A 72,089-nucleotide genomic window follows, 5' to 3' on the forward strand; every position below is an offset into this window, starting at 1 on the left:
AAACAAAATGACATCATCCAAAATTGCTGTCGGGGTCAAGGTCAAGGTCAAAGGGCAAGGTCACATCCATCCAAGATGGCCGCCGTGACGTCACAATTCAATATGGCGGTCGACAATCTTCAATCCACAGCCTGAAGCCTGTGCCCGGACATACATTCCTATACTACTTGTGTTTAATGTTAAAGTTTTAATTGTTCGATGATTTGTTTGCAAAATTTAAACAAACTTCACCGTAAAAGCAATAAAATGTGTGTTTCATAGTTTATTATGGCAAAGGTTTTAAGTCTAGAACAAAACTAATTTTATTTGCCCTTTGATTTTATTTTGGATGAAGATGATAATCATTTTTAAAAAATCGGTATCATATATAAAGAGAAATGGAATATGATGTATACTTTTCTAGAAGGCGACTCAAACTGCATTTCTAGTACGGTTAAATTAGATCCAAACCTCAACATCCAAAAAGAAAATTTCCCTCCAACGCCAAATTTTCTGTCCACTCCCCGTAGTATGTAATAAAAAGTTACACTAATTTTAGCGTCGGGTTAGAGTGGGATAGGGGTGGGAAGTGGGTGAAATGGTAGTTTTTTGCAGTTTTTCGCAAATATCTCGAAAACTATTCGGTTTAGCGCAGACATTACCATGTTTATTTTTATGAGAGACCAACCCGCTAACTAGCCATTTACTAGGATTGAAATTAAACCGCATATTTCCTTACAAGTCTTAAACGCAATAATATAAAGAAAAAAACTAAAACTATACCTATCAGCTAATTCACAAACAGAAAACCGTTTTAATGGCTGGCCTCTTAAAATTATTATGTTCCAAAGTCCGTGGCAGAGTAATGTTAGAGTTTATATTTTATTACCATATAAATGAGGCTGAGCAGATAACGACAACTATTGTACAGAAAAAATTCCTTGGCCTAAACCAGCGTTTAAATCTCAATTAAACTCTATAATGACAGTGTACTATCCCCAAGGAAACGTAATTGATTATTAATAGTTTTATTTCTTGGAACTATAAATTTAAGTGAACCCATCCACAACGCATTACGGTCTTTTAAGTTAGTTAACGACCTTATACGTACCGCTTAATTGCCGGTAAACACCAATTGTTAGGAGTCATGTTCATATTTCTGCAAGGAGCGATTAACAATTTACTGAAAAGCTCAGGGCACTATCTCCTTGTTGTGTGTAGTATACGCGTACCATCCTGTGCGTAAACGTTATAATCCAATTCACAACTTTTTCGAAATTGGGGCACTAAATCGAGTGCACCAATTATGGTAGAATGTCAGGACCATAAAGTCTGAGGCGTTTAGGCCAACCTCTAATCGTTTCCCGACTCTATGACGTAAAAAATTCCTGCATTATACATGGTTACAGTTTACTCGTCTATTCAAAGATGTTTCAATATTTTTGACGTGACAACGTCTAATAAATCGATGAATGCCGGCTGCGCGCACGAAAAAGTATCCCGTAACGCACATTGTCCCACTATGGATATGTCCCGTTACGCTCATTGTACGCATGCGCCATATCTCTATTCCACTCGATTGGAACAAAAATCGATTAGACTTTTCAATCGTGTTTTTGTCGTTTGAATTATTAATATTATGTAATTTAATGATCGTCCACCGATTTTCAGCACAATGGGTACGGTTATTTAAAAGTAATGTTGAATTTTCAAATACTTTTTTGTACGAACAATGGTGTTTTACAGTTACACATAATAATTCAAATTACACCCGGGATCTTTTGCACAATGTTTTAAAAAATATTGTAACACATTATAAATAAGTTTGGTGTATTTAGGATGAGTATTTGTTATCAAATCGTATTATAAAAACGAAATAATATTATTCCCCTAAGGTGCTTCTATCTATGGTGACGGACGCGAACCGAACAAATCGTGCTCTCTATGAGCTGCCGCGGGAACCAGGCACTTGTTAATACATATTTTCCTTTGTTTATCGCGATGGGCGTTATTATTAATGAATTATAAATAAAATTTCGTGCCCGGGGCCACAATTGCATAGCTATCATTTTGAGCACTGGAAGACATAAAACCGTAAAATATTCTCGACGAATTTTAATCTGTGGTTTTGATTGCTTATTACAACAACAATTTCGACAATAAAGGATAATTATTCTTGCATTTTAAAAATCTTATTACTAGTATAATTTCAAGTATTTATTGTTTTATTATTTAAAAAAAATAGCAAATGGCGAGTGCAGTAATAATAGGTTATGTTACAATTGACTACAAAATTATGGTGATTCATATATTTGATCATAGATATTTTAATACAGTTTATTTATATGAAAACTTGTTCATAGATTTATTAAAACTTTAAAGCTAAACGCCAGTTTTTAAAATTAATTACAAGTCATCTACACGTGAACTGTTTCGTCGACTGTTTATAAAGTGAAGTGAAAAGATAATGTGGTTTTCATTGCTTATTACAAAAACAATTTCGGCAATAAAGGTTAATTATTCGTGCATTTTAAAAATCTGATTACTAGTATAATTTCAAGTATTTATTCTTTTGTTATTAAAATAAAAATGATTCAATTTTATTCATAAAGTATGCAATCATTTCATCAAGGTTTTGTTATGACGTTGTCACGTTAAACTATCGTCCGTAAACCGACTTTACAGACAAATATTTTTTTTTTAGTTTTACTAAACAATTTCTGTTTACTACCCTTTTTTATTTATATATTTAATTTCTCAGTTTAAAATCGTATTTTCTGTGTACTATTAATATTGGGGTGTGCCATATATATTTTGCTGGACTGAAATTGGAACATTCATTCACGGTACCATAAGTGTGCTCAGGTGTACCAAATTTCAATTTTTTTCAAATTCAAAAGCCTTTATTTACACATTTTTACAAGAATGGTACAATAGTAATTGGTATTCCAACACTCTGTGCTTTTTAACAAAGGACATGACATATTTAGTAAACATTATAACTATTCACACATATACATACATTTACATTTACATTATTTACATGTTTTTCAGGATTACCTTGAAGGAAAAGTTTAAAAAACCTTCTGCATTATTTGGAGGCCGGAGCTCAATGTTTTTTGTTCGCTTGGACACGAATTGTAGGACGCACTATATAGAAGTGTGTTCGGTGTTACATGCATTATAATACCAAAATATTGGTTGTCTGTAAAGTCAGTTTACGGACGATAGTTTAACGTAACAACGTCATAACAAAACATTGATGAAATGGTTGCATACTTTTATGAATAAAATTGAATCATTTTTATTGAATTATCACTATTTTGTATGGATACAAAGAAGGAGTGAAATGAAATCTACAATTTAATTGATAAATTTCCTTTTATTTGCACTCATTAATTCAAATATGTTTATTACTTTAACGAGGAGATTATTTTAACTATAACTTTTATACATGTTTGCTTTTTAACTTCTTCCAATCTGTGTTATTCTGCTAAGGATAGGACGATGATAGGAAAAGTAGGAAACGAATGGGAGTGTTTCAAGTTTAATGTGCCTCGTAAAAGTCAAATCGATGGTTGTTCCAATCGAGTGGAAGAGAGATAGATGGCGGCGCAAGTGTACAATGAGCGTAACGGGATACAGCGTAACGGGACAATGTGTGTAATGGGACACTTTTTCGTGCGTACAGCCGGCGTTCATGGATTTATTAGACGTTGTCACGTCAAAAACAAAGAACTATATAAAATATGTACATTACTTACAGTCGTCGGTGTGGGTGCCGTTCATTGAGAGAGTGGTAGCACGGTTCTGTGGTGGGCAGGAAAACACTTTTTTTAGGTCGCACTGAAGGGGAGGGGGGGCATCTCTGGTGTGCCCAGTCACGGTGGCCGCCCTGGATGGTAGTCGATAATGAGCTTGTGTGGGTGAGGTTGTGTGTTATTGTGGTGACCAATGTGACTTACCAGTGTGGACGGCTGCTGTGCTGCTCTGCGAAAGAATGTGTCAGCGTATTGTATAACAAGATCCCCGGGCGATGGAGTGTCTGCGAGGGCGTGTAGCTGTATATTGGTTACATGTTTGTATCATCCGAGTGTTGCTATGAGTATGTATACCATAAACTGGCAGTTAATGCCATTGTTTCTCGCGTGATCGCCACGGAGGTGCGGCTGCGAACTTGCGAGGATAAAGCGAGCATGACGCGAGAAGAAGGAATGTGGACTTGGTGCGGACAACAGGCACCGAGTGGGGCGCTCGAGGCTTCCACGACCCAACCCCCGGCTGATACTGGCGACCAGGGCCGCCGCTACCGCAGATGGCAGCCAAGGATCACCGCCGTCTACACTTTTACAAATAATTCTTTTAGAATACAGTGGCCAAGAAATAATTTTTACTAATGAGATATTGTAACTTTGTACAACACATGGCTATAGTTACTTTTGCATATATGAAAAGGTTTTTTTGAGATAATACTGAGAATTTCCAACGAAAATTGACGCATAATATTATATTTTAATTCATGTTTCAGTCAACCATATTTTTCTTTAAACATGGAAAATATATACATACAGAATAACTAATTGGACTATATTTTGATTATTTATGTTTTTTTATGTGCGAAGTTAATACTGAAAATTCATTCAGGAAAACGGTTTACTAACAACTTTAACTATTGAAGTATTGTGACAACAAAAAGCATTAATGCCCGCATAAGAATCCGATCACACGATTACTGCAAACACTATTAAGGAGTTACACAGTTGTATAAATGTACAAATATGTGTAATTTAATGAATATTTTGGTTCTATTTACAAAAAAATTACAGTGTGCCAATAATTTCGGTGTGCCGAATAAATCTCTGTAATATTTGATCTATAATTACTGGACAGAATTTTGTACAATCGCAACTTCAAAAATGCGTCAATGCAACTTTTATAAACCAATATTTTCTGCTCTCCACTTCTGTGACTGCTAATCTGAGTGCTAGTGTCTGCAAAGCTGAGTGCTAGTGTCTGCTGAGCTGAGTGATATTTTCTGCTGAGCTGGGTGTAAATTTCTTCTGAGGTGAGTGATAGTGTCTGCTGAGCTGAGTGATAGTGTCTGCTGAGCTGAGCGTTAGTGTCTGCTGAGATGAGTGATAGTGTCTGCTGAACTGAGTGTTAGTGTCTGCTGAGCTGAGCGATAGTGTCTGCTGAGCTGAGTGATAGTGTCTGCTGAGCTGAGCGATAGTGTCTGCTGAGATGAGTGATAGTGTTCGCTGAACTGAGTGTTAGTGTCTGCTGAGCTGAGCGATAGTGTCTGCTGAGCTGAGTGATAGTGTCTGCTGAGCTGAGCGATAGTGTCTGCTGAGATGAGTGATAGTGTTCGCTGAACTGAGTGTTAGTGTCTGCTGAGCTGAGTTATAGTGTCTGCTGAGCTGGGTGATGGTTTCTGCTGAGCTGAGCGATAGTGTTTGCTCAGATGAGTGATAGTGTCTGCTGAGATGAGTGATAGTGTCTGCTGAACTGAGTTATAGTGTCTGCTGAGCTGGGTGATGGTTTCTGCTGAACTGAGCGATAGTGTTTGCTCAGATGAGTGATAGTGTCTGCTGAGAGGAGTGATAGTGTCTGCTGAACTGAGTTATAGTGTCTGCTGAGCTGGGTGATGGTTTCTGCTGAGCTGAGCGATAGTGTTTGCTCAGATGAGTGATAGTGTCTGCTGAGAGGAGTGATAGTGTCTGCTGAACTGAGTTATAGTGTCTGCTGAGCTGGGTGATGGTTTCTGCTGAGCTGAGCGATAGTGTTTGCTCAGATGAGTGATAGTGTCTGCTGAGAGGAGTGATAGTGTCTGCTGAACTGAGTTATAGTGTCTGCTGAGCTGGGTGATGGTTTCTGCTGAGCTGAGCGATAGTGTTTGCTCAGATGAGTGATAGTGTCTGCTGAGAGGAGTGATAGGGTTGGTCGAAGGGCAATAGAGCACGAGCGGCTGAGGTATTCACTCTTGCCGCGGAAACGTGTTCCGACTGCAGGTCGCGCGGTTAAGGTGGTGCCTCCCACTTCAGGTCCTGATTGTACATTTACGTTACTCACGGACGAACACAAAGACTTCAATGGTCCGCGCAGACGGGTCTCTGGGAACGGGCCGATCCCTGGAGACGCAGAGAGAAAGGCGCCGCTCCTAACGGGATTACCTCAGAGGGACTGGCGCTACCGTTCCGCCTTGTGGCCACGCCTCCTGTACCCTCGAGAAAAAAAGTAAGGTAAAAAAGTTCAAACCAAAATCGCCAGAGATATGTAACATGTAACCTCGGTAACGAGAAAATGCGTGTGTTCTCATCTTGCAAATACACTTCTAATACGAAACTCGGACAGGAAATGTAAAGTAGTTTTTTTTTTTTTTTTTAAATAATGCCGAGCGTGAATAATATACGCAAAATGCGTTTTCAAATACATTTCTAGACACGAATCACACTTGGTTTCTGCACCCGCCGCTAGAATTCGCTACCGGAGCAGCTACGTCGACTATCGAATCATCTGATTTGCAGAGCGAAATGTTAAACTACGTAATGAAACGGCTACGATAAAACTAAACTTGAAAAAATACTGAACCCTCGGTTTTGGATATATTTTCAACAAGGATTTTAATTGAAATAGTTATAATCTTGTTAAAATTCACTAAACAGTTGACACTATAAAGTTTCCTTTTGGTTTTGTGAACTTCGTTTCGCAACATCCGCCACAAATGGCAGCACCGTAGTTAGGCATTTCCGTTTCATGTGACTTCCGTTCCATTCACAATACCAAATGCCTCATACCGAGAGCTAAGATGTTACACATAAAAATAAAAAGTGCTCTCAAACGGTATTTTTAGCCAATTTTTGTTAAAGATCCAATAATCTTCTTTTGCTGGAAAAATCTCCACCCTGAATAGTTTATCCCTCGACCAGGGGAGCAGGCGCCTGCCTTCAGACGGCAGATGGTGCTCTATGGGGGCAGATGGCCCCCTTTAGGGGGGGCGGAGCAGACCAGCCCGGCGACACACACCCCTAATAAGGGCACCGGAGAAGGAGGGCACCAAGTGACCTCTCGTCTCTTCCCGATACTAGCGGGTCTACAGGTCCCACCAAAAGTTTTTGACCATCAGCAAATATAAAAATTTAAGGGTAAAAACTTCTAATAAAAATATTAATTTCAATCAGACTTTAAATTCTCAATGGAAAAAGAATTTAATGACTAAAAACTTTCCTAATTTGTGTAATTATATATTTATTAGCTAATCACTACTTCAGTTTAATTTGGTTTTTAATAATAGATCATTAAATAATTTATATCAATTAAAAAACACTCCAAGCTAGAACTATGTGATTTGTTTTAAAAATCGTAACTATTAAAGAAGGTTACTTAAGCTAATATCATTTTAAAAGCAAGTCTTATCAGTTTATTTTGCTTTTTAGAAAAAGACTAGCTAACCATGCGTCAAAAGACAGTAAAAATAAGTTTTGTAAGGATTTACTGCGGTTAAGAAGCAATTTATTCCTGGCCTTTGGAACCAAATATAATTTTAGAATCAGGTAAAATGCGCAGATTCATTGGGCGATAGGCTAAAATTCCACTACATATACCTTTAAGCTGAGCTTGTTATTGGCTCACTGTTCATCTGGACGACTCTCGGCCAATGAGAAACCCTCAACCAAAGAAGTATCCAATTCCAGGTTAACCAGTTGAGACGACTCACAAGTCAGCAGCCAATGAACTGGCGTTATTTTCCCGAGTATACAGAGAACTGTGTAGTCTATCCTGAAGGCCAAAGAAACCGCGAATTTTTCTGGTACCTAATCATTAAGGGTAGGCAATTTTCGCGAATAAATCTGAACGCCTATTTCATTGCAACAAGGTATACCCGCACCAGAGGTTTCTTCCTTGTGATTAGCGGTCGTCTGCGAGAGAAGTCGTTTCTTTTTTTGACCGAGCCACTCAGGATGCGTTTGCTTCCGCACTGACTCACTGTGATTGGTGTTGTAACAATCGACACGCGCCTGAAAGAAATTCACCCAATCACGAAACACAGGCGATGCTACAGTGTTTTAACTTATAACTAATTTAGGAATCTTTTCGCGAAATCCGCATGGTCCTACTAATCATTATATAGAATGATTCTGAATTCGACCGACAAATTTCGGCTGCAGGTTTATCACGACAAAATAAGTAGAAAACGACTAATGGGTTGAATTTTTTCCCGAGGCTGGTATACGTCTTTGAAATTTAAGCTATTATATATCTATAGCTATATAATTTTTAATGATAGAGAAAGTATTTAAGATAGAACTCTAAGCGTGTGGAATATTTTTAATTTAATGAACGTCTACAACCACCGCGGATTGTGTCACTGTAGCAAAATTATTTCACTGAAATAATTGCGGGTAGCCACACGCCAAAAAAATTATGTGGAAAATAAAGACGTTACCACCAATTATTTCAATGAAATAATTTTGCTACAGCAACAAAATATGGTTAGGTATTTTAAGTTGCGACTATGTTTTCAATTTGATTTGTCGTGCTGAACGTGCAGCCTTAGTCGGTAGGTCAAATTTAGACTCGTGCTGTACATTAAAGTTTCTGAGACACCTGCAAAATTCGCGGTTTCGATGGCCTTCAGAATAGACTGCACATACTCCTGTACACTCGGGAAAATAACGCAAATTCATTGGCTGCCAACTTTTAAGTCGTCTCAGCTGGTTTGTCTGTGATTCGATCCTTTTTGGTTGAGGGTTTATAACTGGTTGAGATTCGTCCAGATGAACAGTAAGCCAATAGCAAAATTATATAAGAGGTATATGTGTTTGAATTCTATCCTATCACCGAATGAATCCGCGAATTTTGCAGGTCTCTACGTGATGGTTAGAGACCTGTAAAATTCGCGATTTCAAATCCCTGAAGGATAGACTCCATGATCCTCTATGCACTCGTGCAAATTACATCTGCTGATTGGTTACCGACACGTAACACCTGTTGACTGGAATGATCGTGATTCGCAAATTTTTCTGTTAAAGATTTTTCATTGGCCCAGAGTCCTTCAGGTTAACTGTGACCCAATCACTGAAGCAAAATAATGTCAAAAGTATTTGGACTCTATCCTATCACGAAATGAATCCGCGACTTTTACAGGTCTCTAGTGATGGTGTCGGACAGTTGGTGGTGGCTGTACATCTGGTCTGCCCACCCCCGCAGACACGGCGCGTGGTGCCGGCTGCAAGCAGCAGGGAGGTCTGCCTGCTGCGCCATCTGACAGCTCTCGTCAGCACCAGCAGTGGTCAGCTTGCACTGCAGCGCCGCGCACGAGTCTCCCCTCTTCACTGCCCCATTTGACGCTAAGCACTTGTCCTGGTCCGTGAACATTAAACAATAGGGACCGGAAAAATTCGCGGGTTCAATGACCGCTAGGATGAACTCCACAGCTCAATGTATACTAGGTCAAATGTCACCCACTCATTGGCTGCTGTTGTGTGAGACGTCCCAACGTAGTAGCCTGTGATTTGTTACAGATTTGGTTGAGTGTTTCTTATTGGCCCAGAGTCCTGAAGATGATTTGTGAGCCAATGGCACAAGCAGAATTGGTGTATAACTGTTTAAATTTTAGCAAATCGCGAATTGAATCCGCGATTTTTTCAGGTCTCTACTAAACAACCCTCCAATCACACACATTCACATCCTGTCACATGTCATGACCATTTAATTTTTCACGTGTATTTTGCTCTCGGCCTCCATGTCAGAGCTTACGTTCGAGTACATAGCCCTATCTCTGTCGAGAAGCTTCGAATCGTGCGAATCAATCGGTTTGACTTCGCCATAAAATTTGCTGTTCCTTTTTACATGCTTTATATTAGCTTCACCTGTATGTTTGTTTGTCTGTACGTCTGTAACTCTTTCGACTAAGAGTGAGTGGCTCATCACTGTAAAATGTCCAAAAAATTTCATTACGTTCGTTCGCCGAGCGGTCTAAAGCGCGCGACTTCTGTGACGTCAGCTTTCGGATTCAGCGATCATGGGTTCTACTCCCGGCCTCGCCGAAAAAAAATGTTTTTTTTTTTTCCCGGTAAATTCTAAGATTATATCCATACATTAACTGTAAATGATTCGGAGAGACTTTACCATTTCTTTGTGACGTTGCAACTCCAAATAGTTATCTCAGATGGTAATAGGTAGAGTCGGTAACTCATTTCCCTATGATAATTATACATAAATATAGTTTAAAAAACTAAAAAAACATGTTTTTAAAGAATATCAAACAAAAAATTAAAAATAAATATAGTTTAAAAAACTAAACAAACATGCTTTTAAAGATTATCAAACTAAAAAGTTAAAAATAATTTTAAAATTTAATTTATGACAATAGTATATAAGCAATACTAGTATAAATGAGAAAAAACCATGGGGCGCTAAATATACAAAAAATATGGCACAAAGCGCCTCAAGCTTTTTTCTCATTTATACTAGTATTGCTTATATACTATTGTCATAAATTAAATTTTAAAATTATTTTTAACTTTTTTAGTTTGATAATCTTTAAAAGCATGTTTCTTTAGTTTTTTAAACTATATTTATTTATTGTAAGCTTCGGTTGTGATAGCAAAGCCTTCGAGTCTTATGTGATGCTTCGCTTTTGTTGTAAAACTTTTAAAATATTAGAAGCCTGAGATTCACTCATGAAAATATTTAGTTTTTAGATAAATTTCAAAGAAATACTACGTATTGTAGCCGTTACCATGGTGCGACATTTGAAAATATTTATATAGTTTTTCGTTTCATGACAACAAAAACCATAGTCAACTCAAAAGTATATATAGCTACAGTTATCGTGTCCACAAATATATATATATATATATATATATATATATATATATATATATATATATATCTTTATATATATATTTCTTGTGTGCGTGTGTATGTCACTGAACTCCTCCTAGATGGCTGGACCGATTTTGATGAAATTTTGTGTGTGAGTTCACGGGGATTCGAGGATGGTTTAGATTCACAATTGGATATTTTATCTCGATTCTGAGTTAAGAAAAACTAAAAAAAACACGCTTTAAAAGCAAAAATTGCAACGCATTATTAGAAGCCATTAAGTTTTGCTATTGTAAGGAACTAAGTAGAGAGTAAGAAAAAAATAAAGATCCTGACAGTTTATAGCGTCGCCATATTTGTTTCAATTTTCAATACCCTTTTTGTATATTACAATTTAATTTGCAGAAAAAAAAATCATGTTTCATAGCCACACAAATAGTGAGGATGGTTTAGATTCACAATTGGATATTTTATCTCGATTCTGAGTTAATAAAAACTAAAAAAACACGTTTTAAAAGCAAAAATTGCAACGCATTATTAGAAGCCATTAAGTTTTGCTATTGTAAGGTACTAAGTAGAGAGTAAGAAAAAAATAAAGATCCTGACAGTTTATAGTGTCGCCATATTTGTTTCAATTTTCAATACCCTTTTTGTGTATTACAATTTAAATTGCAGAAAATAATCATGTTTCATAGCCACACAAATAAAGAGTGTGTGTCATTTCTCTATAAAATGATTTGTGTAGTTTATTGATTCCATAACAAATTTTTTCAATCATTTTTAATAAAAATTATTCATTTTTTAAATAAAAAAACTATTTAAAATAAAACTATAAAAAAATTTGAACAAAATTCTATTAAAAATTATTTACTTTGAAAAAAATTATTCATTTTAAAAGTTATCAAGCAAAAAAATTATTTTTTATCAAATTTACACGTGAGTTTTATAACAACCAACCTAACCTAAAAATTATTTGGTAGCTTAATGACTTCATAATTTATTTTTCAAATTGTTTTTAATAAAAATTAGAATTTTATAACGTGAGTTTTATAACAACCAACCATTTTTCAATTGTTTTCAATAAAAATTAGAAAATGTTTATTTAACTAATTTTTCATTTATAAGTAGTTGTTAATTTTGGAATGTTTTACATTCGATCCGGTAGAATGCGCAACCATCGCAGCATCAAATATTAAATATTATTCTATTTTAATTTCAGTTTGTCTCGACAGTTGGTGCTGCGATCAAATTGAGAGAAATATTTGAAATTTTGTGTAATTATTGTGTTCGTTTAAGTCGTGTGCTAATTAAAATATTAACTATGAATAGAAATTGAAGTTTGAAGAGTTTTGAAGTGTTCCTAAAACACGATACTTTTTGCGAATTTAGGGTGGAATCGAAGTAAGTATATATTTTGTATAAATTTTTTATCAAATTTACACGTGAGTTTTATAACAACCAACCTAACCTAAAAATTATTTGGTAGCTTATTGACTTCATAACATATTTTTCAATTGTTTTTAATAAAAATTAGAATTTTATAACGTAGGTTTTATAACAACCAACCGAACCTAAAAATTTATTTGTGTAGCTCATTAATTTCATAATAAATTTTTTAAATTGTTTTTTATTCGTGTTTTAAATAAAAATAATTATTAAAAAATTAGAAAAAAATTCTATTAAATATTACATACTTTAAATCGTTTTCGGTGATAATTAAAAATTTTATTTTCAATAAATAACTCATATTCGTTGTGGATTACTTGAGTTTACTTCGTATGGATTTGTTAACAACCAACCTAACCTAAAAATTATTTGTGTAGTTTATTGACTTCATAACGTATTTTTTCAATTGTTTTTAATAAAAATTAGAATTTTATAACGTGAGGTTTATTACAACCAACCTAACCTAAAAATTTATTTGTGTAGCTCATTAATTTCATAATAAATTTTTTAAATTGTTTTTTTTATTCGTGTTTTCAATAAAAATAATTATTAAAAAATTAGAAAAAGTTCTATTAAAAATTACATACTTTAAATCGTTTTCGGTGATAATTAAAAATTTTATTTTCAATAAATAACTCATATTCGTTGTGGATTACTTGAGTTTATTTCGTATAAATTTGTTAACAACCACCCTAATATAAAAAATATTTGTGTAGTTTATTGATTCCATAACGAATTTTTTCAATCATTTTTAATAAAAATTATTTATTTTTTAAATAAAAAAAATATTTAAAATAAAACTATAAAAAAATTTGAAAAAAATTCTATTAAAAATTATTTACTTTGGAAAAAATTATTCATTTTAAAAGTTATCAGGCAAAAAAATAAAATTACACGTTTTTTATCTAAAATTTGTTACAATAAATCTTTTTTGTTAATTAATTAAAATTTCATTCTCAATAAAAAAAACTCACATTCGTTGCGTATTATTTTACAGTTTTTTTTTTTTTTTTTTTTTTCAGAAAAATGCCACGTCTTCGAGGAAGAGCCAGAAATATTGGTCGACGTACTCCGAACGCGCAATTAGTCCATGATCGTTGAATAAATAGAACAGATGAAGAACACTCGGCGGATAATGCAAATCAGAGAGATCAAGTTGCATCTACACGTGCGAATGAAAATTCAGTACAACGCACTCGACGTCTTCGTGCTAATGCAGTAAGACAACGAGAGGCACGTCAACAAGCGACGGATGCACATAGAGAACGTAACCAACGCCGGATGCAAAATGATTAAGCATTGACAAGAGCATCACTCAATCGCCTTGCGTTTGAATATGATCCTGAAATCAACTATTCGTCACATGCATTAATCTCGATTGGTAGTATGGACAAAAAGTGTCAACATTGTCATGCTTTCAAGTACAAAGGTGAATCAGCTGGTTTATCTTGCGCATCTGGAAAAATTTCACTGCCATCGCTAAATCCACCGCCGGAACCTTTAAAAACACTTTTAGCTGGCACCACATATCAATCGAAATTGTTTTTGCGAAAAATTCGTAAATTCAATTCATGCTTCCAAATGCCATCATTTGGAGCAACAAAAATTGTTCATAATGAAGATGGTCGTAATTTAGAATCTACATTCAAAATTCAAGGTCAAGTGTACCACCAAATTGGTTCATTGCTCCCAATGCCTGATGCCGATCCAAAAATTTTACAAATTTATTTTATGGGCAATGAGGAGCAACAATCACACACACGCTGCGCTTACAACTATATAGAGAAGATGGAGGAACGAGAAATTGTGGACATTTTGGAAACGTTTTTGCAAAACCATAACCAGTTGTTGCAATTGTTCAAGACTTTTTCTAGCAGACTGCAAAACGACAACTACGCCATTATTATTAAAGCAGACAAAGTGCCCTACGGAGAGCACGCAGGCACATATAATGTTCCAACTATTAATGAAGTTGCAGTTGTTATGGCTGGTGACCCATGTGAACGTCGGGACATTTGCATTCAACGGAGAGATAATACGATGCAAATAATTCAAGACAATCATCGTTCTTACGATGCATTGCAGTATCCGTTGATATTTTGGGAAGGAGAAGATGGATACCATTTAAGTATTAAACAAAGGAATCCAACTACAGGTACAACTTATAGACTATCTTACAGATTTTTTTTTCAAATAATTTCTGTATCTCTCATATATATATTTATTTGCAGGTGAATAACTGGTCAAGAAAGTTAGTGCTATGAACTTCTACGCATATCGATTGATGATTCGTGCTAATGATGACAATACCATTCTCCGATGCAGACAGCTATTTCATCAGTATATTGTCGATATGTACGTAAAAATCGAAAGTGAGAGATTACGATATATAAAATTTAATCAAACAAAACTTCGTGCTGAGGGGTACATTCATTTGCGTGACGCTGTTATTGGTAACGTAGATGCATCTAATGACATCAACAACATCGGTAGCGCATATATTCTCCCATCATCATACATTTGTAGTCCGCGTCATATGCAAGAGTATATTCAAGACGCCATGACTTACGTACGTGCATATGGCCGACCAGATCTTTTTATCACATTTACGTGTAATCCAAACTGGGATGAAATTCAAAGTTTGTTGTTGCCAGGTCAAACATCGATGCATCGCCATGATATCACTGCACGTGTTTTTAAACAAAAATTAAAATCTTTGATGAATTTGATTACACATCACTCGGTATTTGGTGAAACACGTTGTTGGCTTTACTCTGTTGAATGGCAAAAACGAGGTTTACCTCATGCGCATATTTTGATTTGGTTGGTGGATAAAGTATGCCCAGAAGAAATCGACAAAATTATTTCAGCCGAAATTCCAGATCCGAATGTTGATCAAGAATTGTTTGACATTGTAACTACTAATATGATCCATGGTCCATGTGTTACTCTAAACATGATGTCACCATGTATGGACAATGGAAAATGTACGAAACGTTTTCCAAAACCATGCCAATCTGATACTATCACCAATATTGACGGTTATCAATCTTACCGGCGTAGAGACGTAGACAATGGCGGTCAATCATATGAATTGCGTCTGTCAAACGGTGTGAGAGTAGATATTGATAATCGCTGGGTAGTTCCATATTCACCATTGCTGTGCAAAACCTATAAAGCGCACATAAACGTTGAACTATGCAGTTCAGTGAAATCTATAAAATAAATTTGTAAGTATGTTCACAAGGGCAGTGATAAAGCTGTATTCGCTGTTCAAAATGTAAATGACAATGACGAAATTACACGTTATCAAATGGGTCGATACATAAGCAGTAACGAAGCTATTTGGCGCATTTTTACGTTTCCTATACATGAAAGGGATCCTGCTGTTATACATTTGGCTGTGCATCTTGAAAACGGACAGCGTGTTTACTTTACAGAACAGACTACACTACAACAAACTTTAACGGCTCCAAAAACAACTCTTACTGAATTTTTCAACCTTTGTTGCCGACAAGATGTTGTTGGTCAATTCGCAAGGACATTAATGTATACTGATGTTCCTACATTTTTTATGTGGAATAAACAATCAAAAAATTGGGAACTACGGAAACGAGGCATTCCAGTCCCAGGATTCACCGACATATTTATGACAAATACTTTAGGTCGAATATATACAGTTCATCCTAAGCAACGCGAATGTTTTTTTTTTGCGTTTGTTATTGGTTAACGTTCCTGGACCAACATCTTTCCAATATTTGCGAAAAGTCAATGGTACTTTATACGACACTTTCTCTGATGCGTATCGTGAGTTACATTTATTAGAGGATGATAACCATTGGGATCTCACACTTGCAGATGCAGCACTGAGCTCATCTCCACAACAAATTCGTCAATTATTTTCAATAATATTGACAATGTGTTTTCCGTCTGAAGCATCTGCTTTGTGGGACAAATATAAAGACTCAATGAGTGAGGATATTTTACGTCGGATTAGAATTACTAATCAAAATCAAAATATCGAATTCTCCGCAGAAATATATAATGAGTCATTAATAATTATTGAGCATATTTGTATTCTTATTTCGAATATGCCGCTCATCCATTTCAGCATGCCAGCGCCGAACCGCCCAGCAGTAGATACCATCAACAGCGATGTTCAACGGGAACACCACTTCAATAGAACTTCTTTGGCTACTTTTGTTGTCAATAATGAACAATTGCTCACTGCTGAGCAACGAAATGTATATGATCAAATTAATGTATCAATTGCAGCGCAACAAGGTGGATTCTTTTTTTTGGATGCACCAGGTGGTACTGGTAAAACATTCCTCATTTCATTGATACTTGCGCGCATCCGATCACAAAATAATATTGCATTGGCTATTGCTTCATCAGGAATCGCAGCAACGTTACTTGATGGTGGACGGACGGCTCATTCAGCGCTTAAATTACCTTTGAATGTTCACACAAATTCCGAAGCAATGTGTAACATAAAGAAGCATTCAGGCATGGCTCAAGTTTTGAGAAAATGCAAAATTATTATGTGGGATGAATGTACCATGGCCCACAAGCATTCGCTTGAAGCTCTCGACAGGTCCCTGAAAGATATCAAGGATAATACTAGGCTTTTCGGTGGTGCTCTATTGTTGCTGTCTGGTGATTTCAGACAAACATTACCAGTCATTCCACGCGCGACATATGCAGACGAAATAAACGCATGTTTAAAAGAATCTTATCTATGGCGAAGTGTCAGCAAATTATGCCTTACTATTAATATGCGCGTTCAACTTCAAAATGATCCATTAGCGTCAAGATTCTCTGAACAATTGTTGGATATTGGCAATGGTAAAATTGAATTGTATGAAGATACACAATATATTCGACTTCCAGAGAATTTTTGCAACATGGTGGCTACCAAAGATGAGTTAATAAACAGTATCTTTCCAGATTTGAGAAATAATTGTACTAATCATGGATGGCTACGAGAGCGAGCAATTATAGCTGCGAAAAATTTAGATGTTGATGCTATCAATTTCAAAATACAGCAATTACTGCCTAATAATGAAACTACATTTAAATCGATCGACACTGTTGTTGATCCTGATGAAGTTGTTAACTATCCTGTAGAATTTTTAACTTCATTAGATTTACCTGGAATGCCACCACATAATTTGCGACTGAAGGTTGGTTCACCTATAATTTTGCTTCGAAATTTGAATGCTCCGAAATTATTTAATGGGACGCGATTAGTTATAAAAAAAAATCATGGGCAACATTCTTGAACCTACTATTTTGAGTGGAAAATTTCAAGGTGAGGTTGTACTTCTACCACGGATCCCAATGATTCCTTCAGATTCGCTTATACCATTCAAACGTTTACAATTTCCAATCCGCTTGGCATATGCTATGACTATAAATAAGTCACAAGGCCAAACCATGACAATTTGTGGCTTCGATTATATGTTGCGTGTTCCAGAGTTGGAAAACCATCGAATTTGTTTGTTTATACACCTCAAGGATTAACTAAAAATATTGTACATCCAATAGCATTAAGATAAATTAAGTTTTTGTAAATTAATAAATAAATGTTATAAAATAGTTTCATTATAAGATTGTTTACCTTTACTTAAAACAAGTTAAAGTTTGTATTTACGATGCTGTTATTGCCACACTCCACGGATAATATCCCAACCTGTAATCAGTCATTTCATTCACTTAAAATTTTCGGTGACGCCTAGAAATATCCGTGTCAATAATCATAGACAGTGGCTGCTATTATCCAGTCTACAAATTTCATCCGTGGAGTGTGGTAATAGATGCACCTTTTTAGTTAACACAGCTTCTACATTTCACTTCACTCATACAGTATATGCATACTTACACACACAGTATATACTCACATGCTACCGATCGGTCGAATTTGTATAAGTGTACATGTAATGAAGTTAGATATTAAAATAAATCTTGAATAATAATTTTCATTAAAACAGTCCAGATTGTTACAGCTTATTGAAGAATGTTTGAAATTTTCGAATTAACGACGTGTGTACAGGACAACGTCTGTCGGGTCTGCTAGTATATATATATATATCTTTATATATGTATATTTTGTGTGCGTGTGTATGTCACTGAACTCCTCCTAGACGGCTGGACCGATTTTGATGAAATTGTTTGTGTGAGTTCACGGGGATTCGAGGATGGTTTAGATTCACAATTGGATATTTTATCTCGATTCTGAGTTAAGAAAAAACTAAAAAATGTAATGTGTGTCATAGATATACAAACTGTTAGTGTCATTCCTCTATGTCTGCCGAGCAATAGCTTTCAAGCCATTACGTTACGTTTTGCTATTGTAAGGAACTAAGTAGAGAATAAGAAAAAAAAAAAAGCTCTTGACAGTTTGTAGTGTCGCCATATTTGTTTCAATTTTCAATACCGTTTTTGTATATTACAATTTAAATTGCAGAAAAAAATCATATTTCATGGACACATAAATAGTGAGTGTGTCATTTCTCTATGTCCACGAGGTCTCGCCGCGTTATTTTCTCCTTGGGGCGAAACCGTCCGCTTGATTAAATAAACAGGTTTTATCGTTGAATGATTTCATGATATATTTCATGAAAATCTGCTCTCATAAAAAAGTTAGTTTTATAGACATTGAATAGGTGTCCTCTCTCTCTCTCTCTCTCTCTCTCTCTCTGAAGATCAATCTATGAATCGTTACAAATTTATTTCTTTTTTTTTTTTTTTGATTTGATACAATATGATTTCACTAATAATCAATTTCTACCCCTTCCTATTTTCATTTCCACATTACGAAGTTTCACTTCTTCCGCACGGTGGGACTCCACGCAATATTTTTGCATGCAATTAAAAACTATTTTTTAATGATGCCAAAGAAGTATAACTTCTCATGCGCGTACCTAAGTACACGCACCCATTTTTTTATTTAATTTCTTCTATATATATATTTTTTCTCTCTACCTAGGGCACTCATAATTCTTTTAAATTTCACGTGTATAATTTAAATGTCATTCGAGTTGTACAATTTTTTTTGTCAAATTGGTCATTATTTATACTTTGTTTCATTTTGTTTACATACGTATTTTAGGTATTATGACAAATAAAAAAAATTAGTTCCACTAACATTCTTAGGTTTTTATTGTGTGGATAGTTTGAAGTTTAATATTATGTAGGTACATAAATTCTTAAACTTATAAATTTCTTCGAAATTTATTCATAGGTAGGTAGGGCCTACTAATATTTTCTATTTGTCAATATTGTTATTTTTTTTTTTTTACATTACCTACTTATTTGCAAGGAGTTTGGTTTAGTGTTTATAATTTATCTGCTGAGCGTCAAGAGTCTTAGGGCTGCTGATACCGAAGACCAGAAATATTTATCAATTATGTAATATATTGTTGAAAAATTTGAATTTAACTATTTCATAAAAGTTGATTTTTTTTATTAATTATAATAGTTACGTGTAATTGCCATCTTCCTTTATTTCATATTAAACATTTTTGGTTGAGTGTGAGATAATTTTATTTATGTATGTTTTAATTTCATTTAATTTCTTATATATATATTCTTACCTGCCTACTTCTATTAAATTTCAGGCGGATGTTAACATTGTCATTCCAGTTGTATAATTTTTTTGTCAAATTAGTTGTTATTTATACTTTTTGTTTCATTTTGGACTATGTTTTTTTATACTTAATTCAAAGATTTGTGGTGTGTACAAGGAGTGATGTCTCTATTATTTTCTATACTCCTTTGGATAAGCGGAATATTGTTACCACAGTTTTACATATAAAGAAATCCTACAAGATGGACAAAATAAGCTAAACAAAATGACATAATGATATGTTGTCCTCCTATTAAGAGCTAAAAATTACAGACATGAAAGTTTCTTCAGTTAGTGTCAATAAGAAAATGGTTAAGTAAATTATGACAAATAAATATAGTTTCACAAACATCCTTAGATTTTTTTTTTTTTTTGTATAGGCTGGACCGATTTTGATTAAATTTGTTGTGTGAGTTCACGGGGATTCGAGGATGGTTAAGATTCACAATTGGATATTTTATCTCGTTTCTGAGTTAAGAAAAAACTAAAAAAAAAACACGCTTTAAAAGCAAAAAAACTAAGCATTGTTGATAATTAGCCTCCATGGCAACGGGCTTTTTCAAAATTAAGAAGCAAGAAAATAAAAGTACACGTTTTTCATCTAAAATTTGTTACAATAAATCGTTTTCGGTGATAATTAAAAATTTTATTTTCAATAAATAACTCATATTTGTTGTGGATTACTTGAGTTTATTTCAATTTGGTCCACTGGAAAATGTTTATTTAACTAATTTTTCATTTATAAGTAGTTGTTAATTTTGGAATGTTTTACATTCGATCCGGTAGACTGCGCTACCATCGCAGCATCAAATATTAAATATAATTCTATTTTAATTTCAGTTTGTCCCGACAGTTGGTGCTGCGATCAAATTGAGAAAAATATTTGAAATTTTGTGTGATTATTGTGTTCGTTTAAGTCGTGTGCTAATTAAAATATTAACTATGAATATAAATTGATGGTTGAAGAGTTTTGAAGTGTTCATAAAAAACGATACTTTTTGCGAATTCAGGGTGGAATCGAAGTATATTTTGTATAAATTTTTTATCAAATTTACACGTGAGTTTTATAACAACCAACCTAACCTAACAATGTATTTGTGTAGCTCATTAATTTCATAATAAATTTTTTAAATTGTTATAATTATTCATGTTTTAAATTAAAAAAAATTATTAAAAAATTAGAAAAAAATTCTATTAAAAATTACATACTTTAAATAAATTATTCATTTTCAAAATTAAGAAGCAAGAAAATATAAGTACACGTTTTTCATCTAAAATTTGTTACAATAAATCGTTTTCGGTGATAATTAAAAATTTTATTTTCAATAAATAACTCATATTTGTTGTGGATTACTTGAGTTTATTTCAATTTGGTCCACTGGAAAATGTTTATTTAACTAATTTTTCATTTATAAGTAGTTGTTAATTTTGTAATGTTTTACATTCGATCCAGTAGACTGCGCTACCATCGCAGCATCAAATATTAAATATAATTCTATTTTAATTTCAGTTTGTCCCGACAGTTGGTGCTGCGATCAAATTGAGAAAAATATTTGAAATTTTGTGTTATTATTGTGTTCGTTTAAGTCGTGTGCTAATTAAAATATTAACTATGAATATAAATTGATGGTTGAAGAGTTTTGAAGTGTTCATAAAAAACGATACTTTTTGCGAATTTAGGGTGGAATCGAAGTATATTTTGTATAAATTTTTTATTAAATTTACACGTGAGTTTTATAACAACCAACCTAACCTAACAATGTATTTGTGTAGCTCATTAATTTCATAATAAATTTTTTAAATTGTTATAATTATTCATGTTTTAAATTTAAAAAAATTATTAAAAAATTAGAAAAAAATTCTATTAAAAATTACATACTTTAAATAAATTATTCATTTTCAAAATTAAGAAGCAAGAAAATAAAAGTACACGTTTTTCATCTAAAATTTGTTACAATAAATCGTTTTCGGTGATAATTAAAAATTTTATTTTCAATAAATAACTCATATTCGTTGTGGATTATTTAAGTATATTTCGTATAAATTTTTCATCAAATTTACACATGCGTTTGTTAACAACCATCCTAATCTCAAACTTATTTGGTAGCTTATTGACTTCATAACATATTTTTCAATTGTTATTTTGTAAATAAAAATAATTATTTAAAAGAAAACTATCAAAAAATTAAAATTCATTTTAAAAGTTTTTTGCGAATTTAGGGTGGAATCGAAGTAAGTATATTTTGTATAAATTTTTTATCAAATTTACACGTGAGTTTTACAACAAGCAACCTAACCTAAAAATTTATTTGTGTAGCTCATTAATTTCATAATAAATGTTTTAAATTGTTTTTATTATTCATGTTTTAAATCAAATTACACGTTTTTTATCTCAAATTTGTTACAATAAATCTTTTTTGTTAAATAATTAAAATTTCATTCTCAATAAAAAACACACATTCGTGGCGTATTATATTACAGTTTTTTTTTTTTTTTTGCAGAAAAATTCCACGTCTTCGAGGAAGAGCCAGAAATATTGGTCGACGTACTCCGAACGCGCAATTGGTCCATGATCGTCGAATAAATACATCAGATGAAGAACACTCGGCGGATAATGCAAATCTGAGAAATCAAGTTGCATCTACACGTGCGAATGAAAATTCAGTACAACGCACTCGACGTCTTCGTGCTAATGCAGTAAGACAACGAGAGGCTCGTCAACAAGCGACGGATGCACATAGAGAACGTAACCAACGCCGGATGCAAAATGTTCGAGCATTGACAAGAGCATCACTCAATCGCCTTGCGTTTGAATAAGATCCTGAAACCAACTATTCGTCACATGCATTAATCTCGATTGGTAGTATGGACAAAAAGTGTCAACATTGTCACGCTTTCAAGTACAAAGGTGAATCAGCTGGTTTATGTTACGCATCTGGAAAAATTTCACTGCCATCGCTAAATCCACCGCCGGAACCTTTAAAAACACTTTTAGCTGGCACCACATATCAATCGAAATTGTTTTTGCGAAAAATTCGTAAATTCAATTCATGCTTCCAAATGCCATCATTTGGAGCAACAAAAATTGTTCATAATGAAGATGGTCGTAATTTAGAATCTACATTCAAAATTCAAGGTCAAGTGTACCACCAAATTGGTTCATTGCTCCCAATGCCTGATGCCGATCCAAAAATTTTACAAATTTATTTTATGGGCAATGAGGAGCAACAATCACACACACGCTGCGCTTACAACTATATAGAGAAGATGGAGGAACGAGAAATTGTGGACATTTTGGAAACGTTTTTGCAAAACCATAACCAGTTGTTGCAATTGTTCAAGACTTTTTCTAGCGGACTGCAAAACGACAACTACGCCATTATTATTAAAGCAGACAAAGTGCCCTACGGAGAGCACGCAGGCACATATAATGTTCCAACTATTAATGAAGTTGCAGGTGTTATGGCTGGTGACCCATGTGAACGTCGGGACATTTGCATTCAACGCAGAGATAATACGATGCAAATAATTCATACAATCATCGTTCTTACGATGCATTGCAGTATACGTTGATATTTTGGGAAGGAGAAGATGGATACCATTTAAATATTAAACAAAGGAATCCAACTACAGGTACAACTTATAGACTATCTTACAGATTTTTTTTTTCCAAATAATTTCTGTATCTCTCATATATATATTTATTTGCAGGTGAAGAACTGATCAAGAAAGTTAGTGCTATGAACTTCTACGCATATCGATTGATGATTCGTGCTAATGAAGACAATACCATTCTCCGATGCAGACAGCTATTTCATCAGTATATTGTCGATATGTACGTAAAAATCGAAAGTGAGAGATTACGATATATAAAATTTAATCAAACAAAACTTCGTGATGAGGAGTACATTCATATGCGTGACGCCGTTATTGGTAACGTAGATGCATCTAATGACATCAACAACATCGGTAGCGCATATATTCTCCCATCATCATACATTTGTAGTCCGCGTCATATGCAAGAGTATATTCAAGACGCCATGACTTACGTACGTGCATATGGCCGACCAGATCTTTTTATCACATTTACGTGTAATCCAAACTGGGATGAAATTCAAAGTTTGTTGTTGCCAGGTCAAACATCGATGCATCGCCATGATATCACTGCACGTGTTTTTAAACAAAAATTAAAATCTTTGATGAATTTGATTACACATCACTCGGTATTTGGTGAAACATGTTGTTGGCTTTACTCTGTTGAATGGCAAAAACGAGGTTTACCTCATGCGCATATTTTGATTTGGTTGGTGGATAAAGTACGGCCAGAAGAAATCGACAAAATTATTTAAGCCGAAATTCCAGATCCGAATGTTGATCAAGAATTGTTTGACATTGTAACTACTAATATGATCCATGGTCCATGTGGTACTCTAAACATGATGTCACCATGTATGGACAATGGAAAATGTACGAAACGTTTTCCAAAACCATGCCAATCTGATACTATCACCAATATTGACGGTTATCCATCTTACCGGCGTAGAGACGTAGACAATGGCGGTCAATCATATGAATTGCGTCTGTCAAACGGTGTGACAGTAGATATTGATAATCGCTGGGTAGTTCCATATTCACCATTGCTGTGCAAAACCTATAAAGCTCACATAAACGTTGAACTATGCAGTTCAGTGAAATCTATAAAATACATTTGTAAGTATGTTCACAAGGGCAGTGATAAAGCTGTATTCGCTGTTCAAAATGTAAATGACAATGACGAAATTACACGTTATCAAATGGGTCGACAGATAAGCAGTAACGAAGCTATTTGGCGCATTTTTACGTTTCCTATACATGAAAGGGATCCTTCTGTTATACATTTGGCTGTGCATATTGAAAACGGACAGCGTGTTTACTTTACAGAACAGACTGCACTACAACAAGCTTTAACGGCTCCAAAAACAACTCTTACTGAATTTTTCAACCTTTGTTGCCGACAAGATGTTGTTGGTCAATTCGCAAGGACATTAATGTATACTGATGTTCCTAAATTTTTTACGTGGAATAAACAATCAAAAAATTGGGAACCACGGAAACGAGGCATTCCAGTCCCAGGATTCACCGACATATTTATGACAAATACTTTAGGTCGAATATATACAGTTCATCCTAAGCAACGCGAATGTTTTTTTTTTTTGCGTTTGTTATTGGTTAACGTTCCTGGACCAACATCTTTCCGATATTTGCGAAAAGTCAATGGTACTTTATACGACACTTTCTTTGATGCGTGTCGTGAGTTACATTTATTGGAGGATGATAACCATTGGGATCTCACACTTGCAGATGCAGCACTGAGCTCATCTCCACAACAAATTCGTCAATTATTTTCAATAATATTGACAACGTGTTTTCCGTCTGAAGCATCTGCTTTGTGGGACAAATATAAAGACTCAATGAATGAGGATATTTTACATCGGATTAGAATTACTAATCAAAATCAAAATATTGAATTCTCCGCAGAAATATATAATGAGTCATTAATAATTATTGAGGATATTTGTATTCGTATTTCGAATATGCCGCTCATCCATTTTGGCATGCCAGCGCCGAACCGCCCAGCAGTATATACCATCAACAGCGATGTTCAACGCGAACACCACTTCGATAGAACTTCTTTGGCTACTTTTGTTGCCAATAATGAACAATTGCTCATTGCTGAGCAACGAAATGTATATGATCAAATTAATGTATCAATTTCAGCGCAACAAGGTCGATTCTTTTTTTTTTTGGATGCACCAGGTGGTACTGGTAAACAATTCCTCATTTCATTGATACTTGCGCGCATCCGATCACAATATTGCATTGGCTATTGCTTCATCAGGAATCGCAGCAACGTTACTTGATGGTGGACGGACGGCGCATTCAGCGCTTAAATTACCTTTGAATGTTCACACAAATTCCGAAGCAATGTGTAACATAAAGAAGCATTCAGGCATGGCTCAAGTTTTGAGAAAATGCAAAATTATTATGTGGGATGAATGTACCATGGCCCACAAGCATTCGCTTGAAGCTCTCGACAGGTCCCTGAAAGATATCAAGGATAATACTAGGCTTTTCGGTGGTGCTCTATTGTTGCTGTCTGGTAATTTCAGACAAACATTACCAGTCATTCCACGCGCGACATATGCAGACGAAATAAACGCATGTTTAAAAGAATCTTATCTATGGCAAAGTGTCAGCAAATTATGCCTTACTATTAATATGCGCGTTCAACTTCAAAATAATCCATTAGCATCAAGATTCTCTGAACAATTGTTGGATATTGGCAATGGTAAAATTGAATTGTATAAATATACACAATATATTCGACTTCCAGAGAATTTTTGCAACATGGTGGCTACCAAAGATCAGTTAATAAACGTATCTTTCCAGATTTGACACATAATTGTACTAATCATGGATGGCTACGAGAGCGAGCAATTTTAGCTGCGAAAAATTTGGATGTATATGCCATCATTTCAAAATACAGCAATCACTGCCTGGTAATGAAACTACATTTAAATCGATCGACACTGTTGTTGATCCTGATGAAGTTGTTAACTATCCTGTAGAATTTTTAAATTCATTAGATTTACCTGGAATGCCACCACATAATTTGCGACTGAAGGTTTGTTCACCTATAATTTTGCTTCGAAATTTGAATGCTCCGAAATTATGTAATGGGACGCGATTAGTTATAAAAAAAAATCATGGGCAACATTCTTGAAGCTACTATTTTGAGTGGAAAATTTCAAGGTGAGGTTGTACTTCTACCACGGATCCCAATGATTCCTTCAGATTCGCTTATACCATTCAAACGTTTACAATTTCCAATCCGCTTGGCATATGCTATGACTATAAATAAGTCACAAGGCTAAACAATGACAATTTGTGGCTTAGATTTAGAAAATCCGTGTTTTTCTCACGGTCAATTATATGTTGCGTGTTCCAGAGTTGGAAAACCATCGAATTTGTTTGTTTATACGCCACAAGGATTAACTAAAAATATTGTACATCCAATAGCATTAAGATAAATTAAGTTTTTGTAAATTAATAAATAAATGTTATAAAATAGTTTCAGTATAAGATTTTTTACCTTTACTTAAAACAAGTTAAAGTTTGTATTTACGATGCTGTTATTGCCACATTCCACGGATAATATCCCAACCTGTAATCAGTCATATCATTCACTTAAAATTTTCGGTGACGCATAGAAATATTCGTGTCAATAATCATAGACAGTGGCTGCTATTATCCAGTCTACAAATTTCATCCGTGGAGTGTGGTAATAGATGCATCTTTTTAGTTAACACAGCTTCTACATTTCACTTCACTCATACAGTATATGCATACTTACACACACAGTATATACTCACATGCTACCGATCGGTTGAATTTGTATAAGTGTACATGTAATGACGTTAGATATTAAAATAACTCTTGAATAATAATTTTCATCAAAACAGTCCAGATTGTTACAGCTTATTGAAGAATGTTTGAAATTTTTTCGAATTAACGACGTGTGTACAGGACGTCTGTCGGGTCTGCTAGTATAGTCCATCCACGGTAACCTCCTACTTTTTTAAACGAACCTTTGAAAAAACACACTAGGATGCAGCATGTTTGGTTCGTTTGCAAAAATACTTTCCATCATATGCATATTAAACATGCATTAACACTAAATTACCGTATAATGATGTTAAATAAAATTTTACAAAAAAAGTAACTATCTATGTACAATATTATTAATATTAATGATCTCGCATGTGTGTAAATGAAACAGTGAGAGAAGTGGTGTGTTGGCAATGATTAGAACGAAATAGTTCCATAGCCAAAATATATATTTTTTGACTTTCCGCGTGTATTTAAGAATTTGTTTGGGTATTTGTTAAGTTTGAAAATTTTTTTAAATCTCTGGTGAAATAAAAACGTTATGTTAACGGTAAAAAAATATTACGTGCCGAAACCGTGGTCGCGCATTAATAATGTTAATAGTCACTTGTTTGTTTTCTCTTTCAGCCGTTTGTAAGGAGTCTGCACTCTTTACGCCATATTGCAGTGTGTTTTAATATATTACTGACCGTGAAATAACGTACAGTTTGTGTTTCAGGATTTTGTGTTAATATTGTGTATTTTAACTTTGTTATATTATTTATTATCTACTATTGTAATGATGGAATTTGTTATCGTTTTGATATTTTGTGTGGTTCTTGTGATTGCTGTAATGGTAATTGGTTCCGGGATGGGGAAAGCTACTTCTTCGCAGCGTCAGATGGACATCATTAACGTCGCTCAGAACTTATATGTTTTAATTAGGAAAGGCGACTTGAAGAAATGTGACGTTACGCAGACGACCGCGTTTCTTCTCAACATCGCAAAGTCAACTGTTCTCAAGTAAGTAGGCTTTTTTCGTTTTCATGCACGTAAAAAAAATATCGACTGTGTCCTAAGTATTGTCGGCCTGTGTTTTAACTCACGAGGTTTTTTGTGTTTTATTTCCAATTTATATTTTTTGGTGTGAGACAACACCGCCATGTGGCGTCTCTGTTGAAAAGTTAACCTAAAATCATATTAGGCCTACTCAGGTCCTAACAATAACAATATAGGCACTTTCAAGTATTTTTATGGGTGTGATACACGTTTGTTTATAACGATGTTTATAAACTTTATGATAGGTTTAACTGTAACATAAGGGAGTGATTTTATAATTTGCATTTAATTAGTTTTTCATCTGTTTGGGAGATCACAAAATAAATAAAAAAACACTTCATTAATTTCGTGGACAAAGTCTGTCATGTTTCCATTTAGTGACCACAAAGCAAATATTTGTGACAAAATGTCATATTTGGAACACTGCCTAACTGCGTATTGTGAACGGGTCCCCGGAAAAGTGTTATGACAAATTTTTTTTTTTGGTTAGGTACTACAAGAAAGACATTGAAGAAGTTTCAACACCAGGAAAAAAGAGGAAAAAAAGGCCACAGGAAGGAAAGTCACTTGACACAGTCGACGATTTCACAGTAAATGCAATCAGGAATGCAATTTACAGGATGTACGCTGAAGGTAAAAATTTGATACTGAAGAGTAGTTTCAATATCACTGGGGTAGGCCCTACTTAATTGTATTCATTTCATATATCCATATGCAGATTGACCGGTTCAGTTTTTTTCCCGATATCATCTGTCCTTTAAAAATACTTAACATTTTTGGGTGGTTTGTTAGGTTTCTTTATTGATATGGTATTGATATATAGAATATTGTGCAACATATGAAATAGGTACACGTCCTTTTAAGGTTAGGTTAAAGATAGAAAGAAAATTGTTACATTCTAAAACTACAAGTAATGTTTATATAGTTATACACAGTATACATATTAAATAACCTCAACTTTTATGATGTATCAGAAGGTTAAATAATGACTATTTCCAGTATCAATAATATCCAGTTGTGCGCTTTAGCAGTAATTGGTTACAAATTAGTGAGTTGTGGTCTAAGCAAGCATGGTTATTAAAAAAAAATTGGTATACTTAATTGGCTAAATTGTACTGTGTGGCAGGGTCCAGTACAATATATATTCTATTGCAAAATAGTGTCATGCCCCGCCTAACCCTTTAGAAAATATAGGGGTATTGTTATTTTATAAACAATAGGCCTACTTCATTGTAATGAAGTATCATATGAAAACACAACTTAGCCAGACAAACTGTGTGTTAGTGTATAAAGTAACAGAAGGTTATAAAACAGTAAAAGATTAGTATCGCGTATCCGATTCGATACATTGATCCTGATCGCATGATCCTGCAAATATTGATCCTGTGATTGATGATGCTTGCTTTTCTAATTTATTACGTTTAAAAATCCTGTACAAAACCAAAACTAAAAACCTGTGATGTAGTAATGAGTTATGATTTAAAGTTGAATAATAATGAAAATATATATGTTTTATTAAACTTATGATAATTATTCTTGCTATACCACAATATTTGATTATGTTCAGGATCTTTGATCTGAATAAATGAAAAAAAGCATGCACCACACGATCAATAGGATGTACAGGTTCATGCATAAAGATCTAGGGATCACATGGGATACACGATACAAAACATTTACCTATAACACAGTGTAGAGCTTGAGTAGTATATGATAGCCGGTCCTGAAACAGGCGTCAGGGTGTGGAGCCTGTGGAGCCTACCGCCATCTTGGATTTGTGACGTCACGGCGGCCATCTTTGACTCAAAATTCCTCAAAATTCCTCAAAATTGACTCAAAATGACTCAAAAATTCCCGTTTTAAGAAAAAATTTCCCGTTTTCGAGGGAAAAATTCCCATTTCGAGGGAAAATTTCCCGTTTTATTCCGTAAAAATCCCAGCAGCTAGAAATGTCCATATGTAGGCTTAAGCATCCATGTCTACAGCCTCAGATAAGCCTCATCATGGATGATGTCACCGTTGCAATTTCCGTTACGCCCGCCATCTTTATCCGGCGCCTGGCGCCGGCGCGTGGAGCCGAGAGCCAAGCTACATCTCTGACGTCACGTCTATCTGTGACGTCACGGCGGACATCTTGGATGAACGTAACGGGACACAGCGTAACGGGACAAGAAGTACCACGACTTTGACCATGACATTGACACCGGCGGCCATTTTGGATCCGCCATCTTGGATCACCCATTTTGGATGACGTCATTTTGTTTTCTCGAACATTCGGGCATTGTGTTTTCCGCCATATTGGATGATGACGTCACCGTTACAATTTCTGTTACGGCCGCCATCTTTAAAATCTTTATTTATTATCAGATTTTATCGAAAAAAAAATTTAAATTTATAAAAAAAATTTAAATAACAAAATTTTAATAAATTATTTATAAAAATTACATTTATGACACGGAGCTCGGAGTCTTCGGTTCAAACCCGGTGAGGGCAAAAAAATAAAAAATGGCGACCGTTCCTTCCCCCGCGGTAGATGCAGGCAGACTGACTCCCACCACTTTTTTTTTTCAAATCATATATATCATCACCTATTATGACGTCATGTCAGCCATCTTGTCTTCGATGCTGGAAGCCATCATCATTGTATCGTCGGCGAGAGTGCGCTGATGACATGTTAGTTTGATTCTTATCCGCTAGAGTGCAGTAATCATTTATTATTGCTGTGACACCCGACATCTTGTCATTTGGTCGCCATCTTGAAAATCTGTAATTATTTAGCCAGAAAAGCGGGGAAAATTCCAAAATTCATTAAATAAATCACTCATTAATTTACATATTGATTCGATCCGCTCCTGTCCTCGGTTCGATACCCATTAGATGCAATAATGTTTTAATTTTATGTAAAAAATAATAATTTCAATATACCATGTTCATCATTCTTAAAGAGACTTTAAAACCTCTATTACCGTCATCCTATAAGCAATCAACACCACCATCTTGGAAAATTCGTAATTATATTGATAGAGATTCGGATAAAAGTTCGAAATTCATTAAATAAATGTCCAATCATTATACTGATTAATGAGATCGACTAAGGTCCTTGATACGATCTAAGATGTTGCAAAAAAAAAATTAAATATAACATCAATTTAACATAATAGTAACAGGTTCGAGGAATTAAATACCGCAAGTTCTTTTACAAACATAATATTTATTACATAATTTCTATTCTACTACAGGATCACATACGAAAGCTAGCAAATTTATAATCAATCATTTAGTTCCGCATCGGTGTGAAATGACTAATTCTTAGCTCCAATCGGTTTATACTAGACAGAGTCCAACCAGAACCTTTACTGACATAGTTCTCCTCTTCTTGACAGAGTTTCTGGATACCGTTTTTAACAGTTTGCTTCACATCGTCAGAACTGTAAATTACTGTAGCCGATGTCTTGAATGCACACTTCTTCACTTTGTCATCTAACGGATATGGCTTTCCATATAGACAGTTCAACCACAAGTTATATTTTAATGGACCGTTTGTTGCTACGTCATCAGTAAGTTGATTGATTATGTCCTGTCTGATATCATCAAGAAAATTACAAATGTCTTTCGACTCACCAAACGTATTTAGATAATAGTAGTCTTTCAACGTTCCACGAAATGCAGACTGCGCCAAGTAGAAGCCATTATCGTTTACTTGTAATGCACCGAACACAGTCTTAGGTTTATTTTCATGTTCAGACGTCATACCAATCGGTTGCTGCACATCTGTTTTTTTGCTTGAACGCTCACGAGCCTTCAACCTAAACCGAGGAGTCGTAATTGCGGCAGGTAGTTCAGCAGTAGGCGCACGGACTTCACCTTTACAGTTTATCGCATGTCGTCGCAAATTATCGATTCGAGTAAACCATTTAAGGCACTCATCACAGCGAAACTTCATGCGAGAAGGATTCTTCTTGCATTTGCTCCGCTCATGTCTTCGTGCATTATGGAAAAATGCGAACGACGTATCACAGTAGCTGCAAGGATGCCTAGTTGAAGACAAACCCGAACCAGATGACGTTGTAACTGTGGTTGTACCATTTCCAGGCATGCTCTTATGCACATCGATGCATCGTTGTTGCACCGTTACCTTTACTTTCTGCCGCTCTGCAGGGCCTTTACATGTCTCCAAGTGATGCTTCAAATTAGCATTTCTTGTAAATTGCTTGCGACACTTAATACAGCCAAACATTTTTCGATAAGGGTTCTTAGGACATTCTCTCTTCTCATGTCGACGAGCATTGCTGATGTTAGAGAAAATCTTGTCACAGTAACGACATCGATGTTCGTTAGCTGTTGAGGATTCGTCATCCATTGAAGTCTCCATCGAAGGTGAAACAGCGTCCGTTGAGGTTTCCTGTACAGCCCGCACTACCGGCATTAAAGTCTCTTCTGCTGGTGGTATCATGTCTGTCGAAGTCTCCTCCAGTGTTGTAGTCGTTGCCAACGGGATCTGCTCCTTCTCCGTCGTAGCTGTCGTCAAGGTTCCCGTAGACGATGGTACAACGTCCATCGAGTTCGCCGTTAAAGTCAGTAAAGATGCCATCGAGTTCACAAAAACAGGTAATTACGCAACTTATTCACCGGAAGAAACAAACTAGGTGATCCTTACAACGTCGTCAGTAACAAACTGAGCGACCCGATGTCTAGGACTCGCTTATATACATGCACCGGATGGAATAATACGCTAGTCAAATCAAGATCAATTTACTATAATACTAGAGTCAAATCAACATTAAAAATAGAAGCACCATCAAAAAGGCAGCACATTTTGGACGCGCCGTCAATAAAAAGGAAGCACATTCTACAAAACGAAAGCTCATTTAACGAAAAGGAGGTACATTCGCACTTACATTAAACTCGATAGGATGCGATCGTCAGTGTTAAGCTAGGATATAATGTCTCCATCAGTCTATGAATCCACCAGTTAGTAGTTCCATAAGTAATTGGCTTCAACAGTCTTTAGGCTCCAATATTCGTTGGCTACAATTTTTGTAGGCTCCAATATTCGTTGGCTCCAATATTCGTTGTCTCCATTATTCATTGGCTCCAATTTTCGTTGGCTCCAATATTCGCTGGCTCCAATAATCATTGGCTCCAATATTCATTGGCTCCAATATTCATGGACTCCATTATCAATTGGCTCCAATTGCTCTAAATGCTCCAACAGGCTCCAAAAGGCTCCATCAGTCTTTTGACTCCAACAGTCTTTTGGCTCCAATATTCGTTGGCACCAATATTCATTGACTCCAATATTCATTGGCTCCAATAGTCATTGACTCCAATATTCATTGGCTCCAATAGTCATTGGCTCCAATAGACATTGGCTCCAATAGACATTGACTCCAATAGTCATTGGCTACAATATTCATTGTCTCCAACAGTCTTTTGGCTCCAAAAGTCATTGGCTACAATATTCATTGTCTCCAACAGTCTTTTGGCTCCAAAAGTCTTTTGGCTCCAATATTCGTTGTCACCAATATTCATTGGCTCCATTATTCATTGACTCCAATATTCATTGACTCCAATATTCATTGGCTCCAATAGTCATCGGCTCCAATAGACATTGGCTCCAATAGACATTGACTCCAATAGTCATTGGCTTCAATATTCATTGTCTCCAACAGTCTTTTGGCTCCAAAAGTCATTGACTCCAACAGTATTTTGGCTCCAAAAGTCATTGGCTTCTAAAGTCATAGGCTCCAACTGCTTTTCGTCTCGTCAGCGTCAAATATATTTGGCTAGAATGCTACGAGTCTAAGAGACTATGAGCCGCAAGGCTACAAGTCTAAATGGATCTAGCTGGTTACGAGTTATACATGCCTGCGAGGTATACAGAGCTTCGAAGCTTCTAGAACTCAAGTTTAAGTGACTGCGAGGATACAGGACTACAAGTCTGCATGAGTACTTGACTACGAAGCTACTCATCTACAAGGCTCCAATTGCCGCATCTGTGTTCGTCGGAATTTTCTCTTTTGCTCCATCTGCTCCAACAGCATTATGTTATAAGATTACAAAGCTACTTGATTACGTAGCTTCAAGTCTACGAGGCTCCATTGCATCATTACTACAAGTTACGAGCCATGAGGTTACGAGACTATGCGATTGCAAGTCTTAAAGGTTACGTGATCGCGAGGCTATAGGACTACGAAGCTTCCAGAACGCATGGTCACGAGACTGCATAACTAATTGGTCGCGTGGCTACGAAACGTCATGTCTCTAACTGACTACAATAGCACTATTCAGTGGTGAGAGTTAATTTATCTCATGCGAAAGGTACTTGGTGCAAGTAGTTCCTCTTTTCAACATGAGATGTCGTCACGGGTTGCTTGCAGATAATTAATATTTATTTCCTTTATGCGGGATGCGGGATGCTCACTATCGATCGCATAAGAAGGATGGCTTCGATAGTCTCCAAGGAGAAGGAAGTTCATCCTTCCTGCTAGTGCTTCTCAGATTTCTCACGGTCCGCCATCTTGGAATGCAACGTCACGGTGGACATCTTGGATGAGTGTGACCTTGACCTTTGACCGAAACCGCAGGATTGATCGCAAGCACACGGATTAACCATCATAAAATTGGCATGAATAATCAGAAGCACACGGAGAAAAACGACACACGTTTTCTTTGATATCATAAAATTACAGGGAAAAAAATTTAATAAATAACAAATAAATTAATAAAAAATTTAAAATGACAAAAAAATTCAAAAAATACATAAACAGATTCTGCTAGCTTGTGAACTTTTCATTGTTTAGCAAAGATATAGTTCTAGTACAAGCCAGAATTTTATGAATTTTTTGAATTTTTGTGTCATTTTAAATTTTTTATTAATTTATTTGTTATTTATTAAATTTTTTTCCCTGTAATTTTATGATATCAAAGAAAACGTGTGTCGTTTTTCTCCGTGTGCTTCTGATTATTCTTGTCAATATTTTGGTGGTTTTCTCCGTGTGCTCCTGATTATTCATGCCAATTTTATGATGGTTAATCCGTGTGCTTGCGATCAATCCTGCGGTTTCGGTCAAAGGTCAAGGTCACACTCATCCAAGATGTCCGCCATGACGTTGCATTCCAAGATGGCGGACCGTGAGAAATCTGAGAAGCACTAGCAGGAAGGATGAACTTCCTTATCCTTGGAGACTATCGAAGCCATCCTTCTTATGCGATCGATAGTGAGCATCCCGCATCCCGCATAAAGGAAATAAATATTAATTATCTGCAAGCAACCCGTGACGACATATCATGTTGAAAAGCGGAACTACTTGCACCAAGTACCTTTGCATGAGATAAATTAACTCTCACCACTGAATAGTGCTATTGTAGTCAGTTAGAGACATGACGTTTCGTAGCCACGCGACCAATTAGTTATGCAGTCTCGTGACCATGCGTTCTGGAAGCTTCGTAGTCCTATAGCCTCGCGATCACGTAACCTTTAAGACTTGCAATCGCATAGTCTCGTAACCTCATGGCTCGTAGCTTGTAGTAATGATGCAATGGAGCCTCGTAGACTTGAAGCTACGTAATCAAGTAGCTTTGTAATCTTATAACATAATGCTGTTGGAGCAGATGGAGCAAAAGAGAAAATTCCGACGAAGACAGATGCGGCAATTGGAGCCTTGTAGATGAGTAGCTTCGTAGTCAAGTACTCATGCAGACTTGTAGTCCTGTATCCTCGCAGTCACTTAAACTTGAGTTCTAGAAGCTTCGAAGCTCTGTAGCCTCGCAGGCATGTATAACTCGTAACCAGCTAGATCCTTTTAGACTTGTAGCCTTGCGGCTCATAGTCTCTTAGACTCGTAGCATTCTAGCCAAATATATTTGACGCTGACGAGACAAAAAGAAGTTGGAGCCTATGACTTTAGAAGCCAATGACTTTTGGAGCCAAAATACTGTTGGAGTCAATGACTTTTGGAGCCAAAAGACTGTTGGAGACAATGAATATTGAAGCCAATGACTATTGGAGTCAATGTCTATTGGAGCCGATGACTATTAGAGCCAATGAATATTGGAGTCAATAAATATTGGAGTCAATGAATAATGGAGCCAATGAATATTGGTGACAACGAATATTGGAGCCAAAAGAATTTGGAGCCAAAAGACTGTTGGAGACAATGAATATTGTAGCCAATGACAATTGGAGTCAATGTCTATTGGAGCCAATGTCTATTGGAGCCAATGACTATTGGAGCCAATGAATATTGGAGTCAATGAATATTGGAGCCAATGAATATTGGAGTCAATGAATATTGGTGTCAATAAATATTGGAGCCAATGAATATTGGAGTCAATGAATAATGGAGCCAATGAATATTGGTGCCAACGAATATTGGAGCCAAAAGACTGTTGAAGTCAAAAGACTGATGGAGCCTTTTGGAGCCTGTTGGAGCATTTGGAGCAATTGGAGCCAGTTGATAATGGAGCCAATGACTATTGGAGCCAATGAATATTGGAGTCAATGACTATTGGAGCCAATGAATATTGGAGTCAATGAATATTGGTGCCAACGAATATTGGAGCCAAAAGACTGTTGGAGTCAAAAGACTGATGGAGCCTTTTGGAGCCTGTTGGAGCATTTAGAGCAATTGGAGCCAATTGATAATGGAGCCCATGAATATTGGAGCCAATGAATATTGGAGCCAATGATTATTGGAGCCAGCGAATATTGGAGCCAACGAAAATTGGAGCCAATGAATAATGGAGACAACGAATATTGGAGCCAACGAATATTGGAGCCTACAAAAATTGTAGCCAACGAATATTGGAGCCTAAAGACTGTTGAAGCCAATTACTTATGGAACTACTAACTGGTGGATTCATAGACTGATGGAGACATTATATCCTAGCTTAACACTGACGATCGCATCCTATCGAGTTTAATGTAAGTGCGAATGTACCTCCTTTTCGTTAAATGATCTTTCGTTTTGTAGAATGTGATTCCTTTTTATTGACGGCGCGTCCAAAATGTGCTGCCTTTTTGATGGTGCTTCTATTTTTAATGTTGATTTGACTCTACTATTATAGTAAATTGATCTTGATTTGACTAGCGTATTATTCCATCCGGTGCATGTATATAAGCGAGTCCTAGACATCGGGTCGCTCAGTTTGTTACTGAAGACGTTGTAAGGATCACCTAGTTTGTTTCTTCCGGTGAATAAGTTGCGTAATTACCTGTTTTTGTGAACTCGATGGCATCTTTACTGACTTTAACGGCGAACTCGATGGACGTTGTACCATCGTCTACGGGAACCTTGACGACAGCTACGACGGAGAAGGAGCAGATCCCGTTGGCAACGACTACAACACTGGAGGAGACTTCGACAGACATGATACCACCAGCAGAAGAGACTTTAATGCCGGTAGTGCGGGCTGTACAGGAAACCTCAACGGACGCTGTTTCACCCTCGATGGAGACTTCAATGGATGACGAATCCTCAACAGCTAACGAACATCGATGTCGTTACTGTGACAAGATTTTCTCTAACATCAGCAATGCTCGTCGACATGAGAAGAGAGAATGTCCTAAGAACCCTTATCGAAAAATGTTTGGCTGTATTAAGTGTCGCAAGCAATTTACAAGAAATGCTAATTTGAAGCATCACTTGGAGACATGTAAAGGCCCTGCAGAGCGGCAGAAAGTAAAGGTAACGGTGCAACAACGATGCATCGATGTGCATAAGAGCATGCCTGGAAATGGTACAACCACAGTTACAACGTCATCTGGTTCGGGTTTGTCTTTAACTAGGCATCCTTGCAGCTACTGTGATACGTCGTTCGCATTTTTCCATGATGCACGAAGACATGAGCGGAGCAAATGCAAGAAGAATCCTTCTCGCATGAAGTTTCGCTGTGATGAGTGCCTTAAATGGTTTACTCGAATCGATAATTTGCGACGACATGCGATAAACTGTAAAGGTGAAGTCCGTGCGCCTACTGCTGAACTACCTGCCGCAATTACGACTCCTCGGTTTAGGTTGAAGGCTCGTGAGCGTTCAAGCAAAAAAACAGATGTGCAGCAACCGATTGGTATGACGTCTGAACATGAAAATAAACCTAAGACTGTGTTCGGTGCATTACAAGTAAACGATAATGGCTTCTACTTGGCGCAGTCTGCATTTCGTGGAACGTTGAAAGACTACTATTATCTAAATACGTTTGGTGAGTCGAAAGACATTTGTAATTTTCTTGATGATATCAGACAGGACATAATCAATCAACTTACTGATGACGTAGCAACAAACGGTCCATTAAAATATAACTTGTGGTTGAACTGTCTATATGGAAAGCCATATCCGTTAGATGACAAAGTGAAGAAGTGTGCATTCAAGACATCGGCTACAGTAATTTACAGTTCTGACGATGTGAAGCAAACTGTTAAAAACGGTATCCAGAAACTCTGTCAAGAAGAGGAGAACTATGTCAGTAAAGGTTCTGGTTGGACTCTGTCTAGTATAAACCGATTGGAGCTAAGAATTAGTCATTTCACACCGATGCGGAACTAAATGATTGATTATAAATTTGCTAGCTTTCGTATGTGATCCTGTAGTAGAATAGAAATTATGTAATAAATATTATGTTTGTAAAAGAACTTGCGGTATTTAATTCCTCGAACCTGTTACTATTATGTTAAATTGATGTTATATTTAATTTTTTTTTGCAAAATCTTAGATCGTATCAAGGACCTTAGTCGATCTCATTAATCAGTATAATGATTGGAAATTTATTTAATGAATTTCGAACTTTTATCCAAATCTCTATCAATATAATTACGAATTTTCCAAGATGGTGGTGTTGATTGCTTATAGGATGACGGTAATAGAGGTTTGAAAGTCTCTTTAAGAATGATGAACATGGTATATTGAACTTATTATTTTTTACATAAAATTAAAACATTATTGCATCTAATGGGTATCGAACCGAGGACAGGAGCGGATCGAATCAATATGTAAATTAATGAGTGATTTATTTAATGAATTTTGGAATTTTCCCCGCTTTTCTGGCTAAATAATTACAGATTTTCAAGATGGCGACCAAATGACAAGATGTCGGGTGTCACAGCAATAATAAATGATTACTGCACTCTAGCGGATAAGAATCAAACTAACATGTCATCAGCGCACTCTCGCCGACGATACAATGATGATGGCTTCCAGCATCGAAGACAAGATGGCTGACATGACGTCATACTAGGTGATGATATATATGATTTGAAAAAAAAAAGTGGTGGGAGTCAGTCTGCCTGCAGCCACCGCGGGGGAAGGAACGGTCGCCATTTTTAATTTTTTTGCCCTCACTGGGTTCGAACCGAGGACTCCGAGCTCCGTGTCATAAATGTAATTTTTATAAATAATTTATTAAAATTTTGTTATTTAAATTTTTTTTATAAATTTAAATTTTTTTTCGATAAAATCTGATAATAAATAAAGATTTTAAAGATGGCGGCCGTAACAGAAATTGTAACGGTGACGTCATCATCCAATATGGCGGGAAACACAATGCCGGAATGTTCGAGAAAACAAAATGACGTCATCCAAAATGGGTGATCTAAGATATCGGATCCAAAATGGCCACCGGTGTCAAGGTCATGGTCAAAGTCGTGGTACTACTTGTCCCGTTACGCTGTGTCCCATTATGCTCATCCAAGATGTCCGCCGTGACGTCACAGATAGACGTGACGTCAGAGATGTAGCTTGGCTCTCGGCTCCACGCGCCGGCGCCAGGCGCCGGATAAAGATGGCGGGCGTAACGGAAATTGCAACGGTGACATCATCCATGATGAGGCTTATCTGAGGCTGTAGACATGGATGCTTAAGCCTACATATGGACATTTCTAGCTGCTGGGATTTTTACGGAATAAAACGGGAAATTTTCCCTCGAAACGGGAATTTGTCCCTCGAAAACGGGAAATTTTTTCTTAAAACGGGAATTTTTGAGTCATTTTGAGTCAATTTTGAGGAATTTTGAGGAATTTTGAGGAATTTTGAGTCAAAGATGGCCGCCGTGACGTCACAAATCCAAGATGGCGGTCGGCTCCACACCCTGACGCCTGTTTCAGGACCGGCTATCATATACTACTAGCTTGTAACTTATTGATTGCTAAATTGAATGCTGAAATACTAATGTTTTACACAACTTCAATACAAACGCGCAATATAATCGTCATATCATTGCAGACAAAAATACTGCAATGTAGAATTCCTCTAAGCAAACTACAAAATTTAAATTAATTTAAAAGTATTTTTGAAATGTACGTTTATTAAAACTATTTAATAAATGTAAATTGTGCACTTAAATTATCTTCTACGGGGTTGTGGTTTCGCTTAGTTTTGTGTACCTCTGTTATTTCATGTATTGTTAATGTATGCAATAAATTTACAGGTTTGAATGTTACAGTCGACACCATTTTGAAAGAAATCAGGGAAAGACAAATAGATTATTATGGTGGAAGATCAAGTCTTCATAAATTGTTAAAGAAGATGGGATTTTCATGGACAACTGTTGATGGACGAAAAGTTTTGATAGAGAATGAAAACATAGTATTGCAGCGAATAGATTACTTGAGAAAGTATAAAGAAGAAAAAGAAAGAGGTGCCAATTTCATATTTGTTGATGAAACATGGATTTTCCAGAGAGGCAAGGCATTAATTTATTTGAAAATTTGTTCTGTGGTCCAATACAAAGTATTTCATTTCCATTTCATATATTTTTCAGGAACTGTATCAAAGTCATGGCAGGACAAGAGTCTACAATCTGCGAAGAGACGTACTGTTGGAGATGGTAAAAGGTTTATTGTTGGTAATGCTGGAGGGCGCACTGGCTTTGTGCCAGGAGCAGGATTACTTTTTGTTTCAGGTCAGAAGACTGCAGACTACCATGGCGAGATGAATGGGGAAACTTTCTTGATGTGTTTTGAAGACATGTTGGTGCATCTTGAGGAACCCAGTGTCATCATAATGGACAATGCTTCATATCACAGCACCCAGGTATGTGCAATGGTAAAGCAGTGTCTTTTTATTGCTCAAATTGTAATGTGAAAAATTTACATGTGTTTATTATTGTGTATAAGTACGAATATTCGAGACTAATACATTTTGCCAGCAATAATTGTTATCTTAATAGTATGCCTACACTACATTTTTATAAACTATAATGTTTGAGCTGAAATTGATTACACACACACACAGATATATATATATATATATATATAATGTAATTGAATTACATCGTAGTGCAAACTAATTTAGTAGAGGGTTTGAAATACCAAATAAATTTTTTTTATTGCAAATAGCATTTGAAAATGACATAATTACTTGTTTGGTAAAAGGACCCACTTTATGAATGCTCTGTTGCCCTACTTAATAAATTAAAATAATATTTTCAAAAAAATTTCTAGTCACTAAACTAACATGCTTTGTTAAATTTAGAAATTCATTACGACAATATGCCAAAACACATGTTTGCTTTGCATAAGTACAGTAGAACCCTGTTATAATTTGTTTTTAAGGGGCTACAAGAAAAAAAAACATAAGCAGGAAATTCAATTTAGTACTTTTTAGTGTGGATTTATTTCCAATGGACTCAACAAGCTGCATAAAGATATATTTGATGCTCCAATTTGCTTGTAGCAAGCCAAAAACAATTTTTCTTTAACATCATGGTGCTTCCCGCTTCTATCTGCTTTGTCTTTACTTACACATTGTCTCATTGCTGTAAAATTGTCTCATTTCTGTATAATTGTCATAATTCACGACAGTGTTTACAGTGGAAATGCTTAAGTCCAGTTCTTTTGCCACTTGAACATGTGATTTAAGTGAATACATTTGAAAACACACAGAATGGCTAAAAATTTATGAATTTATTTGTTTTCCAAGGGTGTCAACAGGCAGTTAACTGCTAACATACACATATACATAGACAGTATAGACAAAGGCTTTTAATTTTTTTCGTCTTCTAAAATTTTATGAAGTGAACATTACAAGCACGAAACGCATAATTTGTGAAACATTATATCCAGGAATTAAATACATTGTCCTTATAGGGAAAATATTGGACTTGAAAAATATTACATTATAGGCAGGAAAACTTTATAAGCAGTAAAATTGTAACAGGGTACTACTGTCATGAATTCTTATCAGCTACTTGAGTATTTAGTTAAATGTTGGCATAACGTAGGTTGAGAAAACACCTACAACGAACTGGACCAAAGATGCACTGATCGCGTGGCTGGAGAAGAATGAGATAAAACATGAAAATAATTTGTTGAAAGTGGAGCTGCTGAGAATAGCTAAACAAAACAAGCCCCGAATACGGTATATTATTTCGTTTTTTTTACAGCATTTCTTTAAAAGTGAGATAGTTGCAAAAAATTACGTATACGCCTTGTTCTAACACACTTTTCAGATATGAGGTAGACGAGTTGGCTCGTAACTATGGCCACGAAATTCTACGACTCCCACCCTATCACTGCCACTATAATGCAATCGAACTAGTTTGGGCTCAATGTAAACACCAATACAATAGTAACGTGGGGCGGGCCAAGAGATTTGACAATGATGCAGTTGCAGCCATCTGGAAAGAGGCTCTTGATGCTTCCACACCAGAGAGGTATTTTCATGTTGCATGACCAATGGGGTATTCCTTTTGAAGTAGAAATTGTTTTATTTTCCTGTAGAACATTCCTCAAGCTTCAGCAAAACCCTTACCATACATTTTTACATAATACGTAAGTATTGTTGCCTAGCAGCCTGGTCCTACCATTCCTTTTGATAACTTTGTGTGCTAGTGTGTGTATAGTGTGATTATCATTTTGTGTATATTCATATACCAGTAATACAGTTTTAAAACAATTGGTAAAAATAAGTGGTTTGAATTTGTGTAGTTGTCGTTTTGAAAATGTGTTGCATGTATGTGTTTGTGTTTGTGTTTGTAATTTTATTCCCATGTGATTCATACATATCTGTGTAGTTTCTAGATCTAACAGTGGTGACTTATTTGCAAGGGTTTTTTTTTTTTGTAATTGCAGTCCATTTGCAATTGTTTCATTTCCATAAATAGTTTTGTATTTATTAGTAATTGTGATATTACTTTCTGTTATGCTTAATCTTGTGTCAATGACTTTAAAGTTATGGTGGGTTCAGTGCTGTAGGCAGATTTCAATATTCAGATAAAATTTCAACTTAGAGAATTTTGAATATTTTCATCTAGCGAACTTGAATAGGTATTTACACATGTAGTTCTTGCACATTATTATTTTCAAAAGTTATGTTATTATAGTGAAATACATATACAGTAAATCATCAAAACTATTCAAAAAATTAAATTTTCGCTATATCGCACTGTTTTTGTCTGGGACAAATTTTAACCAAAAACAAACACAAAACTTATGAAATAAATATTTTATCATATGCATTCTAAGCCTTTATTGATAACATAGAAAATATTTACAGCTTTATTATATCTTGAATAAACCACTATAAATTTTTTTTCCCAGATAACATAAAACAAAACATGTTACTTCAAGTATTAAATAATAGCTTTGATAGTTGAGGAAAACACATTAAATGAGTTTTGTTGTGTTTAAAAATAGTTTCTTGTGGAGTGAGTTCAAAATTGTATGTAATAAAGAGCATGCCATGCATTGTTTACTATGCCGTTTTGACAGAAACAAACATATTTTGTTATAGAGTGGTTTTTGCTATAAACAGGTCATTTATATAGAGGTTTTACTGTATACATTAATTTTTTTAGATGGGCGAGGTGTGTGGATCACGTGGAGAAGCTAATTCAAGCAGACTGGGAGAGAGAAGTCCACATAGACAGCGGCACCATTCCTCCACTGTTCATCCACCTCGGCGAGGATAGTTCAAGTGAAGACAGTGACAGCGAAGAATTTGAGGTTACGACACAGCAAGTAGATGGAGACAGTGAAGTACTGGCAGTTCCTCTTGATAATTTACCCGGGTGTTCTTATTGAGGTCTGTATGTAATAAACACCTGGGCAACTGTAAGTATTGGGGTTTGAAACATTTTTTTTTCTTTTATGCATTCCCATTAAGTATGTTGATTACTGGAACTTTATGTATTAACTTTATATTACACATATTATGAAATTAATAATAAATTTCATTTCTGGATTCGTATAGGTGTATGTGAAACATTTTATTTTGTTGTGTGTCTTCATTTTTCAGTGAACTTACTTGGAAAACAAAAAGCCAGTCCCCATCCAGGGCCACAAATAAATAATGCATATAAGTGGTATAGAAATTACTGTCAATTCTTTACCACAATTTTACTGTTCATAAAATTATGATTTTGTCTAATAAGTATACTCAGGAAAATGTATATAACCATATTTTTATTTGTGGCCTTAACCGGCAAAATGGTAGGGGTTTATTAAATAAAAGAAGAAAATTCATTTTTAAATGTTTTCATCTGAATTTGTTAATTTTATTAAACCTTCAATCCTTAGTCTTTTCCAGACTGCTTAGATGGACAGCCATATGTATAATTTACAATACTTTTTTTTCAGATGAAGAAAACTGTGTTGAACTGTACTAAAGGATGATATTTATTGCTTACATAAATGTTGTAAATTTATATGTTCTCCTAAAAATTTACTTTAAATTATATGTTATTTCTTTAGCTAACAAACTTATTTTTTAATATTTTTACCATTGGGTATCATAAATGTTATGAACATATACATGTATACTTAGATCATATTCAAATTACTTTTATATATATATATATATATACATACACACACATTGTTTTGACAGCTGGTGATTGTAAACAAACCATTTGACATTTGTCACATGGCAATGTTTTTGTTTACATACGGCGGAAGGATACATAGTGACATTAAAGTAGATCCGGTGAAAAGCAGGGCTTCAGAAAAGTAGGAGGTTACCGTGGATGGACTATATATATATATATATATATACACTATATATATAGGCCTATATATAATGACAGTTATCGTGCCCACAAATATATAGGCTATAAGTATATATAACTTTTTGTGGACACGATAACTGTCGCAGTTTTCCACAAATCACTTCCAAACTGATCCATAAAATCTAGTAGTGGAAAGTCTTGGTCAATTTCGTTAATAGGCAACATCCGACCAAAGGAGTAGAAATGGGATAATTTGTTTTTGAAAATTAAAAGTCGCTGTAACTCCTATAATATGTCAAATACCGCATCCGTTTGTACGTATTGTAACTCGTAGGAGTCTTACCAAAATCTTTTGTCTGAATATGTTTTTGATACGACCAACCATAACTGCAAGTGGTTAAAAAAAACTAGCGTTGGAGGACAAAAAAAAATCATAACTCTCTTCATAGGAACAACATAGAATACGTAAAATATTTTTTATTTATCTTATAATTTTTAATCTAAAACTTTTTTCTGAAACAATTTTCGATTAAACGAACCATTCTTGCAATGTGTTGAAAAAATAAGGGGGAGAATTAAAAATAATCTTAAATCTCTTAGTAGGTACACTATCAAAACAGTTCTATTTGTTTGTAAATCTTATAATTTTAGTCTAAAACTTTATCTCAAACTATTTTTGATAATACAAACCATTGTTGCGTGGGGTTTAATAAAAAAAAGGGTTGGAAATTAAAATAAATATCTTAAATACTTACTTTTTTATTAAATCTAATCCTTTTTATTGTAAAACCTAAAAATATAATTTACAACTGCCGTCCGAAAATATTTTTTATATGGCCAACCTTTTTTGCAAAGGGTATAAAATAACTCTATTTGAATTTTAAAAAAGTCATAACTCACTTAATATGCACACCATTAAATCTGTTCGAATTGTTTGTAAAGCTTATAAAAAATATTTAAAACTTTCTGCTGATATTTTTTTTCCATTCGACCAACCGTAACTGAAAGGGGTGAAAAATCAAGGGTTATAAGTAAAAAAAAAATCATAATATTAATCCGTCCAAATTGTTTACAAAACTTCTAATTTTTATCTAAAACTTTTGTCTAAACAATTTTTTATAAGATAAGCAATTGGTGCATGGCGTTGAAAGAAACAATGGTAGAATTTTTAAAAATTCATAATAATAATAATAATAATAATAATTCAATCATAATTAATAATAATTCAATTACTATCAAGTTCGTTTTAATTAATTACAAAAACTTGAATTATTGTCTACAATTTTTGTCTGAAATAATTTTTTATACGACGTACCATGACTTGAAGGGGTGGAATAAACAGGATTTCAATAACAAAAATTTCATAACTCCCTTAAGTAGGCAGACTATAAAATTTGTACAAATTAATTGTAACTCATAATTTTTATTTAAAACTTTTGTCTGAAACAATTTTTGATAATACAAACCATTATTGCAAGGGGTTAAAAAATACTTTGGGTTGGAATGAGAAAATAAATTAAACTTCTCTATTTGTTACACTATATAATCCATTCTTATTTTTGTTTAAATTTCTAAAAACATTAACTAAAACTATTCTTAAAAGAATTTCTGTCTACCCAACCATTACCGCAAGGGATGGAAATAAAAAGGTTTGAAAGTAAAAAATAATAATTACTGTTTTTAAATAGATATACATACGTACTATCATATCCGTTACAATTTATTGTATGAATCGTAAACCTCATCTAAAACTTTGGCTGAAACTGTTTTTGATGAAACGAATTTTTACCGTAAATACGTGGGTTGAAATTTAAAAATATTCTAAACTTTCTTAGTATCAATTTCGTTTGAATTTATTTTAAACCGTTTTAATATTATCTTAAACCTTGGTGCAAAGAAAATTTTTATACGACCGCGTTATTAGTGCAAGGTATGAAAAATAGTTTTTAAAAGTCCAAAACATAAATAATTACTTCAGTTGGCATATAATATGAAATTCATTCTAAGCTATCCAATGCTGCGTTGTAAACTATTAAATACATTGATTAAAAAATATTCGTCACATTTTCGCTGCATGGAATAGGCAAATATTTTATCGATCATTTTGTAATATTGGAGAACATAAATATGTTATGTACATTAAGTTCTTAAAATATTCCAGATGATTATAGATGTTTCCAGAATATTTCCAGAGTAAATAGGTAGTCTACTTCTAAATCTACGCACGCCTGTAGGCTGTGACGAAATGTTTTTTTGTGCTGTATATTTTTTGCTTGAATAAAGTTGTTTACTTAAAAAATATCAAAACATGGCATTCCGTTTGCTTTAATTAACACGATAGTAATATAATGTATGGTTATTTTATAATTATTATATAATTAATTCAAGCATTACAAACTTAAAAAGTTTTTTTTTTTACTTTAATCCTGTATTTTATAAACTAGGTGTAATACAGATTCTCTGAAAACCATATTAGCAATCCATTTTACTACGCGAATATTTTAAACATTCTATTTGATATGCGATTCGTATTAAAAAAAAAATACTATTCTCACAGGCAGCCGTGTTGGCAGAACAGCAGTGACATTGGTAGAGTTACGTTTACTTCGCAAAGATTACTTCAAACGCATACACCATATACGTCAGATTATATATATATATATATATATATATATATATATACATATATAATTTATGGGTCAAATCCCAATGTACCAATGTATAAAGGGTCAAAAAATAAATAAAAAATTATTTAAGAAATAATAATTATTAACAATGGATTTGAAACATTCAACCCTTTTAAAGTTTCACAAACTAAGTTTCCAGAACCAATACAAATTATAATTTTACTTATATAATTATATGTTAAAAGAACACTATTGTGGGGAATAATAATAAAAGGATAGGTATGAAGAAAATAATTGACCTAGTAAACTCCAGAGGTTGTCAGTGTTAAATTGTTTAAATTACTTTAGTTCCTCTAATATTTTTCTTCTAATAGTTTTCCTCAAATATTAAATCTTTCCAATACTAAGGATTTGATGGTATTTGAGAATTTGAGGATTAGATGGGCCTGCCCCTTATAGCCTGGAGTGATATAAATTCACGAAATAATCGCAGTTTCATTGTCTCCTTAGTACTTCACATAGTTCTTAGATAAATGTCACCTACTAATTTGCTGCCCACTTAAAAAAGGTCTTGAATATGGTTTAGGAACCTCGCAACAGTTTCGCCAAAATACTTATCACGCAAACCCAAGACACTTATAATAATAATAATAATAATAATAATAATAATAATAATAGTAATAATAATAATAAAATTCATAAAAACCCAAGTTTCGGTAAATTTACTTAATTAAAACTAAATAATAAGATGCAAAAATTGTGCGGCACTCGCCACATGCTCAAATAATATTTTAACCCATCTCCTATTTTGCTAAATATAATTTCCCACTATATTAAATAATAAAACTCTAAACTTCAAACCGTACATTTTTAATTAAGGCCCAAGATATACATATTAATCCCAGCATTATTAAAAAATAAATCCCCTTAAAACCTGAAAGTATTTTTAGGGACATGAAGTTTTCGCCAAAAAATATGATAGCTCATCAAACTGCGATAAGGTATGCTCCCGACAGCGATTGCTTGCTTTTAACTGGCGACCGTTTGCAAGAGAATCATTGACCTAATTGGACGGGCCGTTCAGGACGCGTTTGCTTCCTCACGGGATGGCTGTGATTGGTGAACTGACAGTAGACATGCGCCTGAAATAAACCCAGCCAACCACGAAACATAGACAATGCTACAAAGTTATTACACACTGCTGGTCGCTGCATATTGTTTTTAAACTTGCTTCTCGGTGTCTGAGGTGTAGTGACTCACATTTAGGTGTTACTGCGGTTTTATCGCTATTCACCATATAATCTTGCTTCTAACCATGGATAGAGACCGGAAAAAATCGCGGGTTCATTGACCTCTAGGATAGACTCCACAGTACTTAACAAACTCGAGGAAATGACACCTGTTCATTGGCTGCTGATTCGTGAGACGTCTCAACCAATTTGTCCATGATTCGGCACTTTCTTGGTTTAGGTTATTCCATTAGTGCGAAGTTCCCCAGATAAAATATGGGCCAATCGCAGAAGCTGTACGAAGGTATACTTTTATGGATGTCAGTCTATCGCGAAATGAACTCGTGAATTTTTCAGGTCTCTAACCATAGACTATGGTAAGGAACCATCATAGTATTTTCCTGGCAAGATTTCAGGGAACCATGTAAAGGAGAGGGGAGTAAATATAAATCAGGATGTCCGGGCACAGAGTTTGAAACCGGTTTCTCTACATGCGAGTTTTGTGTTTTACAACGACGCCATCGGTGATCCAAACATTTATTTTTTTATGTGTAACATCTCAGTTCTCGGAATACGGCATTAGGTACGAGTAATTTCGTGAATGCGACGGAAGTCAAGGAACGGAAATGTGTAACAACCACAGTGCTGCCATCTGTGGCGGATGGAGCGAACAAAAGTTCACAAAGACAAAGGGAAACTGTATAGTATTCACTGTTAAACTATTTTTTTACAAGATGAGCAGTATTTTAATAAAATTCCTTATCGAAAATCAGGTCCAAAGCAGAGGTTTCGTATTTTTTCAACCCTTCTTCACTTTTATCTGAGCTTTTTCATTACATAGTTTAAAATTTCGCTCTGCTAATCAAATAGGTTGGCGTAGCTGCTTCAGCAGCGGGTTATAGCGGCGGGTGCGGAAACTACGTGTTATTCGCGTCTAGGAAAGTGAAATTTGGCGTATATTAACAACGAATGGGCATTATTTTTTAATTTTGTGTCCGAGTTTCGTGTTACAAGTGTGTTTTCAACATGAGAATCCACGAATTTGCTCGTTACAGAGGTTAGATGTTACACACACTGGCGATTCCTGAAAAGACTCGCTCAGATTTTTTTTTAAGGCATTTATTTTCACGCAGAGCACGCCGCGTCTTTGTTCGCGAGGTGGGTGCGGATCGTTTGCGAATTCTGTCCCCAGCAGCTCAGGAAGGGAAAGGGGGGGGGGGGGGAACAAATCTGCGTCGCAAATGGCGTCTCTAAGCGACACGCTTCGTCGCGAGCGGAATTATTCAGAGGGCGTCACGTTTGTAGCCGCGCACAATGACAATGGGCAGGGCTAACGTATGCCCCCCTCCCCCCAACCACTCCCCGTATCAAAACTCTTCCGACTGCGACTGCCATCCCTCGTTATTTCGAAACCATCAGCGCCACCTTGTAACTTGGCCTCGCGGGCCGCCATCTTGTTTAACCAAACAAACGCGGCGTGCGGCGTAGCGACGGTATTCGGGCGGAGTCGTGGCGCTCCTCCAGCGAAAGTGACGCGCATTTTAAATTGTGATCGTAGTTTTAAATTGTAAATTGTAATGGAGAGAACCGTTGTGAAATAACTGCCCCTCCTTCTTACCACACCCCCCCCCCTCCACCTTTTACAATCCTCCCGCACCCACCAACCCGTTCAAAGGTCGTGCAAGGTCGTGCCGGAGAGCGATATATGCGCACTTCCTCGCGCTCCTAAAGCACATGTTCCTCAATCGCGCGCAACGTTGCCAACATAAAGAGGAAGAAATCCCAATTTTTATATTCCTTCCAAAATTTAATTTATTTGTTCATTATTCCAAATAAATTCATAATACAACTATCGTTGATTGTTTATAAAGGGCTTTATAAGTTTAATAAGTATTTATTTAAAAGTTTCTGGAAACTTAAATTCCACATAGGTAATATGTCAACTTGAGCATGAACGCAAATCATGTAAATGTGTTGACAAGTATTTCTTAGTTTTTGTAGCTAAATCTATTCCGTTTTAGTCCTCAAAAATATCAACAGCTCGAAAATTCCCCTAAAAAGCATAAATTCCCCATAGAAAAGCAGAACTAAGCCGCCGAGGTACTGACCTCAACTCCATTAGGATGTAACAGCCACCATTTTTAATTATGACGTCACCATTACACTTTTCGTTACGGCCACCAACTTTAAAATACGTAATTATTGTTGTAAAATTATGGGAAAATAAAAAAATATTATAACAAAAGTCAATTAATTAGTTTTTAATCAAAAATATCCACCATTATTCATTCATGTCACGTCCGCCTTATTGAAAAATGGAAATTTTTCATCCAAAAAATCGGAAAAATTTCATTTAATAACACATGTAATTAATAAAATTGTATCTTAAAAAATGCTATTACATTTGGTTCAAACCCGATGAGGGCAAAAATAAAAATAGCGACAGATCCTTCCTGCCACCGGCAGACTGACCTCTCACCACTAATACCAATGTACATATTACGGCAGCACATGTCCGCCATTTAGTTTTCGTCTGCTAAAGTGTGCTCCCGCCATGTTAGTTTGATTTTTACCCGCTAGAGTGCAGTATTTTTTCTGTGCAGGGCATCTGCCATCTTGTCAACCTTCTTGGCCGCCATGTTTGAAATCTGTATTTATTAATCTATAAATTTCGAGAAAAATCCAAAATAATAAAAAAAATTCACCTGTTTAAGTAATGATTTTTTTTCGACCGAATACAGTGCTCGGTTCGATCCTTCCACCATCCAAAAAAATATATATATTAATTCTTGGTAAAAAAAAATATTTATTCAATTAAAAATGGTGAAAAATCCTAAAAGAGGCTTGAATTCCTCATCTTCCAGCCTCAAGCAAGCTGATGATAACATATTGGCCGCGATCTTGGAAATTCGAGATAATTAACCTAAAATTTCAGGAAAAATTCAAACAATTATCAAATAAATAATCATTAAAATAATTAGTGACTTGATCGATTCCCGTTCATGGTTCGATAAGAGTAACTAGAGCTAAAAATAAATTTTTTATTATTTTTCCTGTTATATTTCGTGGCATTTTTTAATCACTTACTCTACGATAAACGACTCTATACAAGATACCTGTCCAACGAATTAAATATGTTGACACACTAACTATCATTGAAGTCTTATTTTTAAATGCATGTAATAACTTCCAACCATAGCATATACAATGCTATACATATAGACCAAAAGTCTTCGGACCACGAGGCCAGCTCATGTAGAATGTCCGGCGTATAGACCAGACGTCCCCGAACCACAAGGCCATCTTCGTCGATAACAAATAGATATAACATGTTTCAAGCAATCAAGACAAAGTCTCCAAACTGTCAGACCTAAAGAATCGATAAAATCAATTACAAGAAATTAGACCAACGGAACATGAATTACGCATACTAAAGGACCAAGGATCCCTTAAAAATATTTTATCAAGCCCAGGAGGTTTTGAACAAGTAAAATATTTAGAGCTACTACAGATTTAACTACGCACATTTAACGAAACGACACACATCAAGAAAAGAAAAGAACACACAATTCACACAATGGACACACAGTACACACGAACAGGATTTACGAAGGATACACAGTACACGCACTGGACAAGCGATGAACACAGTACAGCCACAATGAACAATCGTTTTCACACAATGAACACACAGTACACACACAGAACATGTAACGGACAGGGCTTGTGTCGTTTTGTCTAAAGGCGGTTTGCCTAATTTTAGGCAAAACGCCATTTAGGCAAAACGCCGTTAGGCAAAACGTCGTTAGGAAAATTGCCGTTAGGCAAAACGCCGTTGGCCAAATAGGAGTTAGGCAAAACGCCGTTAGGCAAATCGCCGTTAGGCAAATCGCCGTTAGGCAAATCGCCGTTAGGCAAATCGCCGTTAGGCAAACCGCTGATAGGAAAAACGCCGTTAGGTTAGGTAAGGTTAGGTTAGGTTAGCTTAGGTTAGCTTAGGTTAGGTTAGGTTAGGTTAGGTTAGGTTAGGTTAGGCTAGGTTAGGTTAGGTTAGGTTAGGCAAAACGCTGTTAGGCAAATCGCCATTAGCAAAATGGCGTTAGGCAATTCGCCGTTAGCCAAAACGAGGTTTTGTCATAGTAACATTTTAGGCAAAACGCCGTTATGCAAATCGCCGTTAGGCAAAACGCCATTAGGCAAATTGGAGTTAGGCAAAACGCCGTTAGGCATAACGCCGTTAGGCAAATCGCCGTTAGGCAAATCGCCGTTAGGCAAATCGCCGTCAGGCAGAACTCCGTTAGGGAAAACGCCGTTTGGCAAATCGCGGTTAGGCAAATCGCCGTTAGGCAAAACTCCGTTAGGCAAATCGCCTTTAGGCGAAATGACTTTAGGCAAATCGCCGTTAGGCAAATCGCCTGTTACTCAATGGACACACAGGTCACCAGGACACGCAATGTACACACAGTTCATACACACTGAAAACGCAATGAACACACAGTACACACACAATAACACGCAATGAATACAAACACAGTAGAAGCAATGGACATACAGCGCGCACACACACAGTACATGCAATGAACACACCAAACACTCAATGAACACTAAATGCACACATAGATCATGCTTTCGCGAGAGCTCAATTTTAGTTAGAAACCAGTTTTCGTGAAACAAAATCAATTACTTTTAAAACCCTAAATATAACTTTTTTTATTTTATACAAATACAAGTAAAACAAGTTTTTAAAGTGTGTAGCCATAATCCCTCAGATCTTTGAGTATGAAAGCATCTTCTTTGATGTACGAGCATTTACCTGCACAAAGTGAAGCATGTCCAATCTTAACATTGTCGACCAATATGTTATGATCTTCCCATGATGATCTCTCCTGCAGCTTCATCTTCCTTGTATGCTTATTATACATATTTTTAGTATCACTATCTTCCCAGTGATCATCGTAAGTTTTATTAGAATAATTTATTTAATCATAACGTTTCCATCGTTTTGGTCTCAGGGCTTCATCACAGTATTATATCTTACCTGCTTTAGGTGCTCCAACAAAGTTTTCGATCGCGATACATTATCATCATCGTAGAAGTCAGCGTCTTCAAACTAAAAAAATAAAAATAAAAAATTACAAAAACAGCTTCTGCCAGCTTTCTCATTTGTTGAGCCAGGATGGAGTTCTGGCACAAGCCAGAATTTTTAGTTAGTTTTTATATTTTTATTTTATTTTTCGTTTTAATATTAAATTAATATTTTCATTATTGTTTTATTAGTATTTTTTTTGTTCACTGATTTTTATTTAGGAAAACGTGTGCTTGTTTTCTCCGTGTGCTCCTGATTCCTGTCATTATTTTGTTGGTTTTCTCAATTTGTTCCAGATTATTCCTGTCAAATATTTTGTTGGTTTGTCCAAGTACTTCTGGTCATTCATGGTGACGCTACTGTTGGTTTTTCTCCGTGTGCTCCTGGTTATTCCTGATGAGACTTCTGCTGGTGTTTACCGAGTGCTTATGGTTATTTCTGAGAAATCAATCTTTGCATGTAAATTTTTTTACTTAATGAGGCATACAATTTTTTCAGAGTTTCGTTTTGTTTTCTGAATTCCTGTTACTATTCAGCAGTTTCAGTATTTAACTCAGGTGGAATTCAAACAACAAGTATTATTAACTCAGTCGAATACTGTATTTAAAAGGATAAGAAACACTTTCATGCAATACGAACTTCCTTCTCCTTGATGTCTAGCGAAGCTCTCTTTCTCTTGCGACCGTGAAGAGCATCCCGAAACCCGCATCATGTATAAAAAATAAATAGTATTTACCTTAATACAACATGTGGCACCATCTGTTGGCAGAGATAGGAACTACTTGAACAAGTTTCTTGTATGCGCAATAAATTAACTCCCGCTGAAGAAATATTACAAATTCTATTTAAGTAACTGATTCAACTGAACAATTTCATTTAGCATCTGGCATTGGTCACGGAAGCTAATATGGATCCCCGTTCGTTGCCTGCTACTGTATCGGAAGGACACCGCTGTAGATACTGCAGCAAAAGTCTGCCTGTGGCTTCCGTGGAGGAATGGTCAGTCGACTTTTTTTTTATTTTTGCCCTCACCGGTCTCGAAACGAAGACTTTATGACAAAGAGCCTTTTAAAAAATTTAATTTTTAATAAATATATATATTTTTATGAAATGTAATCCTTTTCCGATTTTTATGGAAGATAATTCCATATTTTCAGTATGGCGGACGTAATGACATATTTTCATAATTGCGGAATTATTTAATAAACTTTTATTAATATTTTTTATAAATTTAAATTTTCCCTAAATTTCTGTGATAATAATTACGGTTTTTCAAGTTGGCGACTTTAAAGATATTTTTAATGGTTCAAAATGACGTCCGTTACATCCTAATGGTCGAGGTCATGACCTGGGCCGCTTAGAACAGTGTGCTTATGGAGCATTGAAGCGGCTTCGGGAAATTATCAAGTCATTGAAATTTTTTAGAAATAAAATAGAAAATTTTCCCTCGAAACGGGAATTTATTAATCTAAAAAGGGAAATTTTTATTGTTCTGATTTTTGAGATGTTTTGTCGCAATTGTTTGTTTTTTTCCCTATTTGGCTATTTTGGGGAATTTTGAATAATATTTGGAAATTTTCGGCATATTCTGAAGGTTAAGGTCATCCAATATGGCAGCCGTGACGTCAGAATCCAATATGGTGATCGGCTTCTGGCTTCTCTCCCAGAACACAGTCTCCGGAAGATCTATTGTACCAATTCCATCAATAAAAATTTGAATTTTCCCAAACTCCTGAAAATCTCGGGTCTGCAGTATTGCGGAAAAACCAGTTTATTATTATTTTATGAATTACATACAAAAATTTACTAATAAATGACGAAAGCTACACACAATATATTAATTTAATACTTTATACAACATGATTACATGCAATTAGTTCATGCTAGGGTAGACATAAACTTAGCCTTCTAGTTTCTAAAAATATTTAATAAATACTTAATTAATTTTTATAACTTTATAAAAACAATAATGACAATCATATTATGTACAGGTTTAAAATTATGAGCTAAAGTGAGAAATTATGGACGTAAAATAATTTTGAATACCCAAATAAGTCTCGGTTACCTAAGCTGTGTTTTTTTTTTTTTTTTTTTTTCATTTTCTGGTAATTACTACTATTTTAGGGCTATTTATAAATTTCATCACATTTAATCCTATACATATGTTATTCTGTACGAACATTTTCAATATATATTTATTAAGTGTAACATAACGGAGTTAAAATCTCACGCAAATGTTCAAAATTGTTATCACGCAACTTCTTACAACCATTGTACCACACATAGTGAATATCTGTAGAGAATTATAGTGCAAGAACTACAAATTCAATTATTTATTTTGTTAAAATTACAGAAATAGAAATTTCATAATATTATCAACAAAAAATTTCCAAAAATAAATCATGGCGTGTGAGACCAAGGGAATGAGAATATTCCTCTAGTGCATACTTCAGTGTGCACGTGCTTGCACCCGGATACCGAGGGCATTGGAATATTCCTAAAGTGCATACGTCAATGTGCATATGGTTGCTTAATGGAGACCGAGGGAATTTAATTATTACTAAATTGCATACTTCGATGTGCATGTGGTTGCCCCCTGGAGACCGAGGGAATTTGGAATATTCCTGAAAAGCATACATCAATGTGCACGTGCTTACCCCCCGGAGATTTCATCACTGGCTGTCCGAACTGGAAGATAACTGTGCATGTATGCAAGTCAACTATTCTGTGTACTTCTGGAGTACTTCCAGGTAAATGAACGTCGTCATTTGGTAAAAGGCGTGTGGTATGTTGCATTTGATTGAATCTTTAGCCTTTTTCAAATTCTTGAAATCATTTACACTTTTTACTTCCCCACATATACATTAATATATTAATCAAAAAATAAAAATATCAGTTAGGTTTATAACGAAATATGCACATTTTTTTTGTGTTCGTAATTTACTAAACAACGGTAGAAACATAAACATGCATATCCATAAGTTCGTTTGTTTTTTTATCGTGGTACCAAAATATAAACATGTTAACGTGGCCAATACCATTTGAGAGGCCAAATGGTTTTTAGTGCAACACAAGGGCAAGTGAAGTATTGAAAGTCGCAAGTACATAACTTTGTACTTGAATTCGGACACGGCCCAAACACCACTACCAATGAAACAATGAGAATGTTTTTAATATGTGTGCTATACATTCCATCGTAACTTAAAATAATAAAGCAATTTTTTTAAGTCACAAAAAATAACGCAACTCAAGAATTTGCGTGTTGTAGTTTTCAAATCTTTTGAAAATTTAACAAATAATGATTTTATTGGCTAATTACATTTAATGCCTTTATTTAAAAAGAAAGACTGCGCGAAGTTGATGATTTTAAACGTTTTCGAAGCTTCGGGTAGAACAAGTAAGCACTGCCTATGCTATGAAATCTGACCCCGCATGACCTCTCTATGTTCTGGTGCAGCGAAACGCTGTCCTCAAATCCCACTGCGATGAACAGATTTCACGAGTTATTACGCCAGCGCGAAAGGTCTCTCCTCTCGCCCGTCAGGCATAAAGGCGAAGATGCGCTTAGTGAAAGGTTGTTAGCCGTCCTTGTGGCAAGGTCACGCTGGATTTTAAGAAGTAACTCTTTGACTGTACAAAGAAATATTTTTATGAATGGAGACTAAAATGGAAAATTGCAAGAAGTTTTATCTTTCATATTCTTATGAAATTGGCCTACATTTAAATGAGGTGATCAAATTATAAATTATAAAAAAATCTCATCACTGGCAATCTAATTAAAATATCTTTTCAAGTCAGCAGCCAAAGAGATGAACAGATTTGCCCGAGTACGTACATAGATTATTGTGTAGTCGGCCCTAGGGATCATTCAATCTCCACATTCTTTCAGTACTAATGTAGAATTAGTTTCTTTAGCAATCAACAAGAACTAACCTTTTACAATAATACGTCAGGACCTGAAAAAATTCCCGGATTCATTTCGTGGTACATGCTAAAATTCAAATAACTATGCCTTTGTGCGACTTCTGTTATTGGTTGACTGTTAATCTGGAGGTCTGTGAGTCGATTCGAGACACTCAAGCAAAGAAGTGTCTATTCTCATGTGGCCCAGTAGAGGCGTCTCACAAGTATGCAGAGGATCGTGAAGTCTATTTTGGAAGTCATTCAACACTTGAATTTTTTCCAGTCCCTAATAATGAGGGCCATGTATATTAATACCAGCTTTATGTTAGAACGTTGTAGCATTGACTGTGTTTCGTGGTTGACTGGGTTTATTTCAGGCGCATGTAAACTGTTAACACACCAATAACAGCCATCCAGTGCGGATGTTAACGCGTCCTGAATAGCCAAATAGGGCAATTCTTGCAGACATCCATCAATTACAAGGGAACAATCGCTATAGCAGGCATACCTTATTGCTAGAGACCTGCAAAATTAATTCGGTGATAGCCTAGAATTCAAACACATATACCTCTTAGATAATTTTGCTATTGGCTTACTGTTCATCTGGACGAATCTCAACCAGTTATAAATAGAGTCCCGGAAATTTCGCGGATTCCTCTGGCCTCAGGATAGAATTCAAAGTTATAGGTATGCTCGACCCATGTTTACTTTCCCATTTGTTGATTTCTTAGCGAAAACATTTTTATCCTTGTTATTTGGAACTACCTTATTCGCTTACTTCTCTCCTAGCTGGACATCGTTGGCTCACGGTCGTAGAGGTGCGTGTCCAGATAACTGCGGTCCAATCATGAACACAGTGCGACAGTGTGGAGGTTTGCATTCTAGCTTGCGACTAAATGAATCCGCGAAAATTCCGTGGCTCTAGTTATAAACCCTCAACCAAAGAAAGATCGAATCACAGACAAACCAGCTGAGACGACTTATAAGTCGACAGCCAATGAACTTGCGTTATTTGCCCGAGTGTACAGGGGTATGTGCAGTCTATCCTGAAGGCCATCGAAACCGAGAAATTTGCAGGTCTCTACTTATTGCAGTCCAACGAGCTGTTTGTTTTCGAGAGAAATATACATTCCCCTGCCAACAACGTCTGTTCATTACGGCTGCTAACTTCTCAAGAATCTCTAAATTATAGGGCCTTTGATTGGGCGCTTGTTTCGCTGAGAATTTGTTATTTAAAGAGACTTGTAAAATAAGCATTATTTTCTGGTACAAAAACAAACTTTACCAAACTTATTAACAAATGTGTCGGTGTCTAATATCCATTTCATTGACTAGTGCCACATCTTACCCTTTTTTCTCCTGATTGTGACTGAGACGTTTAAATTTTGTAATTTTGTTTTAAGTAAGACGGGAAAAAATTTTTGGTTTCATTTGGCGAGAGACTAGAACCATATTGTGTCTACATTTTTGCTGCTTCAGTGATTGGGCCAAAGTTTATCTGAAAAATCTGAGGCAATGAAACACTCTTAACAAAATAAATATGCAATCAAAGCACCCCAGTTAACAGGTGTCATGAGTCAGTAGCCATTGAGCAGGTGTAACTTGCCCGAGTGCATAAAGGATAGCGGAGTCTATCCTGGAGGTCACTGAAACAAATACATATTTCCCGTCCCTAGTTATAAGTAGAGACAGAAAAAAGTTCACAGTTTCATTTCGTGATACGTTAAAGTTCAGACCTTTTATTTTTTGCCTGCTACCGAGTTTGGCTCAAAGCGAAGAAAAGAAGTACCAAATCACGGCCAAATAAAATGAGTCGAGCAGCGATTCATTTAACTCCAGGCTAAACTTAACTTGCCCATTTAATAACAAGCCTCTTTATAGTGTTTCAATGGTCAATAAAAAAGTCAATTTTCAGACAAAAATTCCATCAAACAAAAAAATTATTTTGTCTTTTTATCTGTTAAACAATTTTGAAGTGAGAGTTTATGTGTGATATCAAGCACATTTACTTTATCTGACACGTGATTGTACAACAAATTCTTAGGATCGTCACGAGCATTGTAGTCCAATCATCAACGGGTGTGTTTCAAGTCTTCTAAACTACCCAATGAATACACAAAAAAATGATGGCTCCACAGTTGAGTAGACACAAGTAAATTCAACGGATTCTTTTAGGTGCAAATTAAACTAAAAACATATTAACTTCTCTATTGTTTTTATGATTGGATCACCAATGTTTGGACACTCCCCTCTAAAATGTGGACCATTCAACTATCACACTGTTAAAAATTTTCACCTTCAATTATCGAAGAACCCTAGTCACAAATTTTACACGGATCTTCGTAGATTTACAAAATTCTTCGTAAATTCATGACACTGAGTTGCCTTATTTATAACATTAATGCAAAATAATATTCCTGGTGTAGCTATAAACAAAACATGCAAAAAATTGGTTGTCTGTAAAGTAGGTTTAAGGACGATAGTTTAACGTGACTACGTCATAACAAAATATTGATGAATTGATTGCATACTTTTATGAATAAAATTGAATCATTTTTTTATTGAATTATCATTATCACTATTTTGTATGGATACAAAGAAGGATTGAAAGGAAATCTACAATTTAATTGATAAATTTACTTTTATTTGCATTCATTAATTCAAATATGTTTATTATTTTAACGAAGAGATTATTTTAACTATAACTTTTATACATGTATGCTATTTAACTTCTTCCAATCTGTGTTATTCTTTTAAGGGTAGGACGAATATAGGAAAAGTAGGAAACGAATGGGAGCGTTTCAAGTTTAATGTGCCTCGAAAAAGTCAAATCGGTGGTTGTTCCAATCGAGTGGAAGAGAGATGGATGCTGCGCAAGCGTACAATGAGCGTAACGGGACAATGATTCATCCTTTTTCGTGCGTGCAGCCGGCGTTCATCAATTTATTAGACGTTGTCATTTCAAAAAGGTTATGTCTACAGCAAGAACACTCTTCTTTTGCCTGCGAGTGAGTTTCCATTGTTTAGAACGAAATATACAACTTGCTAGACGAAATACGGCGTAGTTTCTGAGGAGATTCGGTTATTTTAAATCATGAAGAAGTCTTCGTTTATTTGAAGTAACTTCTTAGTTAAAAAGTCTGAGAAATTACTGTAATTGCTAACATTGCAGCTAGCAGTTGAGTAATCCAATTACATCAACCCATTCATGAAATGAATTCGTGATATTTCTAGGTGTCTGGAAATGAGACGCCTATCTCTCAACTGACCAGCCAATGAACATTTACTCGAGCCTGTGGAGAACGGTACAGTCTGTTCTAGAAGTCATTGGTAGAGACCCGAAAAATTCGCGGGTTCAATGACCTCCAGGATAGACTCCAATATCCTCTACACACTCGGGCAAATGCCAACTGTTCATTGGCTGCTGACTTGTGAGTCGTCTCGACTGGGTGGCCTGTGATTCGACACTTCTATGAGTGAGCGTCTCTAATTGGTCCTCAGTCCTCCAGATTAACAGTGAACCAATGGCAGAAGCCGCGCTAAGGTATAATTATTTGAATTTTAGCATAACACAAAATGAACCCGTGAATTCTTCAGGTCTCTAATTATCTCAAATTGACACATGTCTAAAAATATAAACCTACAGTCTGAAGTAAAGGTAAAAATTAAATTGATTTAATTAGTATATCATTAGCATAACAGTACTCCAGAGTTAGTCATTTTAAATCAAACGTAGACACACAACAAAGAAAGTTACACAATATATGAAATAAGTAAATGCAAGCCTATGACAGTGTTAATTTTTACACCACAAGTGCAGTTAAGTTTAAAAAAAAAATTAAGGTTATTTACAATGGCACAACATTTCGCCGACACATTCGGCAGCAAAGTAGCCTTGAAAAACTTATACATGTTCTTCGAGTTAATTATTGGACCACAGTTGTCGGAGACGATTCTGGGCCAGTAATAAACAAGGAGAAGAAATGTCAACCTATTCATGCGCAACCCAGTCCACTAATGAAGAACATCTAGTTTTGGTATAAGTCAATGAACCAACTAAAATTGCTGTAGGCCTATGTATTATGTATACAATGGTTGGGTCTAACATGACGATAAAAGAATATGCGAAATAATGGAGGTTTTAGATATTTTATATCACGATGCTGGATTCCAACGTAAATTCATCTGTTCCTTTTTTTTTATAGTGAAACAATGACAAGAATAATGACAATGAAGCCTTACTGGTCTGGGCCACTTAGAAAGTTTTATGGAAAATAATACTGACTAAAATTGTTTCCAGATTTTTTGCTGTTTTTTATTCTTGTTTTTCGCGAACATACATTTTACCTACATTGACAGACGTTCATCGAAAAGAGCTTTAAAAAACACCAAATTATTTTCTTTGTAGAATGTAGTTAATATTTTAAGTTGCGGGCCATTCACTTTAAGAGCATTTTTAAGGCAAAAAAAATTAATGTTTGGATGAATGAAAGAAGTTTAATAGCTATTTAAGGTGACTGTAAGTGAAATTTTGATTTGATAGCCTCAAGTACATTAATGTGATTTATTATCAACCTTGAACCATTTAGTAAAAACCCATTAAGTTCGAAAAAATATTAAGCATTCAGGTAAACATTACGTTATGATTTATTCTCGAACATTTGCTTATTTATCACCTTTACTTTGACCTCATCTTTTCTTTAAAAAAAAATCAATAAATGGACTCAGATCATGACGGAGGATAAACTCACGACCACCATTCACTGAAGGACTTTAAGGTCATCGAGTTCAAGGTGACCAGTGCCCTTTTACTACTTTTTTTTTTACGTTTCGTCTCTTATTTCAAAATCGATGGCCTCAGTGGGTTTGAAGGTGGGGGAAAGGGGTAGAATGGGGAATCAGACAACTTTCCTTTCACCAACGCGATCCGGGTTCGATTCATGGTGAGGTCACACTCGGATTACTTCGCAGGTGGAGAAACGGAGTTAGGGGCGTTGCCGCAAGCCGTTAGTTATTATCGGGGTGCTCCCTTATACCTTCGCTCACGTAATCCGTTGGTGCTCCATCATCATTTCACAACGTCAAGAAGGCGTCTTCCCATTATTAGCGACCCAAAAATATCGTGGTTTCGATGGTCTTCTTGATAGACTACACAATCCCCTGCACACACTGGCAAATGACGTTAATTCATTGGCTGTTGACTTGTGTGAGTCTCAGCTGGTTTTCCTGTGATTCGATACTTCTTTAATTGAGGGTTTCTCATTGGCCCAGAGTCGCCCAGATGAACGGTGAGCCAACTGCAAAAGCAGCCGAAGAGCATTTTTAGCCTATTTGAAACCTATCACGAAATAAAGCCGAGAATTTTTCCATTATCTCAACATGTATGAATCAGTAAGGGCTGAGCTGGCCCAACGCTGTTTTCAAAACATAATACCCCACACTGCTTCACAAGAGTCATCACGATCCCCGCAACGCAAACAGAGGCATCGCACTAGCAGTATGACGACCTAGTCAATATTACCAATGATTATTCATATCATACGGTATAATATATAAGAATAATATTTTAAGTGTATTTTTCAAGTAAATGAGAAAAAATATTTTATTTTTTCAATGGTTTCAATTAGTTTTGTATTCACCAAATAAATATATAGCATGGTTTGGATGTTTAGTGTTGTGCTATGCAATAAAACGAGATAATTTTAATTTATTTCATGTATAAATAATTCAATAATAAAATTAAGTTACAAAATAACACCCAGGCGTGAACATGTGGAGGAAGTTTTTCACAAAGATAAAAAATGTCTGACCTGATCAGGAATCAAATCCGAGACCCTTGGGCCACCGGCCATAGAATTGTAATCCATTTCAGGGACGGGTTCAACAAATTTTAACACTGGGTTGCCCTTGGGAGGAAGAGCAGGGGTTGACACTGCGAAAGCGGGGCGCGTTTGTAATACGAGCAAGCACTGCTTCGAGTCACTGCGAACGCGCCACTCCACCATGTTTCTAATTGCTAGTGTAAAAATGGACTTGGTTTGGGTTGTCGCTACAGCGAAGATAAATGCCGTAAAAAAACAGAAGATATTGGATTCATCCGAACCCAAGCGACATATCTGAAAGGTATATTTTACACGCTTTACACTGATCTTCGTCAGAACCCAGAAAAGTTTTCATCTTTTTGCTAGCTATAATAGTGGCACATTTGCTGAGCTCAGACAGTGCTTGAAAGGAAAACTGACAAGACGTTGATACGCATCTGAGAAAGAGAGAGCATACCGGCAGGAGAAAATTTGACTTTGACAATGACGTAAGAAAACAAAAAGACATTAACTACACTAAGTTTTTTTATTATTACCATTATGTTTTAATTATAGGAACTGAAAAAATTCGTGGTTTCGATGTTCTTCAGGGTAAACTACACAGAGAGGGTTTATAACTGATTGTGGGTCATCCAGATGAACAGTAAGCCAATAGAAAACGCAGAGTTAAAGTATAAGAATTCGATATTTCAACCTATTGCCGAATGAAACCGCGAATGTATCCGGTCTCTAACGGCTAGGTACTCCTGTGTCTCTCCTGTTGTAACCTGACGAGCGAATGTCAGTCACTTGTGCGACTGTTGTGATGTTTGCTTTGCAATGGTGTCACAACTGGCGGGTGCGAGCGGTCCCATTGGCAGCAAGGCATCGCTGTCGCCTCGTGCCCGCCCGGCTACAGGGTTGTCCGGTTATTTCCCGTCGGTGCACTTTCCCGGAAAGAGTGGAAAGCTGCATATTTTCAAAACATCACTGCCACTTACAGTAATCTGGGTGAAGACGATGACTTCTACGATTATGGCGACAGTGACTCTGGGGCTGATGACAAAAGCAAAGAATATGATGAAGCACCTAAAGCTGTCAGGATCGAAAGCTGTGATGAAGCCCTGAGACCGAAACGGTGGAAACAGCGTGTTAAAATAAATAATTCTGATCAAGCTTATGGCGAACACTGGGACGATAGTGATTTTAAAATTATTAATAACATACATTCCAGGAAGATGACGATAGCAGAATAAATTGATTATATGTAATGGGAAGATCCTAACATATTGGTTGATCGTCTGAGACTGTTGGTGGCATTGTTTCGTAAAGGAAACTACTCGCACATCGACGAAGTAGCCTCCATACTTAAAGAACAAAGAGAGGCTGGCTTCATACAATAATCACTTTTTTAACTTACATGTGTATAATATTTAGAAATATATAAATAATTTACACTTTAAAAAATTAATGTTTTATTGAATGTAATCTGATTTCTAAGACTTAGTTCTCGTAATACAGCTTCCTTCTTTTAAATTGTGCTTTCAAATTTGCTTCCTTTTCTATTGTGCTTCCTTTTCGTTGATTGTGCTTCCTATTTTGCTTCCTTTTCTTTGATTGTGCTTCCGATTGTGCTTCCTTCTCGTCGATTGTGCTTCCTTTTCATAGATTGTACTTCCAAATGTGCTTCATTTTCGTTAAATATGTGTTACTGTGTGTTCATGGTGTGTCCAGTGTGTGTACTGTGGGTCAATTGCATGTGTGTACTGTGTGTATTGTGTGCCCAATGAGTAGAGACCCGGAAATTTCGCGAATTCGTCTGGCCTCAGGGTAGAATTCAAAGTCATAGGTGTGTTAAACCGATGTTTGCTTATCCGTTGGTTGATTTCTTAGTGAGAACAGTTTTATCCTTGTTAATTGGCACTAGCTGATTCGCTTACTCTTCTAATAGCTGGTCCTCGTTGGCTCACGGTCGTAGAGGGGCGTGTCCAAATATCTGATGTCCAATCACGAACACAGTGCGAGAGTGTGAAGGTTTGCATTCTAACTTGCGACTAAATTAATGCGCGAAATTTCCGTATCTCTACCAATGAGTGTCCTGTGTGTGTGTACTGTGTCAATTTTGTGTCCGGTGTATCGATTGTGTGTGTGTTCTTTTTTTGTTGCGTGTGTGTGTCGTTTCGTTGAATATACGTAGTAAAATCTGTAGTGACTCTGAATATTTACTGGTTCATAACCTCGTGGTCTTGATCAAACATTTTTCTGGGATTATGTGTCCTTTAGTAAGCGTAAAACATGTTCCGTTTGACTAATTGATTCTAATTGATTTTATGATACGTTAGATTTGACAGTTCGAAGACTTTGTCTTGACTGGTTCATTAATGTTATATTAGCTATCGACGAAGTAGGTCTTGAGGTTTGGAAATGTCTGGTATATACGTCTGACATTGTTCATAACCTGGTCTCGTGGTCCGAAGAAACTTGGCCTATACGTAGCCTACAGCATTGTACATGAACTGGTTGGGATGAATTTCATGCATTAAAAATATATACTTCTGTGTTAGGCAGCACTTTAACATATTCAATTTGTCGGACAGGTATTTATATAGAGTCGTTTTTCGTAGAGAGTATGATTAATAAACTCCTCAAAAGGTAATAGGATACAGAATTTAATATTTATTTTATGCTTCAGTTACCCTTATATTTAGCTGATATTCGAATAAAGTATGGTAATATAATAAATTATTTATTTTTATGATTATTTGAATACTTCCTGAATTTCTGGGAATAATTAGAGGTATCAAAGATGTCGATCATATCGGCTTACTGGAGGCTAATATGTGAGGAACGTAAGCCTCTTTTATGATTTTGAACATTATTTATGTTATTAAATGTTTTGTTTGTCTAAAATATTTTTATATCGATCAAGTATCTAACCAAGGATGGGAATCCATGATTTAATCAGAAAATAATTGAGTGATTTCTTTGATTAATTTTGGAAATTTTTCCGAATTTATAGTTCAATAAAACCAAATTGTTGTCAGTTCGCCTTAAAGGAGGCTGGTATACAAGGAACTTTAGCTGCTTTTGGGGTTTTTAACAGGATTGATTAAATAAGAGGTCTTTACCTCAAATTAATTTTTTTTTGCATTAACCAAGGATCGAAGCAAGGTCAGTAATCGATCTAATCAAGCAGTATATTTAAATTCAGATTTTTTTAAATGAATTTTGGAGGTTTTCTTGAATTTCTACGTTAATTATTACAAATTTTCAACATGGTGGTCAATATGTCATCATCAGGTTACTAGAGGCTGGTAGTAGAGGAATTTAAGTCTCCTTTAGGACTTTTCAATATATTTTATTGAATAAGATATTTTTACATAAAACTGAAAATGTTTCATCGCCCTTGAATCGAACCAAGGACAGGAATCTATCGATTCAATCAGTAAATTAATGAGTGATTTGTTTAATGAAATTTGGAATTTTTCCCGATTTTCTACGTTAATTATTTTGAATTTTCAAGGTGGTGTCCAAATTTCAAGATGTTGGGTGCCACCGTAATAATAAATTATTCTTGCACTCTAGCGGGTAAATATTTAAACCAATATGGCGGCAGTGAACTCTAGCACATGAAAACAAGTTTGTGGCCTCAGCAGACAAAAACAATATGGTGTACGTGACCACATACTAGCTAGCGATATATTTATGCTTTGGCATTAGTGGTGGGAGGTCAGTCTGTCGGCGTCTTCCATGGAGGAATGATGCGTCAAGGTTTTATTATTTTTTGACTTCACAGGGTTTTCAACCGACGACTCCATTATGTATGTAAGTGCGTGTTTTAAATAATAATTTATTAAAATGTTACCATTAATTTTTTTTATGAATTTTAAAAATTTTTACGAATTTCTAGCATAAAAATTAATTATTTTTAAGATGGTGGTCAAAATTGAAGATGGCTGGTGTGATGTAAGAAACTTTTTTTTTTTAATTTTTATTAAGATTTTTTAATATATTGTTACCTAATAAATAACATGTTTACTCTCGCCGGGAATCGAACCAAGGACCGAAATCTATTAAGTAATTAAAATTTTGAATAAAGCAATGTTTACTTTAATTTTTTCGGAATTTTTTGGTCAAAAATTAAAGAATTTGAATTTTGTGGTCAAGGTCAGTGTCAAGGTCCTCACCTCGGTGGCTTAGGGGCAGCTTGCTTTTGCGAGTATAAGCCAATTTTTGGAATTTGTGTTGTTTCGAGGGCAAAAGTTTTTTGAGGTTTTTTGAATTCCTTTTTTTTTTTATTACAAAAAATTTATTACATCAATTATACACTACTACAAGTAAAAAAACGCAAACAAACATCATGATATACATATATCACTGTCCATTCAATGAAATCAATAATTCTTCTCTGTGTGAAAACTGTGGTAATCAACTGTCATGTGGAAATGCTCTAAAAAGACATTTAAAGTCGTGTAAAGTACTTAGTCCGTACAATAAGAAGACTGTTTAAATCGAAAATGCTCAAGACTTTTGTAATTAGTCTGTTTTTTTTTTGTACTTGTAGTAGTGTAGAATTAATCTAAAAAAAATTTTTTTTTTAAAAGAACTTGCGGTGTTTTATTTTCCCGAACTTTAAATTACTTCATTTTGTTCATTGACCAAGTATCTTACCAAGGGCATAGTCGATCTAATTAATCAGTAAATTAATAGTTTTTTTATGATTTTGGGGATTTTTCCCAATTTCTAGATCAACAACTACAAATTTCTAAAATGGTGGTTATAACGGTTTATAAGATGATGGTTGGCTTGGAAACTAATGCTTCTTTTAGGACTTTGATCATTATTTGTTGAAATTTGTATTTTTTTACATAAAATTAAGACGTTTTGCATCGTCCAGGGATCGAACCAAGGACGGGAATCGATCGATTCAATCAGTATATTTATTGCCAATTTATTTGATGAATTTTGGATTTTTTCCCGAATCTCTAGCTAAATAATTACACAATTTCAAGATGGTGTCCAGATGGCAGGGGTCTCAGTAATAATAATTGATTACTGTACTCTAGCGGGTAAAAATTACACTAACATGTCGTCAGCATACGCTAGGAGCCAAAAACAAGAGAACAATATGGTGGACATGACGTTGTACAATCACACAGCATATATATATATATATATATATATATATATATATATATACACATACACTTCGACTTAAGTGGTGAGAGGTCAGTTAGCAGGTGGCTTCCGTGGAAGAAGGATCTATCGACATTTATTTTTATTTTTGCTCTTACCGGGTTTTGTACCGAGGTCTTCAAGGCGTAAGTACTTTTTCATAGTATTTTATTATATTTTAAATAATAATTTTTTTTATAATTTTTGAAATTTTTTCCTAGTTTCTAGCATAAAATTTAGGGGTTTTCAAGATGGCAGCCGTAACGGCATTTCAACAGTGTTTTTAAGTCATATTTTATTAAAATATAATTAATTATTTTTTTATAAATATTAATATTTTCCCGAATTTCTAGCATTAAAATTGCGGATTTTAGAGATGGCGGACATAACGTCATACTTGCTGACGACATATATACCTTGACATAAGTGCTGGGGGGTCAGTATGCCTGCTGCCACCATGAGGGAAGGATCGGTCACCATTTTTTTTAAATTTTTTCTCTCGCCGAGTTCGAACCGAGGACTCCGTGCTCCATGTCGTAGGTGTATGTTTTTTTTAAATATTTTTATTAAAATTTAATTTTTTTTTATAATTTTTAAAGTTTTTTTATTAAAATCGGATAGTAAATATTTTCAAGATGGCGGCCATAACGGAAATTGCAATGGTTACGTCATACTTCTAGATGACTTCAGCGGCTTAGAGCGGCTAGCTCTTAGGACTTTTAAGCCGCTTTTAGGATAACGCGTTCTTTCTAAGGCAAAAAACTTTTGAGGTTTTTTTAAATACTAATTTTTGAATTTTTGTGGAAGAAAACGAGAATTTTTCCCTCAAAAGAGAATTTTTGATTCATTTTGAGTCATTTTTGAGGAATTTTGAGGAATTTTTGAGTCCAAGATGGCCGCTGTGACGTCAGAGCAATGGGTCATTGTCCCGGCTCCAGCTCCACAACCCTGAACGCTATGCCCGGACATACCAAAACATACTACTCTTAAAATATTTTTCCCCCTTGTATTTTAACTATTAGAAATCTACGCGTAGTGATAAAAAAAAAACATTTTGAATTAATTTTTATAGTAGCAACTGCTTATGCTACATCTATTTGAAGTAATAAGCCCGATAGCCTGATCCGTTCAGATAGTCAGTGACAAGTTTGAAGAAGTCGTGACTTGTCAGTCGGCTTCCAGAGCCGGAAGATTGAGGTCATGTTTACCGTGTCGGTCGCGCATCATGGAAAGATACCCGAAAATTCGTCTGGGCCCAGGGAAAAATTCAAAGACATAGGTGTGCTTAACACGTTTTTGCTTTTTTATTGGTTGATTACTTAGCGAGAACATTTATCCTTGCTGATTGCTAGAGACCTGCAAAATTCGTGGATTCAATCGGTGATAGGCTAGAATTCAAACACATATACCTCATAGATAATTTTGCTATTGGCTTACTGTTCATCTGGACGAATCTCAACCAGTTATAAACCCTCAACCAAAGAAGGATCGAATCAGCTGAGTCGACTTACAAGTCGGTAGCCAATGAACTTGCGCTATTTGCCCGAGTGTACAGGGGGATGTGCAGTCTATCCTGAAGGCCATCGAAACCGCGAATTTTGCAGGTCTCTACTGATTGCCAATACCTGATATACTTAACTTCTCTCCCAGCTGGGCATCGTCGGCTCACGTTAGCAGAGGGGCGTGTCCTAATAATTGCGGTCCAATCACAAACACAGTGCTAGGGTGTGAAGGTTTGCACTCTAACTTGAGACTAAATGAATGCGCGAAATTTCCGGATTTCTAAGCACTGTGTTAACATTAAGATCTTTTGGGAAACGGAGGCCAGAAACATGGGTCAGTGGTTTTTTTTTTTGCGTCACGACAATGCACCGTGCCACACCTAGCTTCTGATGATGGGCGAGATTTTGGCCAAACGAATCCACATCCAGAAATACTTCCAAGTATGGAATCAAAGTTAGATGAAAGCGCTTCTCTAGCCAAAGAGAGTATTTTGAAGGCGATTAGCTATAATTTGGTATAAGCTTCTTACTTTGTTCGTAATAAAATCATTCAAGGTAATTTTCGATCACTCCACGTATCAAATATCACACCCAATATTGACACCATTCGTAACGACTGTAAAACAAATTGCGGATTCATTCGACGACAGGCTTAAATTCAAATGCATATACTTTTAAGCTAATTTTTCTATTGGCTCCTTGTTCATCTGGACGTCTCTGTAACCAATTATAAACCCGCGACCAAAGAAGTATCGAATCACAAGCAAACCAGTTTATTCGACTCAAGTCAACCGCCAAATGAACTGGCCTTATTTGTCAGAGTGTACAGATGACTTTGTAGTTTAACCTGAAAGCCATCGGAACCGTGAATGTTTCCGGTTCCCAACCCATGATCCAATGGAAAAAATTGTACAAATTTTCGTCTGAATCTTAATTAAACATCGGGTTTTGCAGGTCTGCAGTTTCAAAGTAGGGGGGAAACGAAACGAAGGAATGTAGTCGGCGCGGGACATCTGGGTGTTGTTTCGGACGCTCATGACGTGAGGCGCGGGCGTTCAAGGAAGAGGTCAGTTCGGCGACTCGGCCCGCTTGCGGTACTCGTCCGAAAACCGTAACTGCAGTTCGGAGGAGGAGGAGGGGAGAGGGGTCCCACCCGTGACCTTGGGGGCGAGCACCCACACCCCGAGGTGGGTGCGAGCTGCTATTCCCCTCCGTCGCTCGGCAGCGCGATCACGTGTCCTCGCGCGCACGACGCGACGAGCAGGACGGCTCCCACGCCCCGCCGAGGCCAGCGCTGGTCCGCGGGACCGTTACCGTCGTGAGCCTTCCTGCCGGGATGTTTTATTCATAGCCACTCGAACAATCCGCGAGTCCATTCCGTGACTCAACTGCGTGTGCTATTGGCTCACTGTTCTTCTGGATGACTCGAATCTGAAGTAAACCAGTTGAGACTAATCACAAGTCAGCGCCAAATGAA

The 72,089-nt window shown here is 35.6% G+C and overlaps 1 protein-coding gene across 5 annotated transcripts; it reads left to right on the forward strand.

Annotated features, from left to right (window-relative positions):
* The first annotated feature begins 27,967 nt into the window (after positions 1 to 27,967).
* Positions 27,968 to 44,665, forward strand: LOC134539290 (uncharacterized). 5 transcript variants are annotated; one of them, XM_063381185.1, is made up of 6 exons: positions 27,968 to 28,312; positions 28,839 to 28,981; positions 40,772 to 41,170; positions 41,246 to 41,376; positions 42,566 to 42,997; positions 44,141 to 44,665. In XM_063381185.1, the coding sequence occupies exons 1-5, from the start codon at positions 28,089 to 28,091 to the stop codon at positions 42,779 to 42,781; spliced, it is 1,113 nt and encodes a 370-aa protein (XP_063237255.1). In that variant the 5' UTR covers positions 27,968 to 28,088; the 3' UTR covers positions 42,782 to 42,997; positions 44,141 to 44,665. The 5 variants fall into 5 exon arrangements, with proteins under 5 accessions (XP_063237255.1, XP_063237257.1, XP_063237253.1 ...); XM_063381187.1 differs by having other exon boundaries at positions 40,772 to 40,981; positions 41,105 to 41,376; XM_063381183.1 differs by having other exon boundaries at positions 40,772 to 41,376.
* The last annotated feature ends 27,424 nt before the right edge of the window (positions 44,666 to 72,089 follow it).

The sequence above is a fragment of the Bacillus rossius genome, chromosome 15 (assembly GCF_032445375.1).
Source record: "Bacillus rossius redtenbacheri isolate Brsri chromosome 15, Brsri_v3, whole genome shotgun sequence".
NCBI classification, from domain to species: domain Eukaryota; kingdom Metazoa; phylum Arthropoda; class Insecta; order Phasmatodea; family Bacillidae; genus Bacillus; species Bacillus rossius.

What these genes read in the sequence shown, in the direction of transcription:
- LOC134539290 (XM_063381183.1), top strand. Translation starts at nt 28,089, where the DNA reads ATGATGGAATTTGTTATCGTTTTGATATTTTGTGTGGTTCTTGTGATT. An exon ending in GCAAAGTCAACTGTTCTCAA is followed by an intron (nt 28,313 to 28,838) that starts GTAAGTAGGCTT and finishes TTTTTTGGTTAG; the next exon opens with GTACTACAAGAAAGACATTG. An exon ending in CTTCATATCACAGCACCCAG is followed by an intron (nt 41,377 to 42,565) that starts GTATGTGCAATG and finishes GGCATAACGTAG; the next exon opens with GTTGAGAAAACACCTACAAC.